Consider the following 72089-nt stretch of genomic DNA (forward strand, 5'->3'; position numbering starts at 1 on the left):
CTTTCTTTGTCCCACAGCACTGTGGGTGCTACAAGGCATAAAAGGTTAAAGTTACTTCAGTGCCACTAGTAAAACATTCCAAAGCAAAGAGAGGTGTTTTTTGACAGTTAATAAATTTCTCATGCTGATGAAGCTGAGATTTAGAAACATGCAGAATTTCCCATAGCAATATAATTAGTACTAGTTCCTAGATTTATTTGCACAATTGGAACTATGAAATTAATCTCTTTGGAGATGGCTTATTACACTGAAATCTATATATTTATTTCTTATAACCCACTGCTATGAGTAATGAAAATCTTATTAGCTCCAGTGATTAAACTTTAATGTTTTAGGTGACTATACTACAAAACCCTGGAATCAACAGCTACTTACTACTCATATCTTCCAGTTTCAGTTGTCCATGTGACACATGGACATTTGTATGCTAATTTACTTCTGCTTTTGTTGTTGACCAATCCTTCCAGTGATTACAGGACATGTACTCTGTTCTTTTATTGGTGATTTTTTTTCCTCAGCATTGGGGTCACTCTGCTACAGTACATTCATTTTTATCAATAACAGAGCAGAGGAATTTGGGTAACATACACAGTTAAACAGTGGTGGGCATGTGGTGATCTGTCAGCAAAGGCATAGCTAGCTACCTTGGAAATTCAAGTAATAAAATGAATATTCCTGCAAGGAACATGTGTTTTGGGCATCTTACTTGACCCAATTTTCTCAATACTCACAATAGCGATAAGACACGTGGTCGCTTCCTGTAAAAAACAAGCATTAGTACGATTATGTCTATTATAATCAATATATGCCATGGCTGTTCTGACAAACTCTTTATCAAATACATAAAGCCTAACATACATTGGCCTTCTTATATTTACCAGCAATATCATGTTTCAAGGTACACACATTTCCAATTGCTATTTCATTCAATTTTAAGAGTGCACGCACAGCTCTCCCAGAAGTCCTCATTTTAGATCACCAAAGCATAGCAGTTGGAATTTGCCAGCATTCAGATCCATCCTGCAAGAATTATCTGTACTGTCTGTACCAAGGAGAGATGAGGGACTGGAACATGAAGGAGGACAGATTATATCATCTTTTGTCTGCTTATTTGTCTGTTTGTTATTTTGTTCAAAGCTGGGTTTGCTGCTTAAAGTGTCTGTTTTTCAAAATGGAATTAAAATCACCAGTATTTTCAGAAATCACATATCTTTCACAGTCCTGGTCACGGATACCAAAGTCCTGTTTTGCCTATTTTTCTTAGATCTTATTAGGCCATAAAGATATGTACTTCTTTATGTAAAAGACATATACATATCTATATAAAAAGAAAGCAGGAGAAAGAGATTCCAGCAGCCTTCAGTATTCTGTGACACTGAAGAAGTGATATTGAAATAAAAACACTCCTAACTGCAAACTGTAAGGGAAACGGTTGATCACAGCCTGAACCTCTGATTAACCATCTGAGGCAAGCAATGAGTCAGCTGCAGGAGCACAGGTGAAGGTAATTCAGCTGTGATCCTAGAAGGGGTGCAGCTTGACTCTACTTCTCCCAGATCCCATTTAAGGGCTGACCACCACTAAGGCAGCATCTCTTTCTGGAGATTGCTCCTTTGTGGAGTTCTTGTGGTGAGCCTTGACATTGACAAGCACCTATCTTGAAGGCCTTGGAGTTGGTGAGTCCTTTTCCTTAGTCACTGTCTGGCTTTTTATTTCCAACTATATTTGTACTGTTCCAACTGTACAGTGAACCAAGACAACTTTTGTGACCACCAAAGCTAATGAAACCTGATTTACTATCCATATGGGTCTTGTGGCTGACTGGTTTTTTTAAGTGAATTAATCTGAAAGCTACAATATGGGTTCTTCTGTTGTTAGGAATTTAAAAACACAGTTTCAGTTTCCTGAAAAAAAGCTTGATAAATGCTTTAATAACATTTTGTTTGTTACTTGATGTTAGAAGCTCTATTTTTCAGTCACAATTTCTCCTCTACTAAAGCTCTACTTTACTGCAGAGCTGGTAAAGTTCCTACTTTACTACTAGTGGAACTAGCAAAGTTCTGCTACTGCAAAATAAAGGCTCCCTAATATCCTTGGGCTGGTCACTAGGGAAGATATTGTTATATTTTACCTATGGTTTAGAACTGTTTTCTAGAGCTGAGGATAATGTGTAAGATCAGGAATGCCTGGGGATCACTTCTGAATCAGAGAAATAAGCACAGTCAAATTTTCCCAACAGCAGATGCAGCAGCAGTTGTACACAGAGAAAAGATACCCAGGTCCACTCCTCTATTTTAATAATGCAACAGACGCAGAGAGAGGGCTGGCGTTGCCCTTATACATTTATTTATTAGTAAAACTTTTACTAATGTCCTGTATCTTTAATAAGATTTCTACTGGCACTGCAGTGCAACACCAGCAACACCAGAATGAAACATGGGCTGTCCTTCAGAATCTTGTGAGTGAGAGCGCCAGCTTCTTCTGGCAGCTCTGAGTGAGGCAGTAGAGTGGGCAGAACTGACACCTATTTCATTTAGGTGCATTTAAAAACAATGAGTTATTGAAGTATTTCTTGCACTATTTGCTATTATTTGTGAGGTGCAGGACACAAAGATATTGCGTACATTAGATAACTTAACAAAGCATTCATATATCCCACTTTTATTAGCCACAGGAAGACATCAGCCATATACTCTTATTTTATACAACTCCAGGGGGTGGATGGCATTAATTTCTATTTTATGCTTTGTCCTGGTGAGTTATCACTCACCTTTAAGTATGTACCTATGCCTGCAGAAGGACGTACTTGCAAACACCAGAGGGTTTGCAGAAACCCCAAAGGAGGCAGTTTCACAATCTGTGCACAGAATGAGCTGCAAAGCAGCCAGGCTCAGTGCTGCAAGAAGCACAGTGCAGACAGCCTGCCCTGCTGCAGTAGTGCTCAGAGTGATTTGTTGCTCTGCTGCTGCTACTACCGCATGCTGGAGGTGCTTATGCTTCTCTTCCATAGTAATGCTTTCTTAATGCAAACCACATTCATCCTCACATCTGAAGCAGATCTCTTTCTTATTTTTTATGTCCTTATCTCCAGTAACATAATTAAAATGCAGAAAAATGGAAACTGTAATCAGTAGGCACCCAGTCCCAAATGTGCTTAATGCCAGTCATAGAGCAGCTGTAACACCTTGGTTTCTATTCCTGAGATAAACTTCAGAAGGGCTTTTAAAACTAAGCTTCCTCTACCTTTTATTTCTGCTTGTGGAGAGTGTTGTAAGAAGCCTCTGGGTTTTGCTGTTTCAGGAAACAACTTTGCTTTGTTTAATTTTGCAAGTTCCTGTGTTTGAGCTCAAAAACTACATCTTGAGAGACCTGTGACCTTCAGATGACCTGACTATGACAGCGCTTTCCCATCTGCATGCACATATGTTGATACACACACGTACACACATCTGTGGCACTATAAGTATAGTTTACAGCAGCTAATTTAGAAGACCTTGGAATTATCATCTGAGTATTATCTTGAGTCAGCAGTGTGCCTGGGCAGCCAGAAGTGCCAACCATACCCTGGAGTGCATCAGACCCAGCACTGCTATCAGGCAAAGGAAGAGATTGAGCACTGTATATAGGTTTGGTTGTTGCAATATAAGAAAAGCTTAAAAATATTGCAGAGCATCCAAAGAAGGGCAACAAAGATGGCGAAGGGTCTGGAAGGCAAGGTGTATGAGGAGTAGCCAAGGTCCCATTGGTTTGTTCAGCCCAGAGCAGAGAGGGCTGAGGGGAGGCCTCATGGTGGATGCAGCTCCAGGGTCTGCTCTCTGTGACAGCAAGGCGTGAGGGAATGGCATGGAGCTGTGTCAAGGGATGGTTGGGAGTGGTTTGTGCATCTTCAGGTTGTGCTGTTCTTTCATTATAGCATGGATAGAAGCTCTGGCAGCGTATAGTGGCAGTGTTGGAAAGCAAAACTGGAAGACCTGGGAACAGACAGTTTTATGTGGCTTGACTGCTAAAAGGAATGTGAGACAGATGGAGATTATGCCTTTGAACTACAGTGTGGGGTGGACATTTGATGACCTAGGGCTACTTAACTGTGCAGCAATCTCTGCCTGCTTGAAAATTTAGGCCAAAGGGCTATCTGTAATACAAGCATGAAGCATAAGCACAGCTCCTGCTTCGTAGAACACAAAGTCAGGAAGGATGAACACGGGCAGACAGTGATAAGAAAAAATGGAATGGTTTTAAGCTAAAAGAGGGGAGAATAAGATTGGATTTTAGGAGGAAAGCTTTCATGCAGAGGTGAGGCCCTGGTACAGCCACCCAGAGAAGTGTTGGGTGCCGCATCCCTGGAGGCACTCAAGGTCAGGTTGGATGGAACCCTGGGCAGCTGAGCTGATGGGGAGCAGCCCTGCCCACAACAGGGGTTGGGACTGGGTGGGTTTTGAGGTTCCTTCCAACCCAAGCTGTTCTGTGATTCCATGCCCCTCTGCAACAACACCGTCCTGCTCCTGCCCATCCTGAGCACTAGCAGAACACGGTTACCCACCGCTGATAGCACGCTACCCCTCCCTCCCGAGCCCGGCCGCGCAGTGCCCATGTGCGGGCGGCGGGACATGCTCACTGCGAGGCCGCCGCGCCGTGGCTCCGCACATGCTCACTGGCCGCGGAGCATCGCCGGAGGTAGGGCTCGCTGGCCGGAGCCGCTCTTCCGCTCCGCTCCTCGCCATGCCCCGCCGCCGGCTCTCCGACTGCCGCCGGCCCTGAGCGCGGAGTTACCGGCGGCGGCTCCGCTCCGCTCGGCTCCGGCCCGGACGCGATCGTGCGTGGCGGTGAGCGCGGGGCTGCGGCCGCGTGGGCCCCGCCAGTGGAGGCTCCTCGGGTGGGGCGGGCGCGGCGGCCCTGTCAGCACCTCGGACAGCGCTCGGCGGCGGCGGGGCCGGGCGGGTGGCTGAGGGGTAGGGGCTGCACGAGGCTGGGCCGAACCGAGGGGGCACCGGGCTCGGTTGTGTGCGGCGGAGCCCCTATGTCGGTGATCCGGGTTGGCTTGGGGCTTTGCGAGGGGGATGGAAATGACCCTCCGGATGGTGCGGGAGAGGCAGTCTTATAGGTAATTGAGTAAGTGGGAAGTGCAGCTGGTGCTGGGGAATCCGTGAGGTCTCCCGCTGGCCTAAGGAGAGGTCGCATGGCAAGCAGCTATAGAATGGAAAATATAACATACCCAGGGTATCGTGTGGCTGCGGCCCTGGGCAAGTGGGCTTGAGCTTCCGGCCTGGGGCCAGGTGCGTCCCAGGTGAATCGAAAGGGGTGGGGTAACGCCGAACCCTCTGCATTGTGCTAAAGGCGTCTTTACGCTTCCCGTTTAGTGCTGACTCTGCGTCTAGAGTCCTTGCAAAATAGTCACTGATGTTTACGTTTCCATCTGTAAGACTGAATGTGTGGCCTTTCTGATAAATTGAAATTGTTACTTTTTTTAATGTGTGCCCAGCACATAGAGTGCTCTCAGTTCTGTCTTGGTAAATGACTGATTGGTCACATTTAACAGTGTTTAATGCAGTTAATACATGGTGTTTTGGGAGAGGAATTCTCATACCAGATTTCTGAGGATTTTGAGTTAGGTACCCTTTGAAGATCATCTCGTTTATGTTTTAAATACGCTGAAGCTGTCTTGCACTTAAATATGTACCTGGTTGTGATTCTCTTAACTTTGGGAAATTATCTGATGCTCAGAAAATTACCTAAATTAATTTAATAACAGATTTGCATCTCAATGGACTCTCTCCCATGACAGCTAAGACCAAATATATATATATACATATATATATAAACTTTTTTTTTAATGAAATACTTGTTTACCTTCTGTACTTGTGTTCTCGTTTGCCCTATATGACCCTACTTACATAAACCTATTAATTTTCTTTTCCCGTAGACCAAACGTTTCTCTGAACTTTAATCTTCAAGATGAAGTTCCTGCTAGCGATTTTCTTCTTTGTCTCGTTCTCCTTATGGGTGGAAGAAGTCTACTCCAAAGAGAAGTCTTCAAAGAAAGGAAAGGGAAAAAAGAAGCAATACCTCTGTCCATCGTGCGTTCCATGTTTCCTTTACATTCTTGCTTGATCATAATTCTGCTATATTTTAACAATGAAAATGAAAGGGCAGTTGACAAGGAAGGTGATGGTTTATTTTGACAGAACAATTATGGAGAGTAAGAATGAGAGGATGAGAGTTTGACAGGTGACATAGCTGAGTTCTATCAATTAATTTGTTTCTTCTACAGCAAGTAATTTATTTTAATGAAAAGTCTAAGCAATAGTAAACAGATTCTTAACAATGATTAAAAATGTTTGCAGGGGATTCCCACCCTGTGTCTTGATATTTATGGGCACTAAATAGTGTAGTACTGTACAGTACTTTGCTGTCTAGCATCATATTGTGAGTATACTAAGAAGATCTGAAACTGTTGTACTGAAGTTCAGTTTCTGGTTTGCTTAGCTTTGTAAAGGTGCTAAGCTCGTCCTTCTTTTAACATGTGCAGAATAGAACTAATGTCTTAACAGCTTCCATTGGTAATTTACAGTTTTTATGGCTGATATTGATGTTCATCTGTAATGGAGTTTTTTTTTTAGATAATTTCTACATATGAGTGTTCTTATCTTTTATTATATCAACTCTAAAGATGAGACATATCTTTGGATTTGAAAACATTACCATGCAGGTCTCAAACGTGACACGACTCATTTGAAATGACCCATATCCACTATGTTTCCTTTGAATAATTGAGTTCTGTACAGAGCATTCTGCTTGAGTTAATGTAAGGACTTTTGGCAGTGGGAGAAATGTCATGGTTTCCCAGGTGGGCACAAGCACTGGGGTCATAGGATAGCAAGTTTCACAGCTGGAAGCAGAATCCAGACCTGCCACGGTCTTGTGAAAGCAGCCAGCACTTCCCTCTGCTCTTAGCATGATCTTAATTACAGTTCAGAACATTGAAGCACAGAATTTCCTGGTACACTGTTCTTGATACCAGTCAGTTTTGAAATGTATGAATGTGACATCATTTGTCACCACTATTTGAGGTGAATAAATGCTATAATTTTTTATAATTTTTACATTCCAGACAGTGAAAGCTTTCTCTGAAAATCCTAGCAGGTTTCCATGTTTGATTGATGTATCCACATGTATAGTGCTGCTTGTTAGAATTAATTGCCATAGTGGTGAACTCTGTCATTTTCTGAGTAACAAACAAGTTGTTGGTGTCTCACTTGGCTGAAGTTCGCTGCTTGAGATGCAGTCACTTGTGGTAGTGGAACTGCAGGATTGCTGGGTCTGTAACTGGCAATGGAACCTTTAAGTGAGTGAGTGGACAGTCCAGGTGAGCTCTGTCCTGTTGTCCTAACTCAGGCTGTTGATGACAAACTTTCAGCCATTCACGTGTTCTAAAAAAATTTCACACAACCTGTAGTTGATGACAATGTGAACTGTAAAAGAGATGGCTTACTCTTTATGCTTTTTTCCTGTGGACAAATAAAAGGGCCGAGTCTTTACTCAGAAACAAACCAAAATATGATGCAAGTAGTGGAGTGGGAATTCAGTAATGAGACCAAAAATAGTCTCAGAGGAAATGGTTGAATGAAAAGTTCCTTAGTAATGCACAAAGGAATTTTGCATCGTTTGTGTGATTGAGTGGTACAAATTCCTAGGGAATTTTTAAATTAAAATTTTAATCTGCCCTTAATTTCTGTTGGTTACTAACACAATACAATTTCAAGCTTTATTGTAAAAAATAATGCCTCTTGTCTATTTTCAACATGCAAAAAAACTACATTCTACCTCCTTGAGAAAATAAAAATCACTAGTAATTATATAAGAAATAAACTTTACATTTAGGAAATTCAACTATATGCAAATAATTTTTCAAGAAAATATTTGTGTCAAGTCTGGTAACACTGCTTGAGTTCTGTAGTTTGATATTCAGAAATGGGTGCTGTTAGGGCTGGTTTAGGTATTGGACTTGAGCATGTTTGTATGAGAAATGAGCACACCTGAACTTTAATTTATATCCAGCACATGAGCTGTAGCTAAATATGCATCTCTGGCATGAAATTAACTATTAGAATAAGCTGAAAACAGGCTGATTAGAAATCTCATTAAAAGTTCATTATTGTCTCATACTCAGATATTTGCTTCCTTCATTTAGGAAAATACTATTTTGTATCTGGGAGCAAAAACTCTTATTTGTGATTATTTATAATTCTGTGATAATGCCATACTTCTCTGTTGGTTGTGTGATAGTGGCTCGAATAGCCATCTTATTTTTATTTATTTCTGGAACTGTTTTTTTCCCATCTTTTGCTTTAGAGGGGTTTCATGAAGCTGATGCTCAATCACTTGTTTTTATTATAATCTACTACTTCCTCAGACAGATATAAGGCATCACATTAAAGTTTAGATTATTTTCTTTCTTACCTCAGGCTTTTTGAATGAAACAGAGTAATTATACTTGTCTGAGTCTCAGATGTTTGTTGATTAACAAACTGATATATTGGACCTTAAAGTTTGCAATAGGCGCAATAGGCAGTTTTTCATGTAAATCTGGGAAGCCAGTTACTACAGATGCATAGACCAATATGAAGCTTTGATGATACAAAACTCAAACCTTTTCTCTCTATGGAAAACATTCAAAATGGAAAAAGAAAAAAAAAAAAAAAAAAAGAGAAAAGAAAGAAAAGAAACAGGTTGAGCTCTTGAAGAAAATCCTTTAAGAATACTATAGATTACAGCCTTATTAGGTTACAGAGCTTATTATGAAATTCACTGCAGTGAATACAGATGACTTGGTATTGGACACAGGTGGATTTAGTCACTCAATCTATTTCTTGGTCACAGATTGTCCACCAGCTGTATTTCCTCTGTTATTTTCCATTTGGAGGCTACTCCACATTGCTGTGTTCCTGCAAGTTGTTGTGTGTCTGCAGGGTCTTAGCAGAATGGAAAACAGGAGCCGTGAAGTGGCATTGTAGGAAACAATGAAGGAGTGTTACAAGTTTAAAGTCTAAAAAAGAATATGGAATGGGCAATTGCACTATGACTCTTTGTGTGAGTGTGCCACGAAGGTTAAGCACAAGTGTGACTGCTTTACATTTCTTGTTAATGTGAGTTAAGGCTATGTGAACAATTTGGGCAGTTTTGATCAGATAAACGTGGCTATTTGGTTTGAATTGCCCCAGGCAGAGACAGCCTTTGGAACAGGCACTTGTGAGTTCCCTTCCAGTACTGGCGTTATTTTGACAATGCTGCCAGATGGCAGAGGAGGTTTAAGGAGCTGCCGCCTTTTAGTCACGGTGAGGACTGATGTTGAGAATAAGATGTATAGACAGACATGTTTGGGATGGAAGATGTGGTCAAAACAGATTTTGTCTAATGTTGCGACTTTCCCTTAGCGTAACTTCTCCATAATTTCTCATACCTGTTCCTGGTAAACATGCTGGGCATGCAGCTGTGACTTTCTATAAAAGCACTGCTAAAGAACGTTTTTCCTTTTTTTGTGTGTGTGTGCATGTGTGTCATAATACTTCAGTTATGTTACAGTGTTGCAGCTGTTGCTGTTATCCCACGGTCCTTGGTAACCCAGAAGGTCTCCCTCAAAGCCCCTCGCACAATCTCTACTCAATTTAAATTACAAGCAGAGGGAAGTTTGGTTACAGAAGGCACAGAGATATGTGTCAAATAGCAGCTAATAAGATCAGTTAGCACTGTGCTCACAGTCACAGCTATCCCCGTTAATTACGGTTTTAGTGTGACTCAGCTGTTCACCTGCACACATTTACTTGCTGATGGTCCCCCAGAGAGTCTAACAGAGTATTTCTTTGGTCTCTGAATCTTATTCTTTCTTCTTGATCTCAAGACTGTGCTTTTATGTAGCATCCTTTCCCACCTATGTGCATTTTCCCACATAAAGGTTTATATACACATGGATGATTAAATGCATGATACCTGTAGAGACTTTTTACCCACAGAACAGGAATACAAATTGTGTTTTGGGTTGTATTCAGTAAAGCATATCACAGTAAAGCTGTGAAATGGCCCTCAAAGCCCTCCAGAAAACATGGCTTATGCCATCTGCCAGGGTAGAAGCTTAGAAAGGTCACAAATGCCAAGGTTCAATAAACAGCTTATTTTAAAAAAAATGAGATCACAGGACTGAGTGGAAAAAAAGCTTTGCTTGTGTTTAAAGCATAGATCTGTATGAAAGACTGCTCTATACATTTCTCTTGGTTAACTGGCAGATTCTGACAGGCTCCTTCCATAAAGACTGAAGTCAAAGTATTCTACCTTAGATCCTCTCCACCCTCCTGTGAACTTGGACTATTCTTCTGACCAAGTGTTTGGGTCTATGTGGTCTCTCTATCAATAGCATGTGATCAACCCTCAAATGCAAGTGGTGAAAAGTGGAAATCTCTGTCAGCGTTCCCTCCTATCTTGTAGAAGACACTATTGATAGTCTGTGAGCAATTTAATTTGTAGATGTGATGGTAGAGTTGATGCAGTTTGTGGGAGAAGGTGGAATGGAGTAGAAACAGCAGCCTGAATTTATCTGTGGGGACAGTTCCATTTCAGTCACTCTGAAAATGAAGACATTGCAAATCCCATTTCTGGTTCCTGTAAAAATTCTTCTGCCCTGTGGTAACAGCAATTGGCCAGTGGTTTAATTATCCTGTAACGTGTAGCCCTCATGGAAAGCCATGATCCCAGACAGACAGGACCACATTCCAGGAGGTCTGAGAATTTGTATTCAGAATGGATAAGTGTGCTGGGGAGTATAAGATAAGGCTATGTAAGCAAAACATAAGTTCTCTTGTAAAACAGTAATTAACTGTGGTAGGCTGAATCTCTTTCAGTAATCCTCCCTCCCTAGTGAGAAATTCTCACTCAGATGTGAGCATTACAGTAATGAGGCAATGGGATTGTGCAGAAAAGTTACATACTTGAGCCTTGTACTTCATACAGAAAGGGCCTCCAGACAGAAAGATCTCTGGTCTGCTCATGAAACTAGCTTAAAACTAAGGGTGAGGAAAACCATAGGACTACATTCTACTCTCATTACCACCATGTAAATCTCTGAAAGGCAGATTATCTCAAATGTCTCTCCATTTATGCTTTCTAACCAAGGTGATGCTCCTTTCAGGATGTATGCATTGATCTTCTTGGTGTTCACACGTCTAGAAAAAGATTGGGATGTGGGGGCAGGTGTGGACAGATGTCTGTAGTTCTGCTTAAACTTCTGTCTGCTGATAATGCTTCAGGCTAAAACATAGCAGTTCAGAGTGCCATATAAAGGCTCCTCATCATGGAGTAGTGCTGAATGTGAAATCAAAGCTAACCATTGGTGTTTCTGATAGGCAAGAACCAAAGAAGCAGCACTAACTGAGCCATTCACATCCCCAGCTTCAGGAAACTTGCTTACATGCCCATACTGGGAGTTCTTGGTCTTTCAGATGAAAAAGAACTACATCTTTGCAGATGAAAAGGAACTATTTCAGACCATGATTCAGAGTACCCCAGCAGGATTGATGTTTCATGTTGCACAATCAAGGAAATTTTGTTCACTGTACCAGTTTACCTCCAGATTCAAGGACTGAAGTTGCACATCTAATCTTAAATGTTTAGCTGTCAACTGCATTTGTGAGCATTCATAAACTGTTACTCTGAGATTTGTAGTTTTAATATAATTCAAGCAGTTTGAGTTTGCATTGGAGGGACTGTGATTTTTCTCTCCCATAGTAGAGAAGTCAGGCTGTACTGTTTGAAAATGTAACTATTAAGCATGCTAGAGTTCATAAAGATCATTCAAATGAATTATACAGTGTTTATTTGATTTTCGTTGAACTGTTTTTATGCTTTGAGTTACTACACTTAGAAAATCTAACACCTGCAAAGCAGAACATTGATAGTTCGTGTCTGGGAAGTGTGTTCCCCAGAACTTATTTTTATCATTTTCAGATATCTGCTGCCACATTATGTGACTAAAATGACAGTTTCCATCACATATATTAGATTAACTATATTAAATCTGTTGTTTCAGTGTTACGTAGGAAATTTTGTGGGAGATAACAGTAGTTGGAATGTGTATTTTTCTCTGTCAGGCAGTAATCTATGCAAAGGCAAAGCTTGACTTTAGCTTATCCAAATTGAGCTCTAAGTAAATGCTGACAGTGGAAAAAACATGCAGCGTGACTCTTTGGTCTGCAGTGTATTGTAAGATGGATTGTGAATTCGTTTCCCTCTGACACATGCTTATTTTTTTCCTTCATTGTCATGACGTAAGTAAAAACTGTATTCATTTCTCCTAAAATGGTAATGGGTTCTTAAGAAGAGGGATCAGGGCAATATGTGAGTGAAAACAACAACTGAGGTTCCCTTTCCCATTTGTGTAGAATGTATATTGTTGGCATTCCTTTCTCCAGTCATTCCCATGGGGCTCTGCCTGCAATAACGTCTACTTGTAGCTTTTGTGAGTTCTGGGAGTAGATGTCATGATAAGCCAACAGGGAGAGACGTAATGTCTTCTGACATAGTTGCCTGGCACAAATGTAACGAAGTTATATAAATTACAAACCAAGAGTATGATTCATTTTTGCCATGCATACCTACTCATCTAAACTTCTGGATGTTGATTAATGAATTATGATGGTAATCATCTATTGTATCAGTTTAAAATATTCATCGTGTTCTCCAGAGGCAGCTATAAAATATGTACAGCTGCAGTGGAAGGAGATGGACACCTCACTGTGTATCCTATGCAGTACGCTATTTACAGTCATTCTTTTATTCATCAGTGATACCAGAAGCAGACTGGAGAGAGGCCAGTCATTGCCCACAGGTATTTCGTGCTGACAGACTCGGAGTACTTGTTTTCCTTCTTGATTTTGCAGACACCGTTTGTAAAGTGAGAACACTGTTTGCCTTCTTATGTCTTGCAGAAAATGAGAAGACATTTTGTGGTTTTTTGGGTTTTTTTTGTCCCTTCCCCCAGAATTGTTGCTTAGGGAAAATTCTCACCAAGGCATTTCTAGCTTTACTATCACTGTTTTTTTTCTAAATTCCCCTTACGGCAATGGTGAGACTTCAGTTGCATTAGCCTTTGCTTGGTATTCACTGTGTCTTGGCTAGAACTGCTAAATTACTTTGAGAAATGTTGTTCCATTTCCTTATGTTTTTCATCAGCTATGCATGCATTCCATGCAAGCTTAGGTAAACATATTAAAAATGTGTGTTAACTGGGGGAAATTTAAGGGGAACTGTTGGCTAGTTAGGAGCTTTTCACATAAAAATTCTAGGACAGATAAGAAGAGATGGTAGGTAACATTTTGGTTAATGTGAGTGGTGTTGTGTGGGAATCAGTCTTTAGAAAATGGGATTGTTGTTTCTTTGGGGAAGGAAGATTTCAGCTCAAATTCTTTCTTTCTAGTATAATTTACACCTTTGTTATGAAGTCTGGAATGGCCAGTTGAGCAGGAGTGGTGGTGTTTTCAGCTGGAACATCAGTGACTTGGGTTGTCCCAGCCAGTTGCTCTGTGTGCCTAATCCATCCTGCCGTGGTTAATGAAGTCATTCAGCTAATCTGTCACTCTGGAAGTGACGTAGTATTTGAGTTTGCCAAAAACTGCACCTCTGTTTTATTGATATGCAAGTGAAATCCAGATATGTTTCATCAGCGAGGTTTTTTTCTGAAATATTTGGTAGCATAGATGCTGCTCATTGAGTAGTTCAATGACAAGTTACTATGAAAGATCACAGTGAAAGTATGGCTAGGCTCCACAGAGCTTTTTTCCAGCGGCTATTCTAGCCACTTCATTCAAAGTCACCTTTAAAAAACCAATGATGACTGACTCTGGGCTTCTTTCTTTCCCTAATTCAAAGCAGCTGATGCTCTTGTGTCACTTGGTTCTTATATAAATAAGAAAAAATGTGTGCACATGACACTTAACTTAAAAACACAACCTTGCAGCGAATGTGACCATGGTAGTCCTTACCAGACAGCAGTGCTGCCATCCTGTCTTCAGCACATTACTGGCTTCTCTGTGCAGGAAACAACCTTTGCCGACTTCGCGGATGACCTCTGAGCAGAACCCTGTATTAACATGCTTCTGCTGTGAGATTCAGATCTCACAAAATTACAGCTTTATTCCTCTTAATTGAAGAGACAAATAAACCTGTCAGACTATCAGCTGTATTTAGCTTTCTTTTGCTGTTTGATGCTCACTCATTTTATTTCTCAAGCTTCTTTTCTCATTTCCTCCTTGCATTTTACAAGCGTCTGTATTTAGTTTATGTGTTCATATTGTTCCACATGGTTCAGATCATCACTGTTTAATGACTATTGCCATCATTACTATTTCATGAACTTCTTTGAATAATGCATTTCAGAAATATAAAACAGATTGGGATCTAAGTCTGCTCATTAGTTTTGGTTTGATATTTCACGAATAATGGGTATATATGATTTAGAAACAAACTCCATAGCTTGTGCTTTATAAATACAACTTCAGTAGGCACCTGATGTAGGTGTGTTAGGTGTTAAGATGTGTGACTTGCAAGGAAGCAAAGCCACAGATCTTTGTGTATTAGATAGAGTGTATGAAGTGCTTGCCTACCTTTTTTTTTTCCAGTTAAATTAATATTCTTTTCAATCTTGTTCCGGTTACAATAAAGTTAACAATTAGCTTTATGTCTTCATGTTGTCCAGTTAGTGGTATCTGCAAGGAAAACATATGGAGCCGGTTCATGGTATTTCTCTCACAGCCTCTTCTTTGGTGAAGGCCATCACTGAATATTGAACGAAAACTGTGAGGAGACAGAAATAAATCAGTTCTTTTAAGTATGTGATGATTCAAATTCAAGTCAAATAAGAAAAGCTGTAAACACAACTTTAGGAAAATGTTTTGAAGGTAAATTTATCAGTTATTTGAAGAGGTTAGAAACCCTGCTGTTATTTGATTGCTACAACATTCTCACAGGGTTATTGTACATACAGTAAAGACATACTACTGACATTTTTATGTGGCATGTTGGTTATTCTAATGACAGAGAGTCAGCAAAGTACTCAAAAAATGACTGGAAAGCTGATTACAACAGTTCAAAATTTGAAATCACTACTGAACATATTCTACAGACGGCATAAATGTTCATTTACAGGGCATTAGCAGCCTGTTATTGGTGGGATGGAGATCTGTGCATCTTACTCTTGCTTTTTATTCCTCTCATTTTTGTGTTTCTCTTGTAGCTGTATTTACCTGTCATAAGTCCTTCTTAATTTTACTGATGGTTTTAATTTAATACCCAATATTAATAATACTTACAATAACAAGGTAAACAAAGATGTTTAAGATTACTCTGAAAAACAACCTGCGTGCAAAGCCTTGCTTTCCATAACAAAGCTTTCATTACTACTTGTTTGAGGTCTTGTAGGGCTCACTGGTGCTGGCAGCTGAAAGTCGGGAGCTGCCAAAGCCTCTGTGTAGTTTGGCACCTAAGAAGTGCCTGTCAGTTTACTTGTGTTCCTAATCTGACAGTCACTATAAATAGTTCAGGTGGCTGTTTTCTTCTGATGAAGTTATCATGTCCTTCTGGATACGTGTACTGAGGGAAGGAGCAGTTAGTGAAATTCTTACTTATTTACAGTACTTATTATCTGTTGTCTTTCTTAAGTTTGCAGCTAGTGTATGTTAGAGAGCTGTCATGTTTGTCACAGCTTCTTGAAAAGTATGGAAGCATCACAAGCAAGTGCGTGATGAGACTGCTTTGCTTGTGAGACGGCACAGCTTGAAAATGAATTAACTTTAAGCACACTGTCTTAGTAGTAACTAATGCATTTCTTTTTACAGCCAGCAATCAGCTGAAGACCTTGCAAGAGTACCTGCTAATTCTACAAGCAATATCTTGAACAGGCTATTACTCAGCTATGATCCCAGGATAAGACCTAATTTCAAAGGTTTGTCAGAGATTTCTGCCTTTTTATTTGGCCCTTGTAATTTAACTTCTGTTCTTTTCATGCACAGAAAGTTTATATAGAAGTAATATTCACAGCTATATTTACTTCTAAGAAAGATGAAGTTTTTGCTACAAGCTTTAACTGTAGGAGGTATTTCCTGGATTTTTTTTAGATGAAATATAATATATTGGGTTTTCAAGATCATAATAGCATCCAATTCTTTATTATTATTATTAAATTTTTCTGGCAGATGTTTTTTAAGTTGAATTCGATTTTGTAGAATGCATTTTTAATATATGTCTTTATTGCTCCATTTTAATTAGGCTTTAGTAGTATCCTTGCTTTACAGTATTTTAAACCACTAAAATTCTCTATAGGGATCCTTTAAGATAAAATTTGAGATTGGCAGTTTCACTGTTTGGAAATCATGCAAAATACAGTTTTGAAGATATGTTAATGATAGTGCTTACAAGGTTTGGGATTTCAAATAGATGATGAATTTAAGCATGTGTGATTCTGAGATAACATTGTTGCAAGCAACTGTTGTAGGAATCTTCCATGTAGGCAAATGTGATTTTCTTTCATATACAGAAAAGGCTGAAATACATATAGTCTGCAAAACCTGTAGTGGTTATACAGCTTCAAGTTGTACTTTTCAGGAACTAGATTATTTCCCTGCTGGAAAAAAGACAGGATTTTTTTTTATATTACACACGATGAAGTTTACATACATTCTTTGTACAGCTTAATTATACTTAGGTTAGGAGTTACTGTAACACATAGCAATAGCATGAGAACTTTGGATGTCTGTAATCTGTATTGTGCTTTTGAAGAGACCAGTTTCAGATTTCGGATTCTATTTAACCAAACTTTAAAACTGCATTAAACTCAATTCTTAGCAGGTTTCCTTCATCTCTCTTATTCCCTGTAGAATCACATTTATGTGTTTGCCACAAAAAATAAATGTCTATCCTCTGTTCTACCTGCTCCTCAGCACAACAGGCTTGTAGCCACTGGTAGAGCATATTGCAGATTGATTTGTATTTCTGATATCCCTGATGGCACTCTGATTAGAATTGAGTCTGAAGAAAAGGACAGGACATTTAATGTTAGCTTACAAAGAAGTGGAAAAAAAGAACATTTTCTGACAAGTGATTTGCCCGTGTTAAAATGTTCCTCACGCATGACTGGCTTCCTTGGGCTGCAGTTCCTATTCAAATCTGATAGGGACTCCTGGCTACCAGTGGTGCAGCAGGTATTCTGTCACTGGCGTAAGGCATTAAATGCAATATTCCACTTAGTGAATAACTGAAAGAACTACACTTAACTGATCCGGCTGACAAAAAACAAACTGGTTCACTGAAAAAATGAAATTTTATTTTTAGTGATTTTCTGATGAGCCATGAAAACTTACTAAGTTTGAATTTATGTTTTATATGTACCCTGGAATATTGTATGTAGATGAGCCAACTATTAAACAAGACATTACTTTGTAATGTAGTTGTTCTCTCTGTCCAGATAGTCTTATACTCTTACATCTTTTTTGTTTCTGAAAATAGAAAGGATTCCACTGAGCTAAGCAGTTGCAGTAGTGTGACAACAGATGCATCTATCTAGTGTGTGTACTGACTCTCTCAACATACAGGTGCTAAATAAAACTAGTGAACCATAATTCTCATAACCATCAGGCTACTACCCCCCACTTCATGATAACCCTCTGTTAACACCAGATAGATGACTGCCTATCCATTCCCGCAGGGTGACAGAGGGCAGATGTAGCAGCTGTCACACCAGCCCTCTTCAGCTATAGTAATCCTGGCTGTGGAAAAGAGACAAAAAATCCAGTCCATCTTGATATCTTCACAGCTGCTGGCTTCTCAAAATTTTTCTTGCCAAGTTGATAATCATTGTAAAATGGAGCAGCCTTTTGCTTCTCTCCCCCTCAAGTTAGGTAGCTGTGAAATCTGCATGAAACAGTTTTTATCCCCTCTATGTACTCTGGTACATTTATACACTGGACTTGCACGAAGTAGTATCCTCTTACAGTTTAAGTAAATATGTCATCATAAATCATGAACAGTTACTTGGGATGATAGATCAATGTTGTATCTTTGGCAGTTGAATGTGTCCACCACTAGAGATGTGAATTGCCTCTGTCTATTGCACTGCATGTAAAAGTAATATTTTTGGATGGTGGATTCTATGATAGCAGGATATCATGGAATTTGAAAATGGCTCATTGACTTGTGGTCAATGAAATGCTGTAAGCTTAGTGCTCTGGAATTAGAGGTTTTTTTTTTTTGTTTTCTTGTGAAAATGATTCTTATGGCTTCAATGCAAACAGATTATACCATAGCTTTTGAAAACAATCTGTATATATTAATTTGAAAATACAAAGTTATAAAACGTGTTTCACATTGTGATACCACTCAAAGGCAGCCACAAAGGAAAGATAATGTACCTTTACTGGATTGTGCAAATGACTAGAAATCTTTTATTTTCTTTTTAAAGGAATTCCAGTCGATGTGGCAGTCAATATCTTCATTAACAGCTTTGGGTCAATTCAAGAGACGACTATGGTAAGACTGAAATGCACTGAATGTAGCATGCATGTAGATTTTCTTATCCATTAAAAATTCAGGCTGAGGATTATGAAACATAAACTGTACGTGATTGTTTTGACTGCACAGACTGAGAGGTGATGGGACTAGTGATAGACTGTGCCTTTCGCTGTAAATCTGTGAATCTGTTTAATTGTTTTTTTGTCACAGGTTGTCATAGCTTTTAGAGTCTGATGTGTGTGAAAGGAAATCTGAAAAATGTGCAAAGTGAACATACATGCAAAGATCTCAAGCATGTATGTTCTGTGTTCTATAGGTTTCTGAGGGGTAAGGAGTAGGAAGAAAAAAGTGGTGGACTATTGGTGACCTTACTGTCCTGTTTATTTACTGTGTGACTTTTCCAATAAATACTGTGAAAAATATCAGGGAAAAAAACAACACATTTCATTATTTAAGATATTATGACCCAGTCTGGGTTTTTCTTTTGTTTAAAAAACTGTTTTGCCCAGTACATGAGAAGCCACAGCCAGGGCATATACTCAGGCTCTGGAGTCCCAAGGCACTGCCACATCATCCACTGAAGAAACAGGTGCGATGCTTTGCTGGGTCCAGAACATGGGGGCAATTCCTCAGATCTGGTTGCTTATCTACTGCTGTGGCTGAGGCAGCATTCCTAGTCCCAGTGGCAGAGAAACAATAAACCACAGTAGAGCTAATAAATAATAAAACACCTTTTGTTGCACATCAAAATCAGTACCTGCTTAAAATTCAGAACCAGTTCATGTGTTACTCTTAATGACATTTCAGTGAGGCTGTGGAGTTGCTCAGAGTTAAACAGATGCAATGGCTGAAGTAGCTTTTGAGCAGATTGGCCAGAAATTCCTGTTTCATTGCTAGGAGTGAATAAAGGATTTAGAGTTGATTGAAAATGATAGTAAGTCAGCTAATGGCATTAGCAGGAAGTGATATTAAAACAAAGAATGTAAGATGAAGATATTTTGAGATTTATTTCCTGAAAACAAAAGGAGGACTGGAGTTTAAAGGAGCAGGGAGGAAAAGGAGGAAAGTAGGAGTGAAATGAGTATCTAAAATGGCAGGTATATTAAACCAGATGGCCCTTTCAAGTTTTTGAGATTTACTACATGCTTTAAAAAGTGACTTTTACAGAGGCTTTTTTACAATTAACCGCATCCTAATAGTAACAAAACATGGACGTAAGGCGTGTGCATCTCTCAAAAAAATAAAGTATCCTCTCTACAGCAATGCATATATGCCTGCCTGTGAATTCCTGTCTAGTCATTCACAGATTTAGTAGTATGTTGTGTAAGATAGTCATGCTTTCCTTCATATTTTAGAGCTTCAGACACCATCCTCATGTTATGCTTTTATTTAAATTTCTATGTCCAGCCAATTTTTGTGATGCCTTGGTTCACAAGGGCTAGCTTTTTTGTCTGAACTTCATATTTTCCTTCCTTATCATATGTAATAATAATGTTTCTCCATCATCTGAGTTTGATGGGGAATCTCATACATCGAGAGTATGACTCATTCTGCAAAAGACTACGTACTTGGACAAGTTGCGCAGTCTGTTTCAGCTGAACACAGGAGGATCATAGCATGAAAGTGAATATATCAAAACAGAGATGGAGCAGGAGGCAGAGGTGGGTGCTGAGACAGGCACATTATTCATTCAGGGTTAAAATGGGGAATAAAACTGTTGCTAGACTGAGAGGAAGGAAGGCAGGCAGATACATTACTGGGACCAGAACTCTGTAAGCCTGTCCCCTGTGGGCATGAAGGGTTGTCAGGTGGTGTACCAGACTGCTTTGTCAGTGTCAGTGGCCTTAGACTGGCCAAGGACATGGGAAGTAATTTTATGACTTAATGTCAAATTCACTATTTGGCTCCTTTGGTGAGAATCAATTATTTTTGCTTTCTATCTTTATTGTCCCGTAACTATTGACTTTCTTAGCTGTGCAATTTGCTCTTCACCAACAAAAATAGAGTGGTTGACTGCCTGCTGAGGCAGAGTCTGCTTTAAGAGAGAAAGGATTTTGTTGTAGAAAAGTGTTAACAGGTTAGAAGCAAGATTGTTGGAGGCATAACATTGATCCTATGTCCATTCTATACAGTTTTAATCGAACTTGTGCAAAAAACAAAAGGCAAACGATTGCTCCATTTCTAGTATAAGTAGAGTTCATGTTGTATTGTTGAGTACTAGAGAGAATTTCCACATGTTCCCACACATATCAAGCAAGTTAACTGGGGAAAATTAAATGAACAAATAAATAAATAGCAACTACAGAGTGAATAAGAATTTTTACAGCTAAAACAGAGGAAGGCTCATACCAGAACTGCTACTTTTCAGTAAGCTCCCTTTGCTTGAACTCCTGTATCTTGTTGTCTTTTGGCTTTTTAGAGTACTTGTCTAGGATCCCCATGCTAACTCTTCCAATTTTCCAGAGATTGCTTTAGAGTACAGATTTGTAGGGTAATATAGGGATTATGTTGCACTTAGGAACTGTTATAGACAAGTCAGGGATTTCTAGGGATAGCTCCTTTATTTTATAAATATTCATAAGGCTATAATGTTTTAGCTGTACTAAGGATCTGACCTTCTGTCTACAATGGCTATTCATTCTTAAGGTTTGTATTTGCAGTGTAACCTTTCTTTTCTAACTCAAAACCCACTTCCTTCTCCTCCTTTAATTTAAAAACTTACAGAAAAGTCTTCTTAATGTTCATGCTTTTATTTAACTTTTCTTCTTTTAATCATATGAATGCAATTTGCTACATTAAAAGACAGCACTCTATGACTACTCTGTTTAAAGAGAGTGCTGTTATGCTTTCTTTGTATCATTGTAGGTCATGTAGAAAAAGCCTTTCATGATCTACTGTGTGCTCCAGTTTTCAGAGAGAGAAGTATTGGCTATGCCTAGCTTCTGGCCTGAGGAGTTTTTCTGGCCACATGCCCACTGTTTAGTAGGTTGCATTTGAAATATTTCCTAGAAGTCCTCCCCTTTCAACTTCCCATGAAAACAGCTTGCCTTCTGTTGGAGTTTAATGGGAAAGCAAAGCCGTATAGAATACTTCAGTGATTTTTTTTGCCTCCACTGTTCTTGTCTTACTGGTAATGATCATCTCTTTTTTTCCCCTATAGACAGGCTTTTGAATTTTTATTTGACCCCCTTTTACTTCAAAATATTGATCATTTTGCAATATTCAATAAACATCTGTAAAATTTATGGGAGGGAGACCATGTGGCTCATCCAGACCACTTTTTCAAGCCTACATTGAACCTAATTGCAGTATAAGTTCTGAATCTGAAAATGTATTACTCCATTTGGGAAACTATGCAAATTAATAAATGTTGCCTCAGATCTTTCTGTTTAGTTTTGATGCTTTGGTTTTAGTTATAATGCAGTGGAGAAAAACATTACACAGTCTGTTGTAGTAAAGAAATACCTGGGCTGGACACGGGAACGTGTGCAAAGGGGATTAACAGAGGGAATCAGTAGGGCAAACTACTCTGCATGAGATCCTAATCAAGAATTAGCATAAGTATCTCAACATGGTACTTGCTTTGGACTGTAAATATATAGCTTATACCTAGTGTTGCAGAAGAGAATTCACAATATATCAACAGAAAAATGCTTAAGAAGATACTAGCATGTACACTACGCTTTGTTTTTTTTTAATGTTGAATTCATTGCCAAATAAGAAATGTGTCGTGAGCCATCACTCCCAGATATCTCCCTTTTTTAAAAATAATTGTAAAACCCAGCAGCTGTAATCTCAGGATGCTTTGTGCCTAATAAATAATTATTACAAAAAAACACACTGTAAAAAATACAGCTAGGAAGACTACAGAGAGATTTACTTTAATTATAGAATCTGATTTTATTTTTGTCTTCTACTTTGTTTTAACAATATCTCTGTTCATTTCTCTGTATGTGATCTGCCTGATTTACATTTGCATTAAAAAAAAAGAGGCATTTGATTAAATATAAATCTGAAAAGCAAAAAGACTTAGATGTAAGACTGAAAAATCATAACTGACATACAAGGTCAGATTTTTTCCTTTGGATGCACACAGCTTTCACTGAGGACAGTGCGCATGTGGGTTTCATTCTGCCCTAAGACACATGCTACTCCAATTCCCAACAGCAAAATTTGGTTCTCATTGAGCATGGTTGTCCATCCTTGACTAAAACTCCTGCTGAATTTGGAAGGAAGTTTCCTCTATGTAATATCTTGATTTAGTCTTAATTTTTGTGACCTGTTCCATGCCTGTTTTCACACATGCTGCCTCAGGGCTTATGTTGTACAGTCACCAGTTTTCCTACTGAAATAGCCCCAGATCACTATTAGAGGTCCCAAAGCTGTAATCTGTGTTTGTAATTTAAAGTCTGCTATCTTCCTGGTCTGTTTTCTACTTTTATGGTGTGGCGTATTGCCATCACTGTGCCATTAACGAAGTGGAGAATGCTTTTATAAGGTGTTATATTGCCATCAGCATGCTACTTAACCAACTGTATAACAAACAGGAGTTTACACTTCCAGGATTCACTGGTAGAAGTGATGCTGCGCTAGCAGCTGCAGTAAATCAGTGTAGTCAAACAATGGCTGTCTCTGTGCTGCTGCCTACTTTTCTTTGTGCCTGTGTAACATGGCTACTGTCAGAGGGGATGAAGAAAGAATCCTGGGAGGTCCTTTCCTTTAAAAAAAAATTAATAATAATAATTAAAAAGATTATTCAAATCTGATATATAGTCTATCTGCTATTAGTAGATTGCCTTAAAATTAGAATGTACTAATACTATTTGAATAATGGTTCATACCTACATTTGTGATAGAAAAATCAAGGCATGAATTGCTTTTCTTCTGTGACTCTGATAGAATGGTATTCTTTCTCCTTAATTGTTTTTTTTTTTTTGGCTAGGTTTTTGTCTGGTCTAATTCTTATGCATTCTCCCCATCAGGATTACAGAGTGAACATCTTTCTAAGGCAGAAGTGGAATGACCCCAGACTCAAACTGCCCAACGACTGGAGGGGTTCAGACACTCTGACGGTGGACCCAACAATGTTTAAGTGTCTTTGGAAGCCAGATTTGTTCTTTGCAAATGAAAAAAATGCTAACTTCCATGATGTCACTCAAGAAAATATCCTTCTTTTTATATTTCGGGATGGAGATGTCCTAGTCAGCATGAGGTATTTTGTTGATAAATTCATACTCTTCCTGACTTTAGTCAATTCACGACTTGCTGGGAGATACACATACTGTTAGCCTTAGTAACACTGTTTTTGATTAACATTTAAACATATGTGGCAATTTTTAAACAATGCTGGCAAAAATGAAATGTATGAAAATGCATCGGGAGATGTTTCAAAACATGTAGGTTGATAGCACAGGATGTGCTAAAATTTGAAATGTATGTATGTTAATATATCATTTTAAAGGAACATATTAAGTAAGCTAGTACTAGTAACAACATTTAAACCTTTTATATAGTTACCTATTTTCTGGAAGCATAATAAAATGGGAGAAAGTTGTGCTGTCATTTAACAAGACCTACACAGGTTGGAGAGTTGGGCAGAGGAGAAACTTATGGGGTTCAACAAGGGCAAGGGCAGAGTCCTGAGGAGGAACATACATCAGTATAGTTTAGGGGCTGACCTGCTGGGGAGGAGCTCTGCAGAGAAAAAGCTGGGTGTCCGGGTGGACAGCAGGTTGACCATGATCCAGTTGCATGCCCTTCAGGCCAAGAAGGCCAACTGGAGTGCACTAAAAAGAGCGTGGCCCGCAGGTCGAAGGTGATTCTTCCCCTCAGCATTAATGAGGCTGTATCTGTATCCGCTGCTGGAGATGGATTTCTTTTTGGTGTGGACCTTTGGTTTGGTTGTGTCTTTAAGTCTTTTTTAGAAGACTTTTGCCATGCACTAGTAGTCCTCAAGTTTGTGAAATTCTGTATGTTTAACACTGCATTATTAGACTACTAGAGGTACTTAGATTTCTGGTAGATACCCAAGTTTTGAACTGCTATTTATTATAACTTCTGTTATTTTTTTCCTGCTATTTTAGAAACTGTGAGTCAAATACCTAGGATTTTTATTTATTTATTTTTCTCAGTGCAATCTGCTCCTTACATGACAGCTCACCCTATTTCTGTATTCTCTTTCTGTATTTTTAGATTGTCTATTACTCTGTCATGCCCTTTGGACTTGACCTTATTTCCTATGGATACACAGCGCTGCAAGATGCAATTGGAAAGCTGTATGTAAAGTCATCTTTGCATAAAAACACATTTTGTAATGAATCTTGAAGTGAATATTCACTGTTTCCCACCAACATAAATTTCCCTATGAAAAGTGTTTCTTATGGTTATGTCACCATGCACTCTGATTCGAGCTTTCGCTATTAAATGCAATGACAACAAATCAGTATTACAGAAACAACTGCAATTAGCTTAGTAGAATGGAGACATATTGTTTGGAAAAAAGAATCCACGGTTTCCCCTGGTGGTTTTAACTTCCACAGCCTCTGTTTTTTGTACAGTGTCAGGGTCCATTTTATCCCCTTGCGGATACTTGTGTTACTGATAACTCCTGAGGTACTGTAACAAAAGAAGATTATTTGATGCCAATATTTGAGAGCATTTTGTATGAAAACTTTTCAGAACGGTTTCAAGATTTGTTGTGGATGTGTGCAGACATCTCTTCCCTGCTAGTCCTTTTTTTGGTCATCTTGTGATCTGATCTTACAAAGGGGCTACTACCACTACCTCTTACATAGTGGTGATGTATAAGTCATGCTTTAGATATATGCTGGGGTCTCTCTGTCTTCAAGAGACTTTGATGGTGCTGACGTACTGACTTGATTTCAATAGGGCTACATGCCTACTTAAATTTCCTGTTATGTATTTCCTGATTTTATGAATCAGGGCTTTTAATCTGAACAACTAAGTAAAAAGGTTTTTTTCACACAAAAGCCAAATAATTAGATAATCAAGTAGTTATTAAGTAGGTGCAGTGTTAATTTATGTTGTAGTTACTAGGACTTGTGAGCATAGTTGAAATTCAGTATGTTTTTCATGCTTTACTGAAATGGAGTATGAATGATCACACAGAGTTTAAAGCTGTAGAATCTAGAGCTTTGCTTTGTTTAGACAGTGATTTCTGTAATAAACACCTCTCAGTCATTGAAATATTGCCAATAATATAGTGTTCCCCCTGCTAAGTCTTAATATAGAACTACATAAAAATTCAGTTGTGGATTATCATTTTTTTCTTATTCTTTGAATAGGAAATTAAAAAATTGAGAAAGAAATATATGTGGTAAATACATGCTAGATTTTATTGCTGAGATTACTTTGACTTTGATTAAGATGGGACATTAAATAATAATTATTGTTTTGTCCTTGTAGTTGGTTACACAACTGATGACTTACGCTTTATCTGGCAGTCTGGAGATCCTGTACAGTTAGAGAAAATTGCTCTGCCTCAGTTTGATATTAAAAAGGAGGATATTGAATATGGTAACTGTACCAAGTATTACAAAGGCACAGGTAGGTGATATAAGTGGTTTTCATGGTAAAAACTTTAAGCTTCCTTCTGTTACTATTTGTAGATAATGATTTATTCTCCAGTACGTCTTACATTTCATGGGAGGAAATTAATTACTTTTAGCTAACCCATAGTACATGTCATTGTAACAATCACATATAAGTACTGCAAACTAATTCCAATACTTAAAGTCTAGATTGAGAATTAAATGAAATTAAATATTTTTCTTGATTTATGTGTCCCTGATCTTGCCAGTCTGGTTAATTTTCTATTCTTGAAAGCACTTTTCTGATGGGCAATTCATGTAGAATTGTGCTACCTGAAGCCAAAGTAGGGTAATTCGGGTTTTCTCTTTTAACGTTTGTTCCAAAAATTGATTGTATTAGAGTGCAACTTTAAATTTTTTTTCCTGAAGGCTCTTCTTTTCTCTAAGTGTTCTTGAGATGTGTCACCGCAGAAAGCTGTTTGCAGTCCTTAGCTCTGTATTGATTCGGTCCTGAGATTGTATTTGAGTGTGGACAAAAAAATTCTGCAATGCTTTCTGGCTTCTAACTATTTATCATTTCTACTTTGATTAATTTCTGCCTATAATTTTATCCAAACTACTCACATACTGTGGCAACAACAAGACTTTTCATAACAACTCAAGTCAGCAGGTTGTGTTTTAGTCAGTGCTATTACATCATATGTACTAGTCTCCCATTAAAAAGAAGACAGCTGTGGCACTGAAGCTTTTCTGCAAGGTTCCTTTTCAAGTTTCTTGCTGACTATTAAGCTGCTGTTGAGGGTCTGTTACTTACAGTTATTTTTCAGCTAGATCCCAAGTGTGAAGAGATCTTAGGTAGTCCTTATATAGCTTGGAGTTAAGGAATGAAGTTTGAAAGAGATAATTGAAATTGAATGTTATTTTTTATCTGCAAAATTAATGAGTTCTTACCTTACTAAATACATAATTCTGTATCTCAGATTATTTACATTTGAAAATAGTGTGAAATTACCTCTCCTCAGAATAATGGGCTGACAATAGCAGGACACGGGGAAATGGTTTTAAGTTAAAAGATTTAGGTTGGATGTTAGGGGGAAGTTCTTTACTAGGAGAGTGGTTAGGCCCTGGAACAGGCTGCCCAAGGAGGTTGTGGATGCCCCGTCCTTGGAGGAGTTCAAGACCAGGTTGGACAGGGCCCTGGGCAACCTGATCTAGTAAAGGTGTATGTTTGGTGGCCCTGCCAGGCAGGGGGGTTGGAACTACGTGATCCTTGAGGTCCCTTCCAACCTGGGTCATTCTGTGTTTCTGTGATTCTATAATGCTGTTTAGATGAAAGCACAACCAATAGTTGACATTTAAATCCAAATTTGGAAATGATAAAAGGTTTCTTAGCAGTCAGAAATGTATTTTATTCTTAAATAACTAATGAGTTTACTGAAAAATTAGGCTATGAAGTCATGGAAAATTAAATAGATTTATTTTGCAATTCCCAAGTAAAACTCATAAACATGGGAAAATTGGATATAGTACAAAGAGACTTCCATTTCATTCCAGGGCAGAAAGGAACACTTACTCCAAATTGCTGTCTTGTAATTGTGTTGTCAAAGTTAGCGTCATAATTTTATGTTTTGTCATAAAACTAAGGCTAAACATCTAAAAATTGATATTTGGGTATCTCAGGTATTTTTAGGGTTTCTGGAATCTTAAAGAAAAATCTAAGACTTAATCATTACATGCTTTACAATTAAACTGTTAGCATTGCTCTTTAAAGTTGCAATGTCTTGAAACCATAAACTAAAATGTCACTTTGCAAAGTGCTCAGCAAGATGGTCACATTTTTGTGTGTGTATGTGATGTGACCATTAATGAAAAGGTCATTAGAAGAGACATCAGACTCAGCTGAGTTGCAACATTAATTTTAAGAAAGTTTGCATAATTATTTTATTGCTAATCCTTTTTGTTTAAAAATGAAAATCATCCATGTTTAGCTTATAATCAAATCTGGAATTAATACTTCATTAATGTGAATTGAACAGGTAAGTACGATGAAGTATTTTAAAGGCTGCTTTCAGGAATCAGCAGCTGTTTGGTGTACCTTTAATTCTTATATTGAAGACTTTTTACAGTGCAGATGTTGTGCACATAATTAAAATTAATTATAGTAACGATTTTATAAAGTAAACAAGAGGTAATGTTACAAGTACAAGCAAGTTTTCTAAGGTATGACCTATGAAAGAAATTGTTGCTAACTGCAGAGAATTTAACCTTCTGACCATTTACACCAACTGATGTGTTTTATCATACCTGTCTAAGTAGAGAATAAAGTTGGACTATAACAATAATGCATTTCTGGCAGAAAGCAAATAAGTAACGATATTTACAATCTCCCCTTGTTTGAATGTAAAACCTAAAATTCCTAGAAATTATTCAGAAGTTGTGTGACTAGAGAACATTGTCAAAGATAGAAGACTGCAAAATACCAGTTATGGTCTTCTGCACAGCAAAGGAGTATTTCTGTTTTTTGCTGTTGTTGTGATTATTGTAGGCTCGCCGATATTTTGAAATGACTGATCATTATAGGACATTTGTTTTATAAAATACACAAGATAAGTAGATTCTACATTCTAAATAATGTGTACACCAATTCTTTTTTTACAGTTAGATATTGACTTGTTTTGGTATTGTTCTAATGTAATTCAAGAATGCCTTCTTGTTGTAGAGTAGTTTATGATGTATCCTTCTGTTATCTCCAGCAAATTTCTAATATCTGCAGGTTTATTTATTTATTTATTTATTTTGTTGAATACATCTTATTATATATTTTCTGAAGTGTTAGTATGTTTGAGCTTTTCATTTTAAAAGCTTTGATGCAATACTCCTCAAAATTAAGTGTGTTTTAGAGCCTTTTGTAAAAATTCTTTACCAATTTTAGGAGTTACCTATATCAGCTTTCAGTATTAGGAGAATCTCTGCTTAGGGTCACTTTCGGGTCACCTCTTTCCATTCTACCCTTTCTAAGTAAATATTTTTTTCTTCCATCTTATTTGCAAATTAATTCTAAGTAGAACTTTCGTATGAGCTTAAGCTGGTATGACTGCCCAATCCCATTGGTTGTAACTGGCCTGCACGTTGAAGCCAGATTGAAGATAACGCTCGTGTCAGCTGCTGGTTATTGACATGCTGTGAAAAGGCAGAGGGTGCTTATAGATCACAGAGAACCACATTCCCAGTCTCACCTTCAGGTTACATTGATTTGTGTTTTGAACATATTTCAAATTGAATTATTTGCCTTTTTAAAGAAATTCAAGTCAATGAACCTGTGTTCTTAAGCAGAAAAATGAGTAGAAGATGGTAATCTGAAGTGGTTGACCTGCAAAGCACATTAAACTTTAATATGCATTTATTTCTTTAAAGGTTATTACACTTGTGTAGAAGTAATCTTCACTTTAAGAAGACAAGTTGGATTTTACATGATGGGTGTTTATGCTCCTACACTTCTAATTGTTGTTCTGTCCTGGCTATCATTTTGGATCAATCCTGATGCAAGTGCTGCAAGAGTCCCACTGGGTAACCTGCCTTCACATATGCTGTTACAGTCCACTTAACACCATCAAGCCATTCTCAGTTGCTTTGACAGCATGACAGTGGACACTGAAAGCAACTTCGCTTCCATATCCACTCATCATTTTCACTGAAACCTCCTCATTCCTGGTTGTGTAAAATCCACCCCCATATTGAAGCATTGCTTGTTAATGGTTCTAGTGCTAACGTGATGGGAACTCTGCTTTTCTCTACTGGGACAAATCTGATCTTATCAAATCTTATTTGTGGGTGTTGTTGCAGACACTGGGGCAATACTTAGTGTATAAGAATTTAAGCATTTGAAGAACTCTTGAAATAAGAAAGCAGGATGGTGACTAGGAATCTAATTATCTATCTCTTGTAGCAAGTTTTCTGAAGATTAATAGAAACAGAATGATATTTAGAAAAGAATTAACATTCTTGATTTCATTAGAAACTCAGTTAATGAACTATTTCAGCCTGTTGTGCTGCTCAGCACAACACAATAGGCAGGCTATTCATTTATTATGGGATTGTAGAACATGGAGTTAATCAAAACAATAGTATCTTATCTTCCCTGTTTAATTGTGCATGGAACTCCAGCTCTGGGATGGGCCAGCCTGCAGATCACAAGAGCTCAGCAAAATGTGGAGCCAGGTTCTTGCATCTTGACACTGCTACATGTAATCCTATCCCCATGCCTACCACAACTACTCCTTTCTCAGGTCTGGAACTCCTTGTCCCCACCTTTCCCTGTCTCTCTCACCTCCACACCCCCTATTTGCCAAGTCTTCTCTGTGTTCCCTGGAGATATAGTTCACTGTTTTCCCATCCCTCAAAGGTGCAGTTTAAGCATCTCTCTAGGCCCTGGCTTTACTGAAAAGCCTCCCACCCACACTGTGCACATCCCAACTGGATCCGAATCCTATGCAGCCTCACGTGCAAGAACAAATGCTGAAGAGTACTAGAGATCCTAAGGGACAGGGTCTGCCCTGTCGCCATCACAGACTGATCAGTAGAGTCTGAAATCTCTTGGAACAGGAAAGATTCCTGCCAAGTTTGTTAAGTTGAAATGTCCCTGTAGATGCCTTGCTCTGAGCTGTGCTGCTCCACTTCCAAGATATGTACCACGTCTCTTTCTTCTCCATTGATGTGATAGCTAAAATAAACAAAGAGCTGCACAAGATCTGGAGAACCAAGACTGAAATGCTGCTTTTGGTTTCTCTGCCACAGTTGGCTACCTTTCTCAACCTAAACATTATGAAAACATATTTCATTACATTTATTGTATCTATCTTTTTTACAGGGAACTGATTCAGAATACAAACCAACTTTATTTTTCTTGATCTTTAAAAATACTATCAGTTCTTGAGGAGGAGTCACAATCCATATTAGTTTGATAGCAAGTAACAAGTACCTGGAAAACTAGTAAGGATGATTCCCATAGCACAAAACATAAGATGTTTCAAGAAAGAAAAAAATCAGTCTGGAGAAATTATATCGTGCCTTAAATTAAAAAGATAGAAACAAGAACTGGAGTTTTAGTGAGATCCTGTATCATCAAAACTTTATCATTATAAAAATATTTCTCAGTATTTATAATCCTGTGTTTCAAATAGCTGACCAGTCAGGTTTATCAATTATATGTTACATTTGTAAGAAGTATAGTGATGATTTATGTAGCATGGATGTGTTTATGACTAAATATGCGTGCTTATTTATTTGCCTGTTTATCTGTTTTTATGTGTTTTAAGTTTTTATTAGCTCCTTTTATATATTGCCATGATATAATGCGTTTTCAAAGATATCCACCATTGGCCTGGCTGTGTAATTTTTTCCTGAATCCCCAGAGAAGCAACAAACAACTAAATCTGACTATCCTTTAGTCATGAGTCAGTATTTAATAATGCAAGTTGATAGCACCATGGTTGCATTAAGATTTATGTTTCTCCAGTTTGCAAGAGGACAACAAACTAATTCTTCTCTCCACACCCTTAAAGAGAGTTGATCTTAAAATCTAACAAGATAAACATTTCTGTGTCAAGTGAATATCTACTCGCAAGAAAGTGTTACCAGTTGTCATTAATATTACAATGGTTGTTAAGATATCTTATTAGGTGAGAAGCTACTTCAGGTTTACATATGAGTATCCTAATACAGTTGTCCTTAGAATTAAGTATATTGGACTACTGTTAGCCATGCCTAGGAATCTCAGAAGTTTCTAGCTGATTTAGAAATGCAAGAAACTAGAAAGCTCAATATGATTTTGTAGATTGATTAATTTTCTGGGAAAAGGTGTTTTTTTTCTTCAAAGAAAAAGGCTGTGTCTATCTAAGGAGCTAAGTAAGTTGCAAGATTTTTTTATACCTATAATATTGAATTCAATTAGATCATACAGTGGTAGGGAATTCCACAAAGGACACATATCTGGAGAGCTCTTAAATCACTTAAATCTAAGTGATTTAATGATGGAGTCATCGAGTGCTTCTTTCTAAATAAATGCTTGTGTTTCAGCTTTTAATAAGGCCTATGGAGGATTCTCCAGTTTTTTACAGGTGGAAAGTGTGACAGTGTCTATTCCAAGAATTCCTCTCTTTCCTTCAGTACCACCTAAACCCCAAAGGGAGTAAAGTGTTCCAAGGCTGTAGGCATCTAAGGGACTTCAGACTTCCAACCAACCACAGTAGCCTGGAGTAATGGAGTCAAACACCACACACTATCTCCTGTGAAAGCTTGGAGAAGTGATGGGTAACATATTCCCCATATGTAACAGGCAAACATGCCCTCCATCATGCCTGCAATCAGCTCTATCTTAGTTCAACTCATTGCATTTTATGAAACTGCAGCAAATACAGGGTCTCAAAGGACAGATGTTGAGATATATTTGAATAGCATAGTATGAAGATTGGCAAGATTATGTCTTCTAGTTTACAAAGTGTAATGAGAGAACTGAATGTATTACAGATAACAAATTATGAGGAAAGAAGGACTGAATATTATATTTTTCAATGATGTTTGTGAGATGGAGCCAGACATTTTTAAAGCAGTAATATAAAACAGAAAATGCTATTTTGTACAGCATAAAATTAACCTTTGTAATTCATTGCCAGGAGATAGTGCTGAGGCTAGTTGAGCCTGATGGATTTGAAAAAGGGAGGTTTATTTATCTGGCAGTATATGCTGGAGTGCTTTAGTGATATTATGCACATGTAACCTTTGGTAGTGTTTTTAAAACAGGAGCTCTATGCAATCATGCTTTAGGCAGTGAGCTAACTACCCTTCATAATAGGGATGAAGAAGAAATTTCTGTGTGTGGATAAATTAGTTATTAGGTTCTTAAATCGCTGAAATGTGAATAACATGTTGGCAGTGGGTCAAATCTTGTATTGCAGACCTTATAAACCTAAACTGTTTGGTTATATTTGAGATGACTGAAGACTGGGTGTAAGTGACCTATTAAATGAAAGAAAGAGGATGTAGTTCTTGTCTCTGTGCAAAGCTGGCAGATGGATACACTTTGTGATCAAGAGGGATCACACTGTAGGAAAAAAAAAAAAGCAGACTTGTTTCTTAGAAAGACCAGCATTCCCAAGTTTGTATCAAAGAACTGAGGTCCCTTCTCCTTTTTGTCCCTAAGAAGAAAATGGAGATTTCCTCCATGACACACCACTCTCATTTTTTAAGTTATTTTTTACAAGGTTATCTTGAAGCTTATTTATTCATTCTCCTCAGCTATGTTGGAGCTGTAGTGTTTGAGCCCTATTCAATAGGTACTGTCAGAAGTGCAACTTAATAGCTCTGGTTGTAAAGTCTCTGAGGCAAAGCCAGCTTTGATCTGGCAGCAAAATGGCTGCTTGATAGAGTATTTCTTTTCTACTTCCGTGTTGTCTCAAAAACCTAGATTTTCTTTAGTTTCTCTAGCTCAGAGAATGAAGGTTTCATCCTTCCAACAAATGGGAATTAGCAGCAGAGAGACAGGAAGAAGCATCTTTTGTATGTTAAAAGACAATACGCTTTTTATTTGCACTTTTTATTACATTTCACAGTGATCAGTAATTAGTGCCAAAACCAGTTGGTGTTGGTCATTGAAAATAAATAAATAGTGAACTATACTTTTCTTTCTTCTTGTCCTTATGGTATTTTTTTTTTTTTTTAATTTGATAGAGTAGTTTAAAAATAAGCCAGAGTAGACGATAAGGTTTATTTGTTCAGTATTTGCCTCATCGTTCTGATTCAACGGAAAACATCTGACCATTCTTTGTTAATCACTGTGGACAAAAAAACAATCTAACTGGGCAATTGTTTATTGATATCACCCATTTTTAAATGAAACACCAAAAAATTTTGTGTTTAAAATCATATTTATTTATACATTCTTTTCAGTGTCTTAGCAGCTAATAAGTTGCCTGTTTGAGATCCATATCAAAGTAAGTTATCAATCCGATTGAATTCCAAAGTGGGACAGTAACAAAAGAATGTTTGATACTTATGACCAGCTAGAATTTAAGACTGTATAAATATTTTCAGCTTCATTAGTATTCTTACATTTTTAGTTACTTTAAATGGATCTCAAGAAAAAGATCTATAAAAGAATTTTTGTAATGCTTTGTGTAGCACATGACCCTTATAAGAAACATCATTAAGGCTAACTGAATATCTGCTCTTGTGCATCTCTTTCTATAGATGTCAGTTACATTTCATGAAGCTGCCTGCTTATAACTGAAAATGATTTTCATCATTCACATTCAGAAAAAAACTTATGATCTGGGTGGAAATAAGTTTCCCCTTTTTTACCACCTTTAAAAATCTTTTTCTTCTCTTTTTTTCCAAATGGAGCTACTATTCCCATGTGCCTGTGGGGAATCTTTGAGATCACACTTGTATTTTGTTTCTTGTGATGTGAGTCCTGTGTTAATGGTGATGTTTGGAAGATTTGTAAGGAGCAGTGCTTATTGAAACCTGGCTTTACCGCATGTGAACTTTCAGTAGCCTTTGCAGATGTACTTTTTTATTACGATAAGGGCTTCCTCAAAAGCTCTTTATCTAGAAAGCTTCCTCTATATACTGGAAGCTCAAGCAGGGATGTTCGTCGACCTTTGGTCAACTCAGTGTTTTCATCTTCACAGTAAGTTGTGAACATAGTCTTTTTAAGGTGCACTTTAAAAACAGTACCCTGTCAGGTTTAAATGTTATGCTTGTGGATGGATCATTCAGAAATGTCTCCTGCTGTAGCACAGTGCAGGTTTCTGGGACAGCAGTGATTCTTCAAATCTAATTTAAAGGACTTGGAGTTTTTTGATTTAGATACCATATATTTCTCTTCTATCTTCCCAGAATTAGATGCACACTGTAAGTCAAGTCTCTGGAAAACCCATTTCCCATTGTATGATGAGTGTTGTGGCAGGAAACCACAGCAACTAGTTCAGCTTCCTTTATTTCTCCATTTATAACACAAAGATACTCATTATTAATAATTCATCACTAACAGTATGCTACGTATGTATTAAATTTAACTTGTTCATTAACTGCAGGCATGTACACATTGTTTATCTGTTGCAAAATATACCTACCACCTTGTCAAGTTCCATTTGCTGTTACAACTCGTCATTCAGTGTTGTCTGTTTCAGAAGAGGAGCTCAGCAGGTGTTGATAAGGCTAAGTTTGCTTTAATTAATACTGTATTTTTTTTCTGTAGGTATCTTCTCAGTGCTCAGCTTGGCATCTGAATGTACTACTCTTGCTGCTGAACTTCCTAAAGTGTCTTATGTGAAGGCCTTAGATGTATGGTTGATTGTTTGCCTTCTGTTTGGGTTTGCATCGTTGGTGGAGTATGCAGTGGTTCAGGTAATGCTAAACAACCCAAAGAGAATTGAAGCTGAAAAAGCCAAGATTGCCAAGGCAGAACAAGCTGAAGGAAAGGGTGGAAACACTGCTAAAAAGAACACTGTGAACGGCACAGGGACTCCTGTCCACATCAGCACTTTACAGGTAAGAGCTGTCTAGCTGTGTATGCAAAATCAGCATTATCCTCTATTAATGTAGTTCCAGAAAGATGCTGCTATAATAGTTTTAAGCTTAGAGGTGGCCAAGATGCTAAGAACATGCTGGTAATTAATGGCTGGCCATCTAAGCAAATGGTCCCTAATGATTCAGTGTCAGATGTACTAAATGAAATGTTTATTTATTTTTAATACCTTAGTACCATACTTGTTGCTGAGCCTTAGGTAAATAAAGAAGCAAGCAGATTGACAGTTGCTCTTTTTCTTTTGATAACAAATAGCAGCTGTCAAACTGTAACTATTGAGAGGACAAGACTTTCAGTCAGTGTTTGTTGAGAGCATACTCAAGTATCAGCATCTCATTGCTTTTCTTGGAACAGCCACAGCTGCACTGAATTGCATGTAAAGAATCTCTACAGCCAGGGATTCAGAAGTCTTGGCATTTGTAAATAAAAGACAGGTCTGTTTGTCTGTCGAACAGTTCCTGCATTTCTTGCGTTGCCAGATGGAGTATGGGTAAATTGATCAGAGCTCATTCTATGAATAAAGATTAGTTGAGCATCTTTGCTTATGCCAAAGTTTTCCATATAACCCAAGAGTTATCAGACATCCCTGGCCATCTACCTCAGTTCTTCGGAAGAAAGTACATTAATGCTACAGGGTATGGAATATGAAGATGTCTTATAGTTTTCTATAGCTCTAAAATTTAGATGTATAAAATAAAGGTATTTGACCAGATCCAAGTGACATTATCAGTACTGTACGATGTGAGTTTAAAACATCTTTAAGGAGCGACTCTTTTGTGCCAGGGTAGCAGAATCCCAGCCCTAGTGTAAAGCTGGCATTGCCTCGTGAATAATTACACCCAGCTCGGAGAAGCTGCTGATAGCACAGAGCAGTGCACTTGACTACCATGATTCTCATCTGATAGAGCCTCCTAAGAACTATTTTGGCAGGCAACCAGATTCAGCTTAAAGCTATCCTGTGTCTGCTTTCACTTGAGTCACAAGTAATTCCCTAGCAGCAAGTGGCATGGGAACTTGTCCTATCCAGGAGTATAAATGATGACTTTTGTCACCTATGCTATCCTGTCATATTTTAATCTTTTATTCCAAGAAAGTGGGTTTGAGTGCACAGTTTATTTCTAAGCTTTAAGGAAGCCCAGTTATGATAAATGGCTCAGAACCACATGCAAAACATTTGTTGAACACTTCCCCAAAGCAATGCATTTTATTTCGATAAGATAGATATGACAAATTTCTCACCGTTATGTGTTTGGATCACTAAGTCTATATTTGGCTGTAATAAATAAGTAGAATTACTTTTAGATTTTGATTATCTCTAGGATATTCAAGCATCTAGGATACTTACAATCTTTCAAACAAATTACACATTTAAATAGATAAAAATGACTTTAAGTCCTTATGTGCTTCCGTAGATGCACATTATCCTATATATTTGAGCACTATAAATATACTCAGCTGAAAGCTCCCTCTCTGACCTAGCTACTGCTTAGGAGTACTTTGACAGTTCTTACCACTGGAAGGCTGTACTACTCTTCTAAATCAAAATAGGTCTAAATCTTTCAGTACTTCTGATTCTTAATCCAAATCTAGGCCTGCCCCACAACATTTGGCTGGCTCCCATACAGAGCTAGCAATGATCAAGTAAAGAATGCATTTGTCATATGGCAAATATGCAAGGGAGGGAAATATTAAAGGCACAGGTAATGGAAAAAACTGTATATTGAAAGGCATAAAGAATATGAAAGCCAGAGTGCTGTCCCAGAACATCAGGAGCTGTTTCTCATCAGGATTGTGTTTGAAGGAGAGAACTCATACTGTGATAAATATCTGGAAAGAGCAGAAATATTTGAGGATGTTCTAATTCTTTCCTCACAAGAGGCATACAGAAATCTGAATGCACCGAGTCATGAAACCCAGGTGATAATAAGGAAAAAGAGAGGGCATAGCTGTAAATTTCATTATAGCTGGATTTGAAATTGAATGAGGCTCAAAGATAAAGCCAACAGGAATGACATGGAAACTCAGGACTCGTAATGGGGAAAAACAGGAAGCATTAATAATCGCATTGCCCAAATGAAGCACTTTGTTATGAGATATTAATGAAGAGTTGCTATAACATAGCCAAAAGTTGCTAGGGGGGAATCAAGTTTAAAATATGTACATATATCTTTATTTCACTTCATGATATGCCCATGTTTCATATTATTTAAGACAAGTCAAAGCAAAGATCATACTTAAAAATAAATACTTTTTAATTGCTAGGAATTTTTCTGTACATCCTAAAAATTTGAAGCCTGATGCCATTTGTAATAGAAGGTAAGGAGAAGAGGTCCCTTGTAACAGAGCCTGGTGATATTCCTCTGGCAATTCTCAGATGAAAGCTCTTCCAGCAGTGAGTCATGTCAGGAGAGTCAGTGATAGTGACTGATGTTCATCAGCAGCAGTAAAGAAGGTGGCAGGGTGAAAACAACGTTCACAATTTGAGAATCGACCAAAGAAGGAGAGAGCCCTCTATTGAAGCACAGTTTGTTTTCTTCTCTACCAAGTCCTGGGTACTGGCTGAAGTAAAGCTGTGTGTTGCAAACATACACCAAGCTCCAAAGTCCATGATTTGTGACTCATGAGTCCCTGCCCAGCAAAAGCCCTTTGAAGGTCAGTGCCCAGAGGTTTATCAGTGTCTGTGTGAGTAAAGTCAATGGGTACATTCTGGCAAGATCACCGTGAAACTGTAGGAAAAAAATAGAAAATTCAGTGTAAGTGGTTCTGCTGATTTTGCTAGGAGCTTTAAAGGCTTTGCATTTACAGGCTAGAAGACATGAGAGCTATTTGGCTCCTTGTACATAGAGACTGCTCATAGCTGCAGTTGTAAGCAGAGGAGAAAATTATGCAACCTGGTGATAAATGCTGGCAGTGTTTTTTTTACTGGGAATACTCAGTAGGAGTTTGAGTGTGTTTCCTAGCAATGTAACATCATACATGATGAGAAAAACAAGCAAAAAGGGAAATGTTTGGGAGATGAATCAGTTTCTTTTTTCTTTCACTGGTGTCATGATTACAAGGAGCGATTACATGGTTAACTGTAACAACACCTTTCCACTTGAAAAGTCACATTTTCATCAAGCCTGTTTCTAGAAGCTGTCCCCCACAGGTAATGCACTGATGACTGAAGCGAACATTTGCTAAAAGAATAGCTCTGGCAGGTGATGAATAGGTCTGTGCAAGTGCTGGTAATAGCTCTAAACCTAGTTATTTTTTAAGAGAAGTAGTGCTATTGCTTGCCTTGTCTTGTCTAAGCTGCCTCTAGGCTCTGAAACCCAATATGCATCTTGTTCATCTCTAATAGATTTTTATTTATAATATACTGTACCATTGGTGGTGACCTGTGGTGACCTGATCTTCATATTCTGTGTTTTCCCTTCAAGTAGGACTCCAGACTCAGATTTTTCTCATAGAAATACCATAAACCCAGTTTGCATTTTATATTGTGTGGAAAACCACAGGCTACAATCTATTTTAATAGTTGCTGACAGCATTTCAGGTACAGGGTAGGTACTTTCTGCTCTAGTGAGTCATGTATCTATCCTTAGAGATAATTCAGAGCACGACTGCAAAAAGGCCCTGAGCAATCTGCTCTTGCTGACCCTAATTTGAGCAGGGGGGCTGGACTTAGTTGATCTCCAGAGGTCTCTTCTAACCTCATCTAGGCTGTGACTCTATGATATTTTGTTTTACTTTTCTGTTAGTGGGGTAATGAGAATTTGCAGATAATACAGTAATTGGACTGTGATAGCAATCTGAATACCCACTAATTCTAAACAGTCTTTACTTTATTGGTGATCTAAGTCTATCATTACACTATAAGCAAAGAGATGAGGTCAGTCTACAAGTGCAAGGAAGATTAAGTTTATTGCAGCTATTCTGGTATGGAGGACTCTTGCACAAGCAGGACCAGTGACAGATGTGCATGCCAAAAGAGGTTGGGTTCAACAGAAGAGAAAATTCTGTGGCAGAGGAGAAATGCTGCATAGAGCAGGGAGTGAAAGCTCTCGTACAGTGGGGAAGCACTTCAACTTTCAGGACTCATGCTGAGCTTGAGAGACTGCTGCTGCTATCTCATGTTTGAAGATTTGCCAGAAATCTTTGACAGTGCAGTTCTCATCTCATAAATTCTTGAAACCAATTTATGCTTCATTCTGACAGTGAAAGAAGACTTGATCATGGGATGAGCAGTCAAGTGAAAAGTCTTTATTCTATTTGCACAAAACAAATTTAGTTGAGTTCTAGTATTTTTGGTGCTGTGAAAGGACAGATTTTACATATTTGAAAAGCATTTTTTTTCTCATCTAGCAGGAAGATTTTAAACAAAAAATATGAATGATGCTGGTGAGCTGTCTGAGAATGTTCAAAACAGCTATAGAATAGAAGGAAAGATATGCTAACTATAAACAAAACAGAAGAAAACAACTGAAAACAGACTCTCCAGTGACTGAAAACTAACTCAGCTGTAAACATTTTTGTTTTCTTCTTAGTGGCAAAAGGAGATGCTGATAGCAACTAATATAACTTGAAATCCAGTAAAAGTTGGATACAGATAAGAAAAAACAACAACAACAAACTCAAACAACAAAAATAAAACGACCCAAAGGCATATAACAAAGTGGGTATATGGTCAGCATAACTGAATCATATAATCGTGGAATGGTTTGGGTTGGAAGGGACCTTTAAGATCATCTAGTTCCAACCCCTGTGCTATTGGCAGGGACACTTCCCACCAGACCAAATTACTCAAAGACCAGGTTGATCAAAAGAGCCTTAGAGAGTTATTTTACATGTACATCAACAGTAAAGACAAATCCAAAAGCAACAACAAAAAAAACCAACAACCCCCTCAGCCCCCACAAAGAAAACAGTGAAAAGAGTATTGATCTCCTACTAGAGAGAGATGCTGTAGTAGTCAAGAATTAGTAGAAAAGATGAAAGTGTTGATAAAATGTTCCAGTTTGTGTCTGGGTAAAAGCTGAATGCATCCATTCAAATGATGAACTCGTTTCCATTGACAGCAGGTCATGAGGATGTGAAACAGTAGCTATTCAAGTAAGTCAGACATTTTAAAACCACGATGTCAGCTAAAGTTTCCTCTAAGATTTTGTAAAGAGCTGGTCCAGGAGTGCTGTGGAACACAGATGTTGATTTCTTATAATAAATCCTTTTAAACTGGGAAGGTTCCAGATGTCTGTGAGAAGCTAACTTTGTGCCAGTACTTTTAAAGGCTAAGTGGCATAATGTGAATAACTATGAGACTGACATCATTCAGTGGAAAATATGAAATAGCTAAGAGGGGACTGAATAATAATTATTAACAGTTATTAATTATGATTAACATTACTCCTAATTCAACTCCCTAATAGCTCCTCCTTGTAAATGGTCAGTGAAATGAAAGGTGATCTCCATGTTTATTGATTTAATCAAATGGTATAATGTTTTGAAAGTTTGTTTGGCAGAGACAATAGTATGGAGGAATGAAACTCTGAAGAATATTTGGCTTTGTATGTCAGCATGTTTACATCATCTGAATCCTACAAAATCAAGGTTTGATTTGTTACCATCTGTAAGCACCAGCAGTTAATCGGGCTGACTGTAGTCATGCTTTGAGTCTGAAAATTGAAGCCAAATAAACTCAGGTTAGAAATGAAATAAGGCACATGTGTTTGTGGAGAACAAGGTCATGGGAAAAAAATCTCCATTCCAAATGTTTTTAAAGGAAAATCTATTATAAGTGGTCCATGGACTGCAGCTGTGGGCAGCATCCGTCAGCCTAAATTTCGGAGAAGGTGAGAATGGATCATTGCAACAGATCTTCTGGCTTCTGAGAGCCCATTTTAGATATTTCTGAGCTGTGCACCAAAGGGCAGGTGTACTGTGCACCACACCAGGCCTACATAAAGAAGCCAGCCTTGGTAGGAACTGTGGAACAAGGCTTATATTTGGGCTGAGCCCCAAGAGAGGGCCCCAGTGCCTTTTCCTGCTCTTCTCTGCCTGTGTACTGGCAGGAGAGCTGCTCCTGTCTTTGTCTTGGATGTGGCACTCACTCCCTTCTCCCCACACGAATGCTCCCAGCCCCAGTGCTGTGGATCTGGGACCCTCCTGCTTGCCGGACACAGATCATCGTGCTGAGGTAGGGCAAGAAAAACAATAGCAAATGCTTTCCAAGGCCACATTCTGTGTCAGCATGAAATTGAAAGATTATAACAGATGTGGGAAGCCTTTAATTTTACTTTCTTCACATATCCTTGGTAAAGTCTTTTGATACTCTGCATTCAAGTTCTCTGCTATCATATTCCACAGATACTATCCATGTAATCTTTAGTAGGTGTCATGAGTATCATTACACTTTCTAGCACAAACAGGGGTAATAAAATGCAGTTAAGCTACACTCAATATATATATTATTTCACTTGGTTTAAGGAAGGCTGTGGGTGTGAGCTATAGAGGATTTCACTGAAAATATCAGAAATATTAGGGAGCTGAAGGGTTGTGTGGGAAGAAATTAAAAAATATGTCCAGGCAGAAATTGAATTAGAAAATTAGAATCACACTGAATTTGTTAAACCAGGAAAATGAAAGTTTCTTTTTTTTTCTTCTTAATAATAGAAGCATATGCTTAGAAAGGAAAAAATTGAGGCCAGGTTACTCTTTCAAGAGAAACTGTGTCACCATGATAAATCAGTGGTACAGCTGGTACTAAACTAAGCAGGGCTCTGTGTGAACATGTTGTGAGCAATCTTCCACTTATGAGGAAGAGGTGACCTAAAAGCTGTTCCCTCAGCTCTCCTTGCAAGCAAATGGGAACTGACTTGTAAAAGCCTCTACCAGAGCACTTCTTAGATACTAGAGTGGGACAGGAATATTCCATGTTGTTTTACGAGAACACAGAGAAAACAATTAGCATCACTGAGATTTACTGTTTTACTCTGGTAGGATGAGGAATGGACTGTAGGTTTGCAGGTCTGAAAGGAAGTCTCTCATTCCATATGTGATTCTGTTTCTCTTAGCAGTCTATTAAATGTTACCAGTTTTTATCATGGGAAAGTGTGATAAATAAGTAATGAAGGAATGATACTCTTGTGACTCTTGAGCTAATGTGTGGCCCAGTCCTGCAAGAATTCTGATAGTGCAAATATCTCAAACCATCAGACTGCAGAAAACCAGAGGTGGAGGGAGCTGAAAGTAGAATACCTGAAGGCTTTGTGATAGAGAGAGAGGCTGCTGGGAACAAGAAATGGGGAGCTTCTGGGAGAACTGAATTTAGTGGATCAGTGATTCCAGGAAGTTCCATCAGTTATCTGAATGTCACTTGCTTGTTTGTATCACGTGGTTGCTGAACCAGTATGTTTTTCAACTCTCGGGTTATTTATGTGAACAAATGACATTATTAATGATGCTGTTATGTTACGTTTCTTCTTCCTATTTTTATTTTTATTTATTTATTTTTTGCTTCTTTTTGTGCTGCAAAGAAAATGAATTGTTGTGAGAGTCTTACCAAAATCACATAGCACAGAGCCTTGCAAGAAGCCTTCAAATTCCTTTGGGCTACCTAACAGCATGAGGTGATCCTCATAGAGATTTGTTGCATCTGAAATAGAATCTTTCAAAAATCCAAGGAAGGGAAGATCAGAATTTTTTTTTTCTTCACAAAAATGCTTTTTTGTATGTATAAATATATATGGCTAATAGAATTGTCTGGTTTGTAGGAGGGGGAAATTCACCTGGGGATACACCTTAGTACAGTAATATTTGAACTCAGGAGCACTGATGGAGCTGTAGGAAAGACATATATTCTTCTCTTAGTTTACATTTCCCAGTTACGCTATTCTTCAGGATACCAATGGGGGGGGGGGTACCTGGAATGCTGTCGCATCTTTCCTACCATCTCTAGAGAGATGTCAATGACTGCAGATACAAAGAAAGTGTCTTTTCACTTCACAAGGTTTTCACCCCAGGATGAGATTAATGACCTTGAGGTGGCTAGTAAGTAAAATCAGAACAGGTTTAATAATTTGGTCAAAATATGAATTTCAGAGCTAATTCTGTACATCCAGGTCTCAGGAAAAAAAAAAGCATTGAATAGCGTCTTTCCTGCAGATTCATCAGCACAGGATTTATTTTCAAAAATATTCTATACCAAGATATTCTCTCCTGTCATCTGAAAATGAAGGCATCTAACTATAACAGGTTGCACAGCATGAGACACCTTGTGCATGAAAAATTACACAATTATGAATGTTTGGATTAGTTTATGTGATTGACTGATGATCCTTAAGTGCTTTATAATGCAACCATTCAGCAAATTAGGCTGATGTAATGTATCCCTATCAACAAGTAATTTCCCATATGTTTGTTTGCAGTGTTCTCTAGCATCTGCATTAAGTTTGTTAATGAAATGTGGCGAGTAGATCATGATTCCCCTCACTCTTTATTTCATAGGTTGGTGAGACCAGATGCAAAAAAGTTTGCACTTCGAAATCTGATCTGAGATCCAATGATTTCAGCATTGTTGGAAGCTTGCCAAGAGATTTTGAATTATCAAATTATGACTGCTATGGGAAGCCCATTGAAGTCAACAATGGGCTCGGAAAGTCTCAAGCCAAGAGCAACAAGAAGCCTCCTCCTCCCAAGCCTGTCATTCCATCAGCAGCAAAGAGAATTGATCTTTATGCGAGAGCACTGTTTCCTTTTTGCTTCTTGTTCTTCAACGTCATATATTGGTCCATATATTTATGATAAATCTTTTATTATTTTTTTTTCATCTGTAAAATATATCCCATTTCATATCCCTTCCCTGTCATGAAGGCCAATGTGTGAAACTATTTGCATTTGCAAAGCAATATGTTGCATTTTGATGCCATGCGATTGTACTGAAAATATGGCATCTGAAATTTGAATGAAAGCATGACACTGCAATGTCTGTGCTTCTACCAATGTTGTATATAAATGTACAGCGTACATCTTGCTTTAGGAATATATAAAAGATAATGCATACTACATTATAAAGCTGAATAAATCCCTTCAGTTATTAGTAACATACAGAGATTTAAAGTGTTCCTGATAATCAAACTGATGTGCACGTTGAGTATTATTAAAATCAGTATTCTAGTATATGTAGTATTTAAAAGCTTTTCTGCTGACTTTCTGAGAAAAAAAAACAAACACATCTTGTTCTTGTATAATTTTAGATGGCACTGTTGAAGAAAAAGCTAAGTTGTGAACCCTGTTATTTAGATGTCATAAGTGAAGGCACAATTGAATAAGCTGATCTTATCTATGTGGAATAATGAAGATCAGAGAATTGCTGTATTTTTAATCAAAATCAGCAATTTTGTAAAATTTAGGGGAAGGGGTGGAAAAAAAAAAAAGCAATTGTATCCATCAAGGAAACACACTTCAAAAATACATTAGAATATGCTGACCATTAAGTATTGTGCCCAGTTTTGACTGTTGTGTCCTTAGGCACAAGCTAGGTATGTTGAACAGTCTGCTTTCTAGACTGCAGGTGTCAAGAGTTTTGGAGAAACACCTCAACATACTGATCAAGAACAGATCAGTATCTGTTCAAATTATACATTTTTACATTGGTCTGTTCTCTGGCTCATCTCTAGTGTCTTGCAAGCCTACAGTGAAAAGTCACAATTAATTTTTTTGTTGAATATGATATGGCTTACTCATTTTGCTTTGTTTATCCTCTTAAAAGCCTGTAGTTTAAAGAAACGTTTTGTTTTCAAGATGAAATCCCTTTTTAACTCTAGTTATTTATTTTCTGTTTGCCTTCTGTAGTACAGATGATCAGAGCTAACATCTAGCTAGCTAGAAGTCTAAGGATCTAAGTCTATTAAATACACCATGTGTTAATTGATGGCTACCCTCCCCAACTCATTTATTTGGCTACTACTTGTTGGAAATTAAGATCCTGTGCATGGAACAGTTTGACAAGTTCTGCATTTTATTTTTCCAGAGAAAACCAGAAAAGTGGATTCCCCAGGTTGCATAAGGCAGGAATTGATACCTATGGTCTCTGTTGATGCCATGGTACATTACTCTGTAAGGACAAGTAATGAGGTAAAAGAAGTTCATATGAACACTTCTTTTATGTATATAGTCCAAGTAGTGTGTGTTTCCTGAGAGCACACAGAAACTACATCATCTGCCCTTGACGGCATACTGTAGAGAAACATGTTTCTACTTGTAAAACTGGGGCATAAAATGTAGTTAAAATATTAAAATAAGACAGTTCTTGATAGGTTGGCAAATCATTAAAGGGAATACATATTATTGGAAGGGACTGAATTAAATATCCAAAATATTCCATAAGGTAAAAAACAGATATATTCACATTTGTCATGCTGCAGTTCTGTTACAGAATGTGTTGAGCCAGTGGAACACAAAGGACTCTCCTGTCATTCTTGTTTTGCTTCCTGCCGCGAGAGCATTGTGCACATACGAAACTGTGTAACCAGAATGTTGAAAATAGAAATATAAAAGGGGGGAACTATGTCACGCTGGCTTCACTGGGCACCTAGTGGATCTGTTAACCATGGTTTTCTAGCCACTGCCACTTCATAATCAACAGCCCAGTCCTGATTTTAGGTGAAACCCATGCTACTGCCACCTAACAAGCATGGTTGGCCTTCCATCTTGGAAGTTACTGATGATTACTGGCCTAACATCTCTTTGTGATACAAACTGCTACAGATGTCTTTCACTCCTGAGTCTGAAATTTTCAAGTCATGTTTGGGCAGAAGAGGTTTTTTGTTCACAGCAAGGATGCACGCTTTCAGTCAGCTTCCTTGCCATTTTCTCGTGGAGATTTTCTTTACTAGGCAGCTAGTATTTGTCCTTTGGATTTCCTTCTGATAAAGAGGAAATGGAAAGGAAATAAGAAATGTTATGGAAGAGGAATTAATGAATTCCCCAATGTTGAACTGGGGGAAAATCTGTTATCATTAAGGTCGAGTGCAAAGTTTCAGAGTTGTTGTCCATGGAAAGTATTTACAGAATTGCTAGGGACTTTAAGAAGCAATAAGGATAACTCAAAGAGAGAGAGGAAGGGAGAAGTATCTTTTATACATATATTAGAGTGCTATATTTATAGACATTATTTATTCTCATACTTGTACTTTTTCTTACAGCATTGGAAGGCAAGAAAACAATTATATGTATTGGAAATTATATGACTTTTGGAAGATAATTTTCTTGTTAGAAATGTTATTAAATGATTCGTCTGTAATTAATGTCCACATTTTATCTGTATAATCACAATTACAGATTTTATTGTTAAATTAATCTTTGTTCCTTCTTGCTTTCCTGCTTACCTGATGGGTTTTGTGTTTTATCATAAAAAATTAATAATTCACTATAATTGCTTTCCAACTTGAACAAAAGGAAGCAAAAGGAATGCGTACTATTAAGATAAAGGCTTTTCATTCATTACAACACAAAAACTTAAGGACAAAAGCAAAGTTTAATAGCAATTTTTAAAAAACAATTATCAACTATAAAGTAATAATATTTTTTACTTATACAGATAATACTGCTATTTTTGAATTAGCTCAGAATGTACTAACTTCTACTGAACAGTAATAATTGATTTGTTTTGCTCTTTTCTTCTAAAGGTCATTGAGTTTTGCATATCATATCATATTATGGTCCTCCAGCACCCTCTAGTTGTAAAATTCTGTTGAATTATTTCCAGAACGAGGTGCACGTATTAATCTGTGTAGAAGGTATGGAATTATTACTTGATATTATGAAAAACAAATGCTAATTATTTAAAAATGAATGGACATAAAATCAGTGGACAGCTACAGAATCCTGCCATTCATGGTTTGAAAAATGTAGAATATAAGGCATTCGATCAGTAGTAAAGGTGGAGTTTATAAAGAACGCATTAGTAGCTGGATTATCTGGTCATGACATGTGAACAAACTGCACGATTATGATTCAGAAATCTGTTTCCAATGGAGAGACCATCTGTATTTCAGCTGTCATTTGCTTTACGTTCTCTTCTTGACTATTAGGCATGTTACAAATTTCTGTTTTACCCTTAACATAAGCCTCAATATTTTTTGGTAATAAAGCATCAGGAGGTTGCACCTTTTCCTTCAAAGTGTTATCACCTTGGAAGCATTGGTCAGACTTCTAAAACTCTTCATCAGGAAGTGCTACTTTAGATACAAATTAATCCATTACTTAACTTCATCCACAAATTGAAGCTACATAGTAAGCTTCAGTAAGGATGTGACCTGAACAGTTTATCAGCTATTGTGCATTGATACTCTACTAGGATGTGTGAAATGGACTGTGTGAAGCAATTTCCTTGATTCTCAAACTGTGGAAATCCATACTTTATTCTGTGGTGCTGGTGAGACTTGTACTTGATACCCAGTTGTAAGAACAGCTCTGCCAGTGATTTTGGTCACTTCCTTTTTTACAGTCTTCTGTTAATTCTGTCTGAGATAGCGTATGTGAGTAGTGTATCTTTGGAATGAAGAAATCAGTTTATTTCTGTAAGAGCAACTTACTGACCACTTAGAAACATTGCCAAGCATGTTTCATTCTTCTAAGTCTTTGGATCAATTTGGTCTTGGTAATAGAAGATTGTAACTAAAAAGGAAACTGATTTAAACTCTATTATTCATTATAGAGAATGTACTAACATTGCCTTTTGGGGCAGTTGCAGTGATCATGACCCTCAAAGACTGATATGCTTGTATTAACAATTTGAAGGAAATATGGATAGTAGTTACCCTAAATTTAAAGTATTTCACCCTGGAGCGAGAAGATAATTTACTTAAGAAATCTGCCATAAATATTTAGGTAATTTATGCAGAGACTTTATAATACACTTGAGACCATTGGTCTGTTCTTCAATTCAAGCAGCTTACCACTGCAGTTATTGAATAACTTCTGCTGAGGATATTTATAGAATAGGTAACAATAAATTATTTATTTCCAGAGAGTGCAACCTGAGTGTATGCAATGTCAAGTGATTTGTCAGGCTATAGAGATAACTCAGTGCTGAAATGAGTACAAATGTGGTATATAGCAGATAAGGGAATGATAGAACACCATTACTTGATGCTTTGGTGTACTAATTGTGGGATTAAAGATACAGCTGAGGGGAAAAAAAAAAAAAAAAAAAAAAAAAAAGCCAAGAAATTCAGGTACAGAGAGATTAAATAATACTTTTATTTGTGTCTGCAATTTAATTTGCTGGATGTAGTAATAATATGGTTATAATGGTTGCCTTCTTTTTTATAAAAATACAAAGATTTGCTTAAAAAAATAAAATAATTCATTTGTGGTGCCAGAAGGATACAAAATCTAATTCTTTCCATAGGAGGATCTACACTGGAATAAAGGGGAAATAAAATTCAGTCTTAAGCACATAAATTCTCATTGTTACAGTTGTGTCTCTACCATTGTAGAAAATACCTAGGCTCCTTTTGGCATGCCCTTGCATTTTGACTGAGCCTGTCCACCTCCGCATAGCCTGTCCTCACTCCTTCAGTGACAGTGGTAGACATGAGAAGAAAGACACGTGGCTCTTTTGAAATGTTTCTGAAAACCTTTCATTGCTATGAATACATCTGCTCTGCAGTCCCTGAAATGTCTGCAGCTAATGCAGGCTTACCCAAATTAACTTTAAACTTGCTGTCTGGGGACTGCTAGCAATGCAGCCATGGCAACACGAGCAGAGGCAGGGAAGCCTACCTGCTGGTGTGGTAAAATAATCAGAATTTGATGTTAACCCCCACACAGATCGCTGCTGCCCTGGCTACCATGCTCAGGGTTAAAGTTAGCTTATGGGGGTGTTTACCAGTTCATGTCTGTGTAATATAGAAGAACTCCACATGACGCATGATTGGATGGAGCTGGATTCTTCCACTGGTGATGTGAGAGATGCTGCTGTAAAATGTGTCTTGATGTCATGAGGCTCTTCTGTCATATTTAACTTCATGTTCTGACAACGTGTTCACTGGTAGCGCCAAAAATGAAACTCATCATGTTGAACCAATGCAAGTGTAAAAGGGTGAGTAGGATTTGGCCAACTGAGCATGAAGGAGATTGTCTGCTGCATCTTAGTCATTCAGACTATCCCTTAAAAGTGCCATTCTGTTTAAAGCACTAACACTGGTAATGATGATTGGATCATAATCTTAAAATCATAGTATCACAAAACATCCCAAGATGGAGGAACCCCCAACAGTCATCAAGTCCAACCCCCAGCTCCACACAGACCACCCAAAATCCAAACCATATGTCTGAAAGTGGTATTCAAATGCTCCATGAACTCCAGCAGCTTGGGTCTGTTCCCACTGCTCTGGGCAGCATGTTCCATGCCTGTCCACTCCTTGTGAGGAGCTGTAGCTACCATCAGGCGTCCCCTTGACCTTCTCTGCACTGCGATGAAAAAACCAATGGGACCTCAGTTGCTCCTCGCACGCCTTGCCCTCTAGATCTTTCTCCATCTTCTTAGTCCTCCTTTGAATGCTTTCTAATATTTTTATGTCCTCCTTATGTTGGGGCACCCAGACCTGCACACAGTGATCAAGGTGAGGCTGCACAGCTCTGAGCAGAGGGGACAGTCCCTTTCCTTGCTTGGTGGCAGTGCTGAGCCTGATGAACCCCAGCTGGAAATAAGCCACATAACATGCTTTGAAAGAAGGAAGCATGAAAGCTGTGAGGCAGAAAGAATAGGGTTACGGATAACTGTTTTCCACCTGATAAGTTCTTCAGGCTGTGGGAGTAGATCAGTTATTTTCATATGCATCTGTGCATGCCTGTTTCTCTCCATGAACATCATAGAAGGAATCATTTTTTCGCTTAGGAAAGCAAAGTTAAGAGGTTCTTGGGCCCAAGATATCCTCCTGAGTATAGCAGGTCAAGCTGCTGTTCCACTGCCCTCCAGCAAGACCGTCTAACTAGGACAGATCCTCCTCTAATGGTGCAAATTACAGGAAAAATCCTGCTGAAACTGCTGCCACTGAGAGGAAAAGCTTTGTGTAGGCAGCCCCTTGTTTCTTCTTTCTCTGCAGCATGCATCGTGATAATCAACAGCACCATTTAACTTTTTTGTTCTGCGAGGTGCTCCTTTCAGCAAGCCAGCATTATTTCCTCACCAAGATGCTTCTGCTGTCCCACCAGCATCTCATGATGTCTGGGCAAGGATCTGCATGTCAACCCGATGGAGCCCATGAAAGCACACCAACTGATGCTCAAGATTAGTTCAGTGGTGACAGATGACAAGAAGCTTCCTGGGTTTTAAAATTTTAAAGCCAGCTGCATCATGTCATTTTAGCTATGTCCCTTTAACTTAGAATATTGTGTTATTTGGATAAAAACTCACTGCATGCATTGTATTTTCTAGTTCAGTGTATTTGATCATGAGTTTCTTGTCCAAAGCAGAATATACAGAAAAAGTAGCTCATGTGACTTTTTAAAAATGTTGATTAACCTTCAAATTTGATTTTGACCCAGAGGCTTGGGAAATATATTTCTCAGTGTTTAATAAGCCCTACGTTGTCACAACAGATTTATCAGCGTGTCAAGCAGGCTCCTTTTTTCAGATTCATTTGTTTGTTTCTTTGACTCCCAAAGGCTGTCACATAGGGAAACATTAATTAACAGACTGGCTATTTCAAAGGCATGATGCTGGCAGGAGCTGGCTGTAAAAGCTGCTGTCTTTGACCAGGACCAATCTGATATCAGCTTCTGCTTTGGATAGAGCTACCCGCTTGTGCTGCTGACATGTTCTACTCAACTGCAGCACTTTTTGGGCTGCTAAACCTTCCGGAGGGGTTTCAGGGTCAGGTGACTGCAGAAACCATCTTCTTCTCAAGAAAATGCAAATAGCATACAGCATCCACCGTGAGCTGTAATCAGCTTCATAGAATTAAGCTTTAATCTTTATCTGCTAATACTTCATGTATTCTAGTTGACTCACTGAGGGGAAAATTTATTTTTAAAAAAACTTTCTTAAGTGGAAAGACACACATACATAGTAGTAGCAGATGGTTGCATTGGCCCTCCACAGCCAAAATTAAAGTATGTGCTTGTTTTGTCTGGACTTAGAGCTCTTCTCTTACTGGGGAGATAAAGTCAGGAAGGCTCCAGAGCATCTACAGTTGTATAAGTTCTGATGTAAATGTATAAGTTCTGATAAGTGGCTGATGTACAGGAGCACAGTGATTAACCCCCTCTTTTCACACCTTCCTTAGGTGGCTGCACATGCTGCAAACAAAAAAACACAACTACACTTCCCAAAGCCTGTGCCTCAGCAAAGATATGTTCATCACAGTTGCCACTTGACATTCTTTGCAACAGAGAGGCAGATCATTTAGAAAAATCACTGCAAAAGTGCCATAGTAATATTCTCAGACTATGCAATTTCACAGGAGCATTTTACACCACTCTTGTAGAATTCTGACTGTTATAGACTTCACAGTGGGAGACTTTAAACAGAAAATTTGTAGGAAATTTGGTAGCACTTTATTATCAGTTACCTATAAGCATGTTTTATTGCTTTATTTATCATATGCTTCCCTATTGTTCCTATTTCAGGAACAGCATTTTAAAACAGGAATTTTTCCTAAGTATATGAGTCGTTAAAGCATGCTATAGTTCATCCTATCTTTTTCACGGGAATATAAGAAGGAGACACTGTATTTTACATCACTGTGTTCTTGCAGTGAGTTTACTAGCCTCCATGAAGAATGTCTTGATGAAATTAAATAGGTGGAAAAAAATTTCATGGAGTGTGCAAATGAAACAGCCAGGAATAAATCCACTTATGCAAGACTCACACTGAGAGGCTGATGAGCTTTGACAATTGGAATAAATTATTTTGGCTGGAAGGAGATTCCATCTTATCAAGACAGGACAGCACTGAACCTTACAGTAGTTTTCATTTTGCAACCGAACAAAATAGCTTTATGGAAGTGACCGGGTAACCTTGTCCATAGTGACCTTGTACCTGTGCCATATAAGCATGCCCCCATGCAGTGTGTGCTTCCTACCAGTTCACAGCCACATGATTGCAGCTGATGAAGTGATGTCTTCTTTGGCTGAGCAGCACGGTGATTGCTGCTGGCTGCCATGTGGTGCATGACTGAAGGCACAACACCACGTAGCCTAAGTCTGAACAGCTCTGCTCTGAAAGACCCAAGTGAGGGTCTGTAGCTATGCATCATGCCTCATAACTAAAGAGAGACAGGACTCTCTCCCCAAGACCTCCTGTGCAAATCTGACAATCTTTTTCTTTGATTTTTTTTAATCTTCTGTTGCATTGACTAGCAATGCTACTTTCAGCTAATAGCCTTTTGTTTAGGTTGGCTCTGGGCAGAAAATATTCTCTTGCTGTATATTGAACACTGCCTTAAGGCACTTCTGAGATGCACACGAATAATTAAAAAAATATTTCAGTCTTTAAGAATAGTTATGGTCATACATGGTAGTAATATCTATACTTGTCATCCTATAGTATCAACATTTCTTGAGGTGGTCTGCCTCTGATTTTCGGTGCTTGATGTTCCCCATCATTTACATTGGTTTTACTGTGTAATTATTACTTCTCTAGTCTCAGAGAAGAGAATTGAACTCCCTTTATGTGTACATTCTTCCCTTTAATATTATTCCTTCCTTAAAATAACCACACAGTTCCTTCCTCAAATACAGACTCTGCAGAAGAATCTGCAGAAAAAGTGGTTTATGGGAAATTGGTAATCACAGCCTGAACCTTTGATTAATCAGCTGAGGCAAGTGTGGGGTCAGCTGTGGGAGCACAGGTGAGTGTAATTTAACTCCATCTCCTCTAGACCTCATTTAAGGGCTGACCACCACTAAGGCAGCATCTCTTGGAGACTGATTCTTGGTGGTGAGTGTCTCAGTGGTTCCCAGCAGACTGAAGGCTTCCATTGGGTGAGTTTTCCTGTAAATAACCTTCTGGGTATTTACAACTATCATCTTTTCATTATTTATCACCGTATAAGTGGTATATTCTAAACTGGTACATTTATTAGTTTAGAATTAGATGTACACATGCATACACATACATACATAGTATAGCAACATTCTTAGAACTAAGTATTCATGAAAATAGATTGTTAGTATTTAATGACTGAATGGTATTATCCTTTCCTATTTTTAATACTATTGTTTGACAAGTATTTTTGAAGTACGTCAGTGTCTTACTGTTTTTTTTTTTTCCAGCACCCTGCAAATTAATTAATCCCCTCCCAGGATGTCAAGTTAACTGTGGGGACCAACACATACGGAACCACAGGCTGGAGAAAGTCCTTCAGTTGCACATTCAGAATGAATACTGTGATGTAATGTAGTCAATGGCTCCTCCTTTTTAAAGAAAAGCAGTGATTAGTTAGTATTATTTTACCGGGTTGTTAATGCTAGCAATGTTCTATTGCAGTTGTATAACTAAGTTAATTACTAATAAAGAAATGACTCTCATAAACAGGGGAACAAAAAGTATGGACATATTTTCTGAGGTTAGCTCAATCCTTGAGATAGGAATCCCAGATTAGGTAATACAGCCTTTCATTTATAGGGCAGTAAATCCACACCAGTGTAGATGTAATCATTGGGATCTGGCCCATATGCAGGAAATTAAAAGGAAATTCCATCCATTTATCTTAATCACAGATAGCTACCTTCTTCAGATGTAGGAAGCCTAGCATACACTAAAAATAAAAGCTTCCAGGAGCCTGTAAAGAGTGATGTTTTCCATCCATTTCACTTTGCTGATGTTCTATGGGTTATTGTAAATGATTGTCCATGGGTATCACACAATTGTTTGTCAACAACAAATTATCAGCTGTCCTAATGAGGTGGTGCATTGAGATGAGTTGTAATTAGCATAAATAGAAAGTAATGAAGTGATAAATGAAGTGCCACTTCAAAACATAATATTCTGGACCACAGCTTTTTAAGCCCTCGATGCCCTGTGCTGTGTAGTCTGACCTGTGATGAAGGAAACCAGACATTTAAAAGTGCTGAGAACCCAGCTATCTGCACACATCCTTGCTCTGCATACGTCGTATTTGGGCAGTGCAATTAGCAAGCAGTAAGGTAAGCCTCAGGCTAAATGGCAATTAAATAGTCACAGAGAACAGCCAGCCGTTAATCTCTATAACTTTCCTCTGCAACATAAATGAATTTTCAGTAAAGACGAGCAGCATAATTTGTATTGTTTTTGATGTCACAAATATTATCAGTAGAAAATGCATTGTAAGCTCTGCAATTAAATACTATATTTGAAGCAATCAAGCAATTAGAAGAAAGTTGTTTTCTGTGCATTTACTGAGACATAGATGTAGCTCTTGTCCTAACTGTGGAATTAAGTGCCTCGTGAGAACTGCTTGTTTTCCTTACTATTCTACAGGAAAAATTTGACATTAACACTGCCTTTTGTCACAACCAGTCACTGGGAGGATGTGCCCATACAAAGGTGAGAGTAAAAATATCTCTAATCTGTACTGTGAACTAGTTCTTGGGCTGAGCCACTGGAGGGGTTCTTCAGAGCTAAAAATAAGCTTTGGTTGAGCACAGCTCTGCACATCTCTGTGATAACTCCACTGAGCTACTTCTTGACAAAATTATTTTCTTGAAATTTATTGGTGTCAAACAAGTTAACAGGGAACCAAAAAGACGTTTCTATTTCTTAAACATCATAAAGATAAGGGTAGGATCTGATGTCCCACAGTATGGTTTTTTAATTGCATTTCCTAGTTTTGATAGGCTTTCTAAAAGAGTAGTATGAAATGCCCACAGTGGGTTACTAAACAAAAATACGTCTATATCTGCAGGATATTTCCAGAACAAAGGAATCATCTTGTCTCAAGCAATTCCAGCTATTCTACCAACTTAATTTATTTTTTAATTTTGCTAACTGCTTGATCATCACAGTATAATTTCTGCAACAACATAACTTGTCTTTCATTTATTTGTGTCTGGAAATAAATTTTTCTAACATTTGCTGAAACATTTTTGTATGACTGATATCTTTTCTCTGTCCTTTCTGTAAAGCATAATGGAATGCTTGATTGATCTGTGTTTAATTTCTTACTGTAGCTTAAGCCTTTATTTTCTCAGTGACAGAAGCCCTGATGAAAGTATCAAATGATAGAAGCAATCTCGGTAAGACAGATTGCAATAACACAACTAATGTTTAAACTAAATCCTGAACATGAACATATGTATTTTTAACGGTAGTATTATGGTTTGGAGTGGTTTTCTGGTTTGCTTTTAGAAATCTGCGCACTCACAAAATAAAATATTCATCTTGAAACAATTTATTTATGAATTAATCAGCGACCTAATTTTCAGTTACCCGATGACAAATAAAACCACATTATGTTGCCAGGCCAGTATGAGGTGTCTATGCCTGTGACTAGTGGTTTCCATATAAATGCCTACACACCTTCTGATATTAGCACAGTGCTCCAAAGGGTAGCATGCAGGTGGAAGAGACAAAATGGCAGTTTCACTTACTTGCTTGGTGACTACAATGCATTTAGTTCTAGGTGGCAGTGGATGGAGCAAAAGGGCTGTCTTGTGTTTTTTTCAAGAGGCTGATAGCCATTCCAGTCACCCATTCCCTGCTGAGCACTCTGAAACTGGGCATGCCCCTAAGAGAAGGGGGTGGCACACAGTCCTCTTCCCTTCCCAGCACAGGTTGCCTGGATGGTCTCCAAGCCAAAGTGGGGCCAACAGCAGTGCAGTCACTGCAGCACTACTGGATGATCATGGAGCACCTGGCCTTCAAGCCCTGTTAGGAGGATGGAGGAAATCCCACAGCTGTGAGGACAGGCAAGGTGAGGTAGGTAGGAGAGATCTATTCCTGTTCTATAGGATATTAAGGGAAGCTGTCTAAAAATGAGTTTAACATAAAAGTTAGGAATTAGTCTGTTCTGCTGTTGTTCAAAGCATCTTTGCAAAGCTCATTTAAATGCTGTCCTCAGTCCTACAAGAGGCTGTGAAACGAGTAATGGTGTTGACAATCAATGTAATACTGTTGTCAGGACTTCCCTTCTCTGTAGCTGTTCTGTCTTCAGGAACTAATTTTGCCCAGTCAGGTTATAAAATGGAGTTGTGTCCTAGGTTCTTTGCCTTTGTTAAGAAATTGGATTTGCAATAGGTTCAAGTTGTGAAAAGATCACCTAATTTTTTTCATAGAGTAGGCTTGTCTTACATGGATAGTTTTTACAAATGAAATGCTAAAACAAGCACATGCCTCCCCCATGTTGAGATGATCAATACACAGGCCATTTCCAATGGCCTGGTATTTGTCCAGTATCCTTGCTTCAAATATTGCCTCAGCACTCAGTTCCTAAATGGCAGAAACAACTTCCTACTGATCATAATGCTGGGTGCAGCCATCAGAAATATCTGAGCATGCATATACAAATCTGTTGCTCTCAATGGCACATGTTAACCTTTTTTCTTCAGTCTGACAATAGTTTGCGGACTGGGAGCTGCTCCTCACTGGTGTGCTTTGGGATTCTGAAGATGTGAAACCACTGTGGTGACTGTTGAGTAAAAACAGCTAGCTGTAAGGAAGTTGCTTCTATGGTACAGAAAAAGGGTCCAAGTCACAAGTGAGAGAAAAATGAGTAACAGAAGTGTGCCCTGCATGTCAGTAGAGAGTGGACTGTGGCACTCTTATCAGCTTGTATTTTCCTTTAAACATTTTAGTGTGTGGTTTATGAACTCGGAGAATCCAGATGGAGAGCTTATTTGAAATCTCCCAAACCTCAGCAGAGCGTGGTCCATCAGTATATGAAATCCTACATCTTCGTCAGCCCCAGAGAGATTTTCTTTATGAATAGTGAGTGATGCATTTCTCACAGGTGACAGAATGGATAGAAGGCTTAAAGAGGAGTTGCAGTGATTAAGAGCTGACCTGAAGAATGGGTGTAAGGTTCATATTTCAAACATAGATGTCAGCGTGAAAAAGGAATAAGAACGTGATGAGAATAAAAAACAAGGCTAGAGTCAAGGCTGGCGCTGCTGATGGAACAGATGGAAAAGGTGGCAGATGAAAAGAGCGAGGATCAAGGCTGACTGTTGCAGTCTAAAGCTAAAATATACAACACATTTGAATTAGCTGTACTCCACATGGGAAATACTGATGGTAAAATCAAAATAACATGAGAGGAAAAGGGATTCTAATGGCATTGATTTGGAGAAACAGATGGAAAGCCAGGCAAGGATAAAGGCAGCAAAAAAGAAGAGAGCTGAAATTTAAGCATAAAATAATTAGAACAAGAATAAGAAATGTATTCCCTGGAACTGAGATGGAGCGATGGACATTTTTTATCCCACTGAAAGGAATGGGAAGGTTGTGGCACTTCTAAAGAGAAGACACTGCCAGACAAGAACTATAGGTTTTGTATGCATAGTTGAATCTGAAAGGGTTCCTTTTATTTTATTTTTTTCTGGAGTCTTGATAATGCAATTTGCTATAATCTCACTAGAATAGACTGAAGTAATCTGTAGCAGATTTTCTACGCGCATAGATAGCTCTGCACGTATGGGATTTTATCTGCAAAATATATTTAACATTTCTTGCAAATAGCAAGAATGCAAATAGCTCACATAAATATAATGAGTAATACTAAATCCCAATTCAGTATAAATTCCTCATATTTGTTCAGCTAAACAAGTAACAGCAAAAGCTATACAGCAAAAGGAACTTAAGTTTCCTGATAATCACTAATTATTTCACATTATTTATACCACTGGATAGAGATGTCTACTTTCACTATCAGAATCACATCATAGGAGTTAGCATAAGATGTTTCTTAGTGCCAATCATCACCAGGTTTATGTACTGTTAATGAGAACAGGACATACTTGTTAATCAGCAGAGGAAGCAGAATGAGCATGGGAGATCAGGATGTACTTTTTATTTTTAAAAGGACTCTTGAGATACAGCATGAACATATGGGACTAAGCAATTTAAGAAATATTTGGAACTCAAAACTTTTGTTGGTATTTGCAAAGGTTTTTCAGATTTCAGAAATCCATAGCCAATAATTTTTGCGTAGGGAAGAATTTTCTTGCCCAGTCATGGAGTCAAAGGGTTCATATGTTTGTACAGAATTTTTGCCTCCTGCAAAAATGGCATATTCAAATCATTGTTTTAAGAAATATTTTTACTGTGAAAATTATCGCAAGCATACAAATTTAAAAAGGTAAGGCCAGATGGGACCACCATAACCATTTAATCTGAGATCTTGCCAAGCATACTGAAAACATTGTCTTTGCGTACTGAAGTATGTAATTCACAGTCATTCCTGACTGGCAAATATATGGAGTGAGCTCTATATAATTCTGACATTGAAGCTAAAATTTCCCCTTCTTGAGTAATCCCCAAGGTTCTGTCTATGTCTTCTGTGCACCTGCTGAAACATGAACATTTCCTTGAACTGCTGCCCCTGTCTCAGCCGGGTCTGTGCCTGGATGACTCACAGAGGAAATGTGTTCCAGATAAACTCCCATTTGTTTTTGACTAGTGCATAGTTTAGCCCTTTTAGCTCCCTTACCAGCCTCTGCTGCTGTGTATTCAGACTATCATCAATTGGAATCTACTAGATCAAATACAGCCGTTATCATATCCCACACTCTTTGCAATAGGTAGTAAATCTCTCCCAGACCTTCTATGAAATCAGGATTAGGTACTTAGCCTTTTTAGGGGGTTGACATCTTATTATTGGATATCTGGCCTTCTGTCATCTGTCTTTGTTTTCATTGTTATTGCACAGCTATGTTCCTTTCAACAAGTGATTGATGCTTATTATTAACAGTTCCCCTGTTGATGCTTTGTTCAGATTCTGAACTAATGCATTTTTATATGAGCTTTTATTCTGGATTTAGAGGAACATATATGAAAATATCATCTGATTTTACTTACCCCTTGCTGGATTCTTTTGCTTTTCTTGTGAGAAAATTATTGAATATAGTTCCCAGTAATGTGGTCTAATTTTTATTTTATATACAGTGTTAATGGGTATGTCTATTCTTAGTATATGATCATAAATTATTATTGACTGTAAATTCCTTTTTTTTTTTTTCCATTGCCCACTTGTATCTTTTCAATTAGCACAGGACTTTTAAAAAATGGACTACTGAAGAAAGCTTTATTTTATCATTAGTATTTTTCCTTGTTAATAAATTCTGATTAATCTGCTTTCCTTCTGATTCACTAGCCCATGCTGTCCTTTTGGAGTTACTCATCTCCAAAAGGCACCCTTTTTTTTTTTTTTTTTGCTGGCACCCCAGCATATGGCCACATAACTGCTAACCTGACATTATTTTTTTCCGCATGTTCTGATGTGACAATACAAACCAGGACTATGAAGCATGTGCATGGACACATACATGTTATTGATAATGTATACACACACACACACACTATTATTTAATGGAAACAGTAAATCAACAACCAGAGTGGTATCTCCTGTGACTTCCTGGTAATTATTAACTCAAATAGGCTGTACAAAAATAAACCCAGCTGTAACTGGTAAATAAGTTCATATTCTGGTCACTTTCACATGACCTAACTGCTACCTGATGTTCTGTAGGTCTCCAATTTGACTCAGGTGAGTTTGCCTGTCATGTAGTGCCTGCTACAGCAGGATCCAGACTCCGTTTGGCATTGGTACACAGTCTAGGAGAAATAATTAAATCAATTTTTACTACCTAACCAGATAAAACATATATCACCATGAACTATTCTTTCCATTGCTGACAAAGGTCTTGATCTGCATGTGGAATAGTGCTGTTCTTTAAATCCTTTCCATAGCTATAATGACAATTAGTTCAAAGAGTGGGGGTTTTGTAGATTTCAACTGGCACCATTGTAGCTATGTTTTAAAAGATACTCAAGTTCATTATGCAGCTAGAATGTGAGTTGGCATAAAGTTTTTTTTTTTCTTTCTTATAAAATATTAAAATACAATATTCCAGCCATGATCTTTGCTGTATTTTAACCTCATTTGGTATGCATAAGGGGACTATTCCTTACCCAGACTTGGATGAAAGGAGCTTATGCTTCTGATTGAACTGCGCTTCTGTTAAAGGAGATTGACAACATGACACCAAAGCATGTATTAAATGTGAATATCTGTACGTTTAATTGCCTGACTGTCCAAATGCAAGCTTTCCTCTGTCACCATTCTCTGCCAGCCACCACAGCAGTACCACTTGTCCTTTCCAGGATCATCTCATTCTTAGGTGAGAGAGAGAGATAATGACAGTAGTGCAGACTGAAATTGGTACAAAATTTACGGGTGAAATGACTCAAGTGAAACTAGATTAGTGATGGGCAGAGGGCCTCAAACTGCCTGCTTCCTGTGTGTTCAGGTTATGCACTTATACAGACATCTGTGTGCCTGAAGCTTTGAGACCTTCCTTTGTCTCTGGAAAGGAGAATCAAGACAATTCAATAATAAGAGCCGCTGTCCAGGGTGCTGAAGGCCGCGGCCGTCCCTCTCCGTGCCCGCGCTCGGAGGGGAGGTGCTGCAGGGCGCACGCTCCCGCGACTGTCCCTGCCCGCGCAGGCGCGCCGCCGGCGGAGGGAGCGCGTGTGAGGGCAGGGCCGGCCCGGGAGCGCTCAGCAGTGGGAGCGCAGCGGCGCCGCCGCCGACGGCACGCGGCCACCCGCCCCCCGCTTATTTCCGGAGCTGGGACGAAGAGTAGAGCGGCGGTAGCAGCTCGGGAACGGAGTCTCCCGCTCGTGGTGCCCGGCTTCGGCCTCGCCTCCCCGCACAGGGTCGGCTCGCAGCCGCCGGCCGCTCGACCGGCGTGCGGAGGGTCGAATTCGGCGACGGCGAAGGAAGGGAGGAAAGAAGGAAGAAAGGAAGGCAAAAAGAAGGGCCGTTTCTGTGGCTTTGTGGATGCTCTCCTTTTCCTGGAAATGCAAAAGATTATGCATATTTCTGTCTGCCTGGCTCCCGTGTTGTGGGGACTGATCTGGGGGGCCCATTCCAACAGCATACAGATCGGTAGGTGCCCGCGGCCGCCCTCCGCGCCCCCCGCCCCGTGCCCTGCCTGCCCCTCCGCCTGCCCTGCGGCGCGGCGCCCCATCGCCTGACGTGTGTGTTTGCCTGCAGGGGGGCTGTTCCCGAGGGGCGCCGACCAGGAGTACAGTGCGTTCCGGGTGGGCATGGTGCAATTCTCCACCTCCGAGTTCAGGCTCACTCCCCACATCGACAACCTGGAGGTCGCCAACAGCTTCGCCGTCACCAACGCCTGTGAGTACCGGGGCGGGAGGGGCCGCCGGCGCCGAACGGCTACGGCTGCAGCTGCGGCAGCGCCCGGCCCGGCCCCGGGGAAGGTGGACGCCGGGTCTCCGTGCGCCCCCCGGCGCCGGCGGAGCCTTAAGATGGAGCCCGCCGCCCCCGCCGGAGCGTCGTCAGCCATCTTACCGCGCCGCGTCGCAGCCCGGCACCGAGGCGCTGCGCGGTGCGGAGCGGTACGGGAGAGCGGTGGGGTTCTGCCCCGGCACCGCCTCGGGCGCGGCCGCACGCGTGCAGCGGGGCGCGGAGCACGTGCGTGGCCCCGGGGGGCGGTGGGCGAAGGGAGGAGGGAGAGAGGGGGCGTGCGGCTTCCGCTCTCGGGGCCGGAGGCGGAACGCATTTCCCCGCTTCCAGCAGCAGCGCGGTCGGCGAGGACCTCGTTCCTTGCCGGCCTCTCCAGGGCGAGTTTCCCTGTCCCTCGTACGAGGTGCTGAAGCTGGAGGTCGGTTATCAGCCTGAGCGTTTTCGCTGTTCTATCGCTCCTCCAGATGAGCAATGTGAAGGTAGCGAGGTGCTGTCTCGGCATATGCTGGAGTAGGTGGTGCAGGAGCTCAGCCCAAGGAGCATACGTGGGGATATAAGGGTACAGCACACAGAGCTGACGTCCAAAAGATGGAAGCATGCAGCAGCCCCTGCAGGGCTATGGCCACCCGCTGAGTGAGGGGCTCCAGCAAGCTGAGCAGCGTGTGGGGAGGATTTGCAGTGTGTATCCCTAAGACACTCTGTGAAGTGTGATGTAGTGTTCTAGATGGCATTGTGTGTAACTGTGATGGCTCTGGCATATTCTTCAATGCTGTGAAATTGGTGAAATGTGTAAAACATGGGAAAAGGTTTTCCTGCTTGTACTAAAGACAGCTCTGTCCTGCCTCCTCCATGTCATGTATGCCTGTGTCAAAGGTTCAGTCCATAAGAAAGTTAAGGAGCTGTATTTCCTTCCGCCAGTGTGTCCATGCACCTGCTCAGTTCCTGACCTGTGCTGCCTTCTGTGGGTGGCTCTGCTGGGTGCAGACTGCAGCCAGGAGCTGAAGGGTTGGTTATAGGCAGGAGGGAGGTGTGGGCTCTCCACTGTTTGAGCTGTGTTCAAGGCTTCCATCGCGGGGAGCACAGAGCTCAAGCATGAGCTTTTTAGGCACCTCAGGCTGCTGCTGGTGGCTGAGTGAGGTTACCTCGGCTGTGGGTTTTGGCTGACAAGTGAACCGTATGCTGAAAGTATGGCAGCATTCCCTTGGTTGCCTTCCAAGAAAGGTGTGGTTGGAGGGAAAGGCACCAAGCGAAATACAGCATTGATGAATTTTCTGAGCGCTGCGTGCACAAATGGTTAAGGAGGCTCCATTTTATTTCTCTCATCTGTCTCTTCTCTTGGAGTTGTTACTGTTTAACACGCTGAGAAAGTGGCCAATTGTTATTTCAAGAGTAGTGTGTGAGGAGCCAACCCCCAAACCCAGCACAGCGGCATCTGAGCACTGTGAGCGTGAAGAAAGGCACAGAAACGCATGATAACGTGAAGTGAGAACACCTCTGTGTGTGCCTCGATATCTCTCACTCCAGCGAGTGATTTTTCCTTAAGCAGCAGCAGGTTTACACATTGGCAGAGGCAGTGCCCTCTTTCTGCCCGAAGGAACGCGATGAGAGCTGCCGTGCGGTGCCGGTGCGGTGCCGGTGCAGCCCCTCCCCGCTCCGTGCCCCCACGAGGCTGGGCCCGCGGCCAGCAGGTGGCAGCCGGCGGCCGGCCACCCGGGGCCCCACCACCCCCCTCTGCCTGCCCAGGGAGATCTCACGCTGCCCTCTGCCTGGGAATAAACGAGGGAAAGGAAAGGGACCGTGCAGCTATCCAAAGGAGGCTTCCGGCTTTGTAGTATTAGCTCATCTATGGAGCAAAGAGTTTGTAGATGAGTGAGTTGTGTTGCTGGGATTGCTTTTGGATTGGGTTTCTAAGCTTGCATAAAAGATGGGGCAGAGCTTGTAAACAGCTAAGGGATGTTTGCACCTGTGTAAGACCACTCAGTTGCTGAAGGGTACCCAGAAGCGTGGCAGAGGAGGACAGATGCTCTGCTTCTCAGTGCTGTAGTGGATACGTTGCTGTACATTGCACAATAAAGCGGTCATTGTGAGTCTGTCGCAAGGCTGTGCTGACAGGTCATCAGGTGTCAAACTGTTATCATCTAATAGCAGTTTGACACCTCATAGGGCAGGAGCATCAGGAGGTTTCATGTTTTTGAGGGAGGGTTGCATCTTTCTGCAGGCTGATGGCACAATTAGAAGAGCTGTTCACTGCTGTGACCGTAATTACATTCTTCCAGAGCAATGGGTTGCACTTACCCCTCTTGGAGAACTCACAGTGATTCAGAAGGTGACAAGCTGGGTAACAGAAGCACATGTTAGCAAGGCAGTTCACTCTGTCAGAACCTCCTTGGCTTGTGCCAGCTGGGGCTGAGTGTACGCAGGCACTGCAGGTAATTCATGGGGAACTGGGTGATGTCCAAAAATTGGACTTTATTGTCCTTCAGCTAAGTGTAATTGAGTCTAAGCTAACTGGAGAAGTGCTGACGATCAGCAGCATCAGATTTTCATTTAAAAAAATTGTTAATTTTATCAAAAGAATAAACCTAGTAAAGATGAAATCCTTTCCTCTTAAACCATTCAAACTGAATGGGGATAGTTGTATTACGCATGCATGTATTTTTAGACTGAAAGGATATTGGAGTCACCTAAAGAAAAGTCTCCTGTGGACTACTATAAAACCTTCATAACCCTAATAGAGTTTTTATATAGTGGTTTCACAGAGGTAATGTATGAATGATCTGAGATGTTTCATTCTGCTGGCTCAAGAGCCCGTGCAGTTTTTCTGTTTTAAATCAAGTCTTACAGCTCTGCAGGGATCACTGCACCATGACATTGTGACAAGGGGATGCTGATTCATGCATAAACCTTAGACCCTTCTGTTATATCTTGAGCAGCTTTCAAAATGTATGAATATCTAGCACGTTGCAACTTGTGAGACCTTACAAAGGTTTTCCCAGCCATTTTGGAATATAATGCTAGAGATAGCATCCTTAAAGGAATAGCATGCAGGGTCTTGCTTGCAAGGTAGTTAAAGAATAAGCCAAAAATATATCCTGTGGTTGTTAACGATGGAACGAGTTTGGATGTATTTATTTGAATTGAAATTACTGAGCCCAGGTGTATTTTGGAATGGGTGATTAAAACTGACTTTGAAGGAGAGAAGGAATTTATTAGCTGTTTATGTTTCAGTTCATTCACGTTCCTGGTTCTTCTCATTTTCTTTTCACTGTAAAACATTTATCGGGCTTAGTGAGTACTCGTGAAGTTTCTATACCCCCTTGCCCTTGTAATTAAAATGGACAAGATCACACGGACTTCTGTAATAAAATATTATCTTTAAAGCAGGTTGTAGCTTGGAATAGGAACTGTAATGCTTTTGGTCCTTTATTTAAAGCATTTTTCCTGTAAAAATCAAGCTCTGTAGCAAACCTTGAGCATTCTTCCATTCATGAGAGTTCTGTCTAAAGAAAACTGGGGTGTTTGTTGCATGACCATGCTGTCCCTACTAGGTCTCCTTGCTCCTGGCTCACAGAGAGTCTTCATGTAAAACTGTGAAAAGCTCTGGCTTGGCTGCTCATTTCTCATATTTTTATTGTGTGATAATTGTGTTGAAGCCACCTGTATATCTAAAATGAAAAATTACCATGAGGTTTTGAAAATAGTATGAGCATCTATTTTATCTTTATAAACATTGAGGTGAATTATATTCAATAGTAATTTGTGAGCTGTATATCAATTCCAACCAAACTCTTAAATCAACCAATATATCAGTCAACTTCTTCAATATATTCTTATGTTTATACATGCTTTTATGCTAATAAAAGCTTTAATTTACACTAGCTTTTATGGGACAATTGAACATCCATGTAGTGAGGGTGTACTTAACTCTTATACGTGCAAAGACTTTGTTACTACCCAGTGTGTGTTATGCATACTAAACCTAGGGCCAGTGCATGAAGTAATACTAGTTACTGCTGATTTCTTCAGCTCTTTTTCAGTCTTCATGTTCTTAAAGTATTGTTGATGATTAAGACAAGTTTTAACAGTTGATATTTACTAGGGAAGTGCATAATAACTGGGAATATGTTGCTATATTGAAAACACATTTAAACAGGCAGCTATTCTATTAGCTACATAGAAAATAAAGATATTCTGTAAAAATTAATGTATGAGGCTCCTTCATTGGAAGAATACTTAAATTGTTATGATTCTATGTTGACAAAAAAGCATATTTGCTTTAGGAAAAGGTAATTATAAATTAATGAATTTCTAGTATATTCTGTTTGTATTAATATTTTGGAACCAAAAGGAGGAATTAACCCATAGCAACCATAAATGTATGTCTGTATGTATGTCTCTATAAACATATATACACAAATACATGTACATGTGTAATTTTATGTATGCACTGAAAAATAGTTTGTTTTGGATGCAAGTTAAAGAAAAAGGAGGACTCAGTTGCCCATTTTCTGAAGAGGATTGTCTCAAAGCTCTTACTATTAAAGAAGATTTATCATTTTAAGTCAGTTTTCACCCCTGTAAGTGAATTGAGTGCATGAATTGCTAGTATTTTGTATTGGAGAATCACGCCTATGTTCTGGAACTAATATCCCTGGAGCTGAAGGCAAAGGATACCAGGTCAGACTGAAAATAATGTTGAAAAGATGCCTAACTACATGCACATTTTAGTTGGATGTATCAGACTATATTTATGTGTATATGAATGGGCTTCTCATGTAACAGTTAACTGGAACATTCATTTCTGGGATGAAGAGGGTTTTTCTGTAGTCTTTTAGCTGTTCGTTGCACTTATCGGAACACGCATACAGTGATGAGCTTCTAGAAGACTACAGTTGAAGGGTTAATTCCTTTTGCACTATAGATTTCTGTATGTTTTCATAAGAAACAGGTAGGTTTGTATAGCATCGTTACTGTTTCCTGCTGAAATCTTTACAGTTTTCTTTATTGATAAACCTATGTTTGCTACAAGTACACATTAGATGTAACCTATTAAAACTGGACAAGAGCCTTGATTTAAATCATGAAGTTCTTTTGATAATGAATTCTTTGCTGATAAACAATAAGGAGTGAGAAAAAGCATCAGACAAACACTGTGAGTGCATATTTTGAAATAGATAAGCAGAAAGGAGTAAAAGCAGACTTAAATTGGTAACTGTGCTTAAGAACTGTAGGCTTTCTTTATTGGTTTTTGTTCTGCTTGGCTAATGTAGTTACGAGGTGGTATAGATGTCTTGAGAAATAATTCTGTAATTTACTTATCTTAATTTTTTATTGTTTTAAGAAAGGTGCTCAAATCAGGGAGGTTATGGGGAGATTACATTTTTTTTTTTCCCTCTCACTGGGGAGACAAATATAGAAAATGAGTATTTCTGTCCTAAATTTGCTTTCATTTATATTTAATGCATTTAGTTACAGTTAGCCATTTCATGAGAAATTTAAAATTTTTATAAGAAATAGGTGCTTATTATTCCGCAAAGAGGTGAGGTTCAGCTTTGGCTACTGCTGTCTCCTCCCTTTTCACATACCTGTCCTAAAAATTAATAGCATCTTTTTGGAGTTTAAATGTTACAAGCAGCGGAACTAAAGGTGACAGAACTGGGTACAAGAAGTGTGTTATTTCAACTCTATTCTCCTCTTTTATTCAATATCTGATAAGGATATTCTGGTCTGTATTCATTAAGTTAAATGGGTGTGTGATTGCTTTGTATGCTTGAGGTGATGGGTGCTGTAACTGAATTACCAGTTGCAGCAGCCAGTCCCTGAATGATTTGTTGGGCTCTATTGCACGTCAGAATACTATTTTCATTACTTAAGTGAAGAAGGCACATGGACTTGCACTTTTCATTGCTGACAGAGGAACTGAATACTCTTGTGTTTGTGGCTTGGAATGGGCAGCTTTTTGCAGAATGACTTCTTTGATTAATAAGAAAAGGATAAGATTAAACTCTGTGAAGTGTTCACATTGGCCCTGACTCCTAAACACGTACTCACACAACTGAGCTTAGTAAGAAACAGTGGCTCATTTTGTATTATGTACCAAGTTGGTAAGTGTGCACATGCTTGAACTGTCTAGAGGTGGGATAGCATAGCAAGTTCAATTCCAGATACTTAATGCTGCATTTGATTTTATGCCACATTGGTTAAGGCTGTAATTTGTTCACAGTTTGTGTGCTTTTACAAGTTCAAAGCTTCATTTGGAGCGGGAAAGATGCCTCTGCTTCCTGTAAGTTGTGTGAGCTTGGTTTTCTTTTACACGCATAGAGGATGGCAATTGACAGAATACCATAAGCACTCAGTGTGACAGATAATCTAAACAGCAATGTGATAGGTAATGTGGAATTTTCCTCATAATTCATGTGGGAAGGCTGCTTTCAGAGGTCATGTCAGCAACGGTGCTGTGAACTCAACCCAATGAATGGTTCCTCTATTAGAAATTGAGGATGTTAAGAGTCTACTTACACTCAGTGCTCCTTGTGTAGTATTAGTTATTTCTTACAAAATGGCTTCCAGGCCATAATACTGATCTTTATTCTTGTTTTTTTGCTCAGATGAATGTAGCAAATTCAAAACCACTTTGCTAGTGCAGTTTCCCAGGGATTCTTGGCACGGATGTGGGGACCTGCAAGCAGCAAACCTTTCCTGCATGGTTGTGCCTTGTGCTATCACAGAGTGTGTTCTGGCTGTATCTGTAAAGCAGAATAAACAATTTGCTTAGTTAGTGTACCCCAAGCTCCTTCTTACATAAGCTACAGCATTGTCACTTGTAGCAGGAGCTGCCTTGATCCACAACAGAATCACAGTGGTGGCAAGCAGAACCATCCTGGATTTAAGCCTTTATTTCACATGCTGTCCATAGCAGGGCCTGAATTTCACTCTTTGTCTTTCATGTAGCTGATTCCTCTTAACACTGGCCTGTTTTGGTTTGGCATAGTCTCGGCTTTTCTATCTTTTTCCTGCTTCTCTCATTTCTTTTTTTAGCACAGAAAAAATAATCTTAGTAATTTCGCTTCTGTCCTTATGTAGAAAGAGGGAAAAGTAACTTCTGGATTTTGAGAGCACAAGGACAATTTCTTGCTCTTTGTTTGCATTATGATCAAGCATAGAGGAAAACAAAACTTAGAAAAAATCTGTTTTTATGTATATGCTGGCTTAAATAATTGCTCAGTCAACAAATGTTAGTTAGCCAGATACATATATAGCTTAAACATTTCAAGTCTTTTTAAATGAACACTTGAAAGTTACATAATTTCATTACACATCAGAACCAGATAGATTTGAGAACTTGGGATGTAGATGAGAACTGAGTCACCGTACACTATAAATTGCAGTATAGATTTCTAATTTCATTCATAACCATACAGCTACCCAACTTTCAGAAGCTTTCATCTGAAGAAAGTGGGTTATGTTGAAATTCTGGTAAGAGTGACTGAAAAGTCCCTCAGTACTTCTATAGGATAATTAGGTTAGCCAGTTTGTTCAGTAAACCTGATCCAGTAGTTTGGGAACCTAGAGTGATAATATCAGATTATTTTTGCTCAGTCAAATAAATGGTCAAACTTCTGCTAGTGATACTGGGAGTAAAAACAGATCCAGAATTCCTATCATGTCATTTTATGTATGAGTGTGGAAGATTGAACTAATATACATAATAAAATGGTACTACTAGCTAAGCTAAAAGGTAAAGGTTTTGTCACCGCTTGTACAGCTGAAGAGGCAAAACATAACGTTTGCTCATTTTCTTTGTTTAGATCTGATTATGAATGTTACTCTGTAGTAATGTCTTTGAAAATTTGAAATTTTCTTTATTTTCTTAAACGTTTTTCTTCTGTAGGAAAATGGGTTTTGTCTTGACTTTATAGAACTTGATAATGAGGTTCCAGTATAGAAGTAAGCATCTGTGAGCTTCAAACACTGAATTTTTAGCGAATGGAGCACTTAATGCTTCTTTGAGCTTATCTATCTCATTGTGATTACTCAATGTGATATGTTCTTCGTGTCTCTGTTTGTGCAGACACTTTAAATTCACTTGTAGTTAATACATGTTGAAACACGGTTTGTTACACTCATGTTATCCTAAGTGACCTCAGGCTTCAGAAGCGTGCATACTTTAAGTCCTATGGCATATCTGACAATCTATGAGGGTGCCTCAGATGTACTTGGAAATCTGAATCATTTCCTCAGTCTCGTGAGGAAAGAGTATGTTCATAAACACCCAAACAACTTTTAGAAGCTCTTATGTTTCTGTAGACTGTTAAGTTCTGTTGCAATTAGTTGGTGTTTGTAGTTGAAAGTGTGGCTTATATTAAATCATGACTCAGTCGTTCACAATAAGTATATACTTCCATTATACTCCAGTATGCTGAAGTGCCTCCATTGTCATGGCACATCTGCTTTTCCTTCTGGTTTTGTCCTAGAAATGCTAACAATGTCTTGCTTCACTGTAGGATTTTTTGTTTTCTGTATAGAGTTGTTTCTGGTTCTTTATGGACTCATCAATACAGCAGTTCAACAAGTATTGTGACTGCTAGCCTTAATTTCCATTTTCTGGTGCACAGAATTGTGGTTTCCTGTGCTCATCTTTCTGGCTTTATATTCTACTTCAGGAATGTGCTTTGGTCAGTCTTTGCAGTATTTTGTTATTACATGACTTCTGGAGATGTGGGTGTTGCAGCATTTAGAAGCCATTTTCCAAACCACGTTGCAATTGCCTTAAAAATCCAGAGGTATTAGGGGGGGAAAAAAAAAAGGCCACTGTGCATTTCTCTCTGTTCACGTAGGTGAAATATTTCAACATCAACCTAATTCTGAAGGTTTATTTTTTTGTACTCGTAGCACTTCAAACAGCTCACCAAAACTAGTGTCATTGCTGCAGGACTGTTTAAAAAGACTGTGGAAATAATTCTACTAGTTACTTGGTTCAGACACAGTGGTGGCCTGAAGTATAGAAAGCAGCTGTTTAAGAAGCTTCAAACTGAAGGTCTCAACTAAAATGGTTCCTCTCCAATCCTGGATGACTGAACACACCTGTGACAGAAAGGGGGTGGCATTTGTAGCCACCGTACTTTCTCAGCTGTGGTGCATTTAAACTCTCAGGTTTTTGTGGTGCTCTGGATGCTGTGCAGGTTTCCCACCTTGCTGGTGGAATAGCTTGGTGGTACAAGAAGATGCAGAAGACTCTGGACACTCAAAGGTTGGTGGGAAAGAGGAGCAGATTTTGCTATCTCTGTATGGAACACAGTGTAAGCCAGGGTAGGAAGGGTATTTTGATAGTGTGTGAAGAGAAGTAAGAAGTTATATGATCATGCTTCTTGCTCCTGGAGGTACAAATCTCTGTTTCTCATTAGAGTGAAGTTCCTAATTTTCTCTTGTTCTGGTAGATCTGTGCTTTTCATCCTGATACAGTAACTGTTTATATATATATAAGACTATAGACTTATATATATATACATATATATATATAGTCTTCACCACTTTCAGGAGGGATTGCGGCGTGATTTGTTGGTTGTTTTTTTTTGTTTGTTTGTTTTCTTTGTTTTTTGAATAAGTTCATTATTATCCTGGAGTTCTTATTGGTATTCTATGCTGTATACTGTAGGTGGGAAAAGTTAACACTTCATTTTGAGCTGTGTTGACCATGAGCTATGTGGTATTTGTTTTCCCAGTGGCTCTGGTGGCATCATTGTTTCTAGATTAAATACAGAGTAGAGACTTTAAACTGGGAGTTTTCCCACATGTTCATGAACAGTGCTATGTGAATAGAGATTTAATTTCACTTCCGTGGCAGCTGCATTCATGGACACTTAAATTAACAGGCATTGGATATAAAGATTACAATATTGTTGACAGTGTTTTCTATGAAGGATCGTTGTAGTAGAAATGCTAAGTCACAGTCTGAAGCAGTGATTGATCACCTGGTGGGAAGGCAGGGCCAGGGAGCTCAGGTGCATGCCGTGAACC

The 72089-nt window shown here is 38.9% G+C and overlaps 2 protein-coding genes and 1 long non-coding RNA gene across 11 annotated transcripts in view; all 3 read left to right on the plus strand.

Annotated features, from left to right (window-relative positions):
- The first annotated feature begins 1603 nt into the window (after window positions 1-1603).
- GLRB (glycine receptor beta) lies at window positions 1604-48882 on the plus strand. 4 transcript variants are annotated; one of them, XM_032444354.1, is made up of 10 exons: window positions 1604-1676; window positions 5921-6074; window positions 15876-15982; window positions 18494-18561; window positions 23526-23755; window positions 24736-24818; window positions 25969-26109; window positions 29508-29660; window positions 35350-35642; window positions 44164-48882. In XM_032444354.1, the coding sequence occupies exons 2-10, from the start codon at window positions 5953-5955 to the stop codon at window positions 44458-44460; spliced, it is 1494 nt and encodes a 497-aa protein (XP_032300245.1). In that variant the 5' UTR covers window positions 1604-1676; window positions 5921-5952; the 3' UTR covers window positions 44461-48882. The 4 variants fall into 4 exon arrangements, with proteins under 4 accessions (XP_032300245.1, XP_015716481.1, XP_015716480.1 ...); XM_015860995.2 differs by lacking the exon at window positions 1604-1676 and adding an exon at window positions 4592-4674; XM_015860994.2 differs by lacking the exon at window positions 1604-1676 and adding an exon at window positions 4665-4823.
- Window positions 48883-53663: 4781 nt separating this feature from the next.
- LOC107312981 lies at window positions 53664-55729 on the plus strand. The gene is made up of 4 exons (XR_004307005.1): window positions 53664-54062; window positions 54670-54816; window positions 55130-55195; window positions 55554-55729. It is a non-coding gene; the product is annotated as an uncharacterized LOC107312981 (long non-coding RNA).
- A 5596-nt stretch (window positions 55730-61325) lies between these two features.
- Window positions 61326-72089, plus strand: part of GRIA2 (glutamate ionotropic receptor AMPA type subunit 2) — an 80516-nt gene continuing 69752 nt past the window's right edge. For 2 of the 6 annotated variants that reach the window (XM_015860959.2, XM_015860958.2), the window contains exons 1-2: window positions 61543-61754; window positions 61863-62003. In XM_015860959.2, the coding sequence (XP_015716445.1) occupies window positions 61667-61754; window positions 61863-62003 (229 nt within the window). In that variant the 5' untranslated portion in view covers window positions 61543-61666. Of the gene's footprint in view, window positions 61755-61862; window positions 62004-72089 lie in introns of all 6 variants that reach the window. The other 4 variants (XR_004306909.1, XM_032444036.1, XM_015860956.1 and 1 more) reach the window with 3 other exon arrangements.

The sequence above is a fragment of the Coturnix japonica genome, chromosome 4 (genome assembly GCF_001577835.2).
Source record: "Coturnix japonica isolate 7356 chromosome 4, Coturnix japonica 2.1, whole genome shotgun sequence".
NCBI classification, from domain to species: Eukaryota; Metazoa; Chordata; class Aves; order Galliformes; family Phasianidae; genus Coturnix; species Coturnix japonica.

What these genes read in the sequence shown, in the direction of transcription:
- GLRB (XM_032444354.1), top strand. Translation starts at nt 5,953, where the DNA reads ATGAAGTTCCTGCTAGCGATTTTCTTCTTTGTCTCGTTCTCCTTATGG. An exon ending in CAAGTATTACAAAGGCACAG is followed by an intron (nt 26,110 to 29,507) that starts GTAGGTGATATA and finishes ATTTCTTTAAAG; the next exon opens with GTTATTACACTTGTGTAGAA. An exon ending in TCCACATCAGCACTTTACAG is followed by an intron (nt 35,643 to 44,163) that starts GTAAGAGCTGTC and finishes TTTATTTCATAG; the next exon opens with GTTGGTGAGACCAGATGCAA.